At 47.6% G+C, this 71,828-nt stretch overlaps 2 long non-coding RNA genes across 6 annotated transcripts in view; both read right to left on the bottom strand.

Moving 5' to 3' along the window:
- LOC112579924 overlaps positions 1-954 on the bottom strand; it is a 4,792-nt gene extending 3,838 nt beyond the window's left edge. For both annotated transcript variants that reach the window (XR_003104227.3, XR_003104226.3), the window contains exon 1: positions 250-954. This is a non-coding gene — a long non-coding RNA (uncharacterized LOC112579924). The remainder of the gene's footprint in view (positions 1-249) is intronic.
- A 25,852-nt stretch (positions 955-26,806) lies between these two features.
- Positions 26,807-68,314, bottom strand: LOC112579923. Of its 4 annotated transcripts, XR_003104224.2 has the most exons (4): positions 68,056-68,314; positions 58,891-59,104; positions 33,175-33,356; positions 26,807-26,893 (listed from the first exon to the last, which is right to left on the bottom strand). It is a non-coding gene; the product is annotated as an uncharacterized LOC112579923 (long non-coding RNA). The 4 variants fall into 4 exon arrangements; XR_003104223.3 differs by lacking the exon at positions 26,807-26,893 and having other exon boundaries at positions 32,481-33,356; positions 68,056-68,308; XR_006545524.2 differs by lacking the exons at positions 26,807-26,893; positions 68,056-68,314 and adding an exon at positions 67,707-68,039 and having other exon boundaries at positions 32,481-33,356.
- Positions 68,315-71,828: the final 3,514 nt, after the last annotated feature.

Genomic DNA, 71,828 nt, shown 5'->3' with positions numbered 1-71,828 from the left:
CATCAGATTAATCCAATGAAGAGAACTAGGTGCTTTGAGCTCCCTGTGAAAGGGAAGATTCAAGCACTGTAGAGGCTGAGACTTGTCTACTGCATGCACAAATGTGACTTTCTCTCCTGTTCCTGGGAGTCCACAAAATCTAAGAGGACACTTCTGGACCCTGGGGAGAAGCCTGAACAGGCTCTGGAAAGGGACAGGGTCCCAGAGTTACAGACTGAAGTGAGAGAGGGACCACGCACATGCATTTACCTCCGGGTCACTGGTTCCAACACAGGCTGGCAGATCTCAACTGAAAGTTACTGCCATCTGCTCCATGACCTCAATCCATTCGCTACCATGCACATTGCAACTGGCAGCCCCAGCGGGCAGGCTGGCACTGACCGTAGCTGAAAAATGGGTCACTCCCAAGAGTCCCAAGGGCTGGCCTGGGCCCTGGATTGGGGCAGGGGGTGAGCAGGGAGGGGCCTGGAACTTCCATCTAAAAGAATAGCTGGAAGAGTGGCATGGGTGAAGGTCTCGTCCACTAGGAAGCTCTCTAGACTCCACCTTCCCTCTGCTCTGGATCCCAGCAAGCAATGACATGTCACCCACCCCCTGCCATGTGTAGGACCCGGATGTCAGGTAAACCACAGCAAAGCAGGATGGGATATCTAGTCGATTTCACATGACAATAGGAGCTATTTTTCAAGAACCTACAGTACGCCAAGGAAGAAGTTGGGCATATGACCTGTACCACCTCATGCAATTGTTAGTCCAAATCTGAGAGCTATGGACTCTTGCTTTCAATTTACAGTGAGAAAACAGAGGCCCAGAGAGGGAAAAAAAACTGCCCAGAGTCACTCAGCCATAGGTGTTGGCCCAGGATTTGAACTCAAGAAGTTATTGTTTAATGAGTTACAGAGTTTCAGGGTGGGGAGATTTTAAAAAAAAGTCCTGGAAATGGATGGTTACATGTGAGGGTACTTATTGCCACTGAACTGTATACTTAAAAATAATTTAAATGGTAAATTCTGCTCTGTGCATTTGACTACAATATAATTACTTACATGACCATCCTTAGAGGGAGGCCTAAATGGGATTATTCATTCCATGGAACTCTATACAGCAGCAAAAACATGACAAGTCTGCATTACTAATATGGAAAATTTCTTAGGGATATTGTTAAGCAAAAAAAAAAGTTGCATAGTTATACATCTAATATGAATCAATTTATGCAAACACACACACACACTCAAAAAGCTCCATTTATTTTCTGTGTGTGTGTGTGTGTAGCCAGTTGTGCTTGTTTTGAAAACATAAATTTGTTCCATCATGATTGATATATTTGGGAACAATCTGAGCATAACCAAATTTCGTGTTTGCTCATGCATGATTTCATCCACAAGAAACACTGGGTCAATGCAGAAAATTGCACCCAGCTGAACTGACCACACAGGAACACACCAAACAGACACCCCACAACCTCTTCCATCTGCCTCCGTGTACAGCGTGTGTTATGAGCCACACCTACCCACACCTGGGTTACAAATTTCTGATTTCAGACAAACCTCTTTCTCCCAATTCACAAGAATTCAAAAGCTGCAGCCTTTCTGGCACCACTTCCACAAGACAAGTTCAGGACTTTGCCAAAGTCTAATTCCATAGTTATTATAGCATTTAGATATTTCTTTTTTTTTTTTTTTAAGGTATTTCTTAACCATTTAACATGTGTAAAACTGTGCTATTGTTTTTATTAGTTTTCTTTGTTTTTTAATGTGTAGAGTGTTGCCTCCTTAGTTTTATTTTTCTCATAAGTTCTTGCAGTTTTATTGTGTGATTTTTTTTCATAGTGTAAGATTTTAGGACTGCATATGCCACATTATAGCAGAATTAACTGCACATACATCTTTTTCTAAAGATATACATGTACCCACACACGTGTATGCATGAGTGTATAGATAAATAAGTGAAAATTTATAAACTGATAACAGTGAACTTATCATTGGGATGGGGAGGTTGGGGGAAGTAGCTAGAAGAACTTTAGTCATATGTATTGGTTTAATTTTATAGGAAGTGTTGTTAATTTTATTAACTGTGTAGCTAAATTTTTAATTAAAAAAAAAAAAAAAGACCTCACCGTTTCCAGACCCATGTTCATAGCAACACTATTCACAACAGCCAAGATATGGAAGCAACCCAAATGTCCACGGATGGATAAATGGACAAACAAAATGTGGTCATTCCATAGAATAGAACATGACTCAGCCTTAAAAATAAGGAAATCCTGTCACGTGGTCCAACGTGGATGAACCTTGAGGACAGTGTGCTGAGTGAAACAAACCAGACACAGAAGGTTAAATACTGTACGAGTCCACTTATACGAGGCCCCTAGTGTACTCTGATTCACGGAGGTAGAAAGGCGGGTGCCAGGGCTTGGTGGGGGAAGGGGGGTCAAGAAATGGAAAGCTAGTGTTTAATGAGAACAGAGTTTCCGTTTTGCAAGATGAAAAGAGTTTTGGAGAACTGTGGCACGACAAAGTGAATGTATTGACCCCTGCTGAAAATGGTTAAGATGGTAAGATTTAACACACTTAGAAATGGTTAAGATCACAAATTTTAGGTTACAGTTTTTTACCATTGTTACATTAAACAATAATAATAATAAACTTAGGGATTTCCCTGGGATCCAGTGGTTAAGAATCCACCCTCCTGTGCAGAAGACACAGGTTCAGAGCAACTAAGATCCTGCAAGGGTCAACTAAGACCCAGTGCAGGCAAATAAATAAATATAAAAAAAATTTTTTTTAAGATCCATAATAATGGGTATAATTATATCACCTTGCTGCACACCTGTAACTAACATATCATTGTTAATTAACTCTGCTGGAATCTAGAATAAAAAATTTTTAAATAAAAATTCCATAACAAACCCCATGAAAAGTTCCACCAGTAAAGCGACAGACACTCAAGCTACCCAAAAAGATACAGAACAGCCCATTTCCTGAAACTTCTAGAAGAATACAGGAACCCTGTGTAAAACTAGAGGGTTGACTCTGGTTTATCAGCTCCTCCGGCCAGTTGGTTGATTGACTGGCGGAGGCATCATGCCCCACCCAGAAGCTTAATATGAGACCGGAGTCAGGAGGGCACCATAAATAACACGTTAACCACCGACTCTTCACAGGGCCAGGCATCCAGCAAAGCACCACGTGGATTTGTCCCTCCAAATGTGCTGTGAAACCAGATCCTGCCTGCCCTCCACCAAGAAGGTGCCCAGAAAATCTATGACCGGGCACACCGCAGCAGGAGGAGCACCGGGCCCCAGGGTGGTGGGTCAGCCAAGGCCTCCAGACTCCATCCCATGGGCCACCCGCAAATGCCCCGGTGGACCTGCCAGCTGCTCCCAGAGAGAGAGAGGCCCCGGAGATGAAATAGCACGCCTGCATGCGTGTGCTGCATAGCGGGAGGACGATCTTGGCAGTCCTGTGTGGGAAGCTTTCGGAACACCTGCCTCTAGGATTGCGGGGGTGGGGGGCAGACCCTCTGCCAGGGCTCCCCGCCTTCCCGGGGCCCTGAGTGATCCTCAGACGTGCCCTGGGCCACCGCCACCGCCTTCAGCGGCAATCAGAATAATGGGCCGCATCTGCCCTCACTGATGAGCGGGTGGGTAGAGGAGACAGGATTTCCAACCATCTGTGTTTCCAGCATCTCTGAGCCACCAGGGGAAGGAAAGGGCACTCCAGCCAGCTCCGCCCCCTGCCAAGGGCACTGGGAAGTGTTGTCTCTTCGCTCAGAAATACCGTTCCCACCTCTGGCCCTCCTGGTTCTCAGGCAACCTTTGAGATTCAGCTAGTGCCTCCTCCTCCAGGAAGCCTCCCTAGCCGCATCTCTCCCACCTCTGACCCCTGGCAGATAGAAGCCCTTTCGACCAGGTCTCTCATGCCCAGACCAGTGCCTGGCACAGAGAAGGCTGGTTAAAGGAAGCTACACAAGATGAGAAGGAAGTTGAGGTCTTCTCAGAGGTGGGGATCAAGAATGGGGGGATCTTAAAGCTGGAACAGATCTTAGAGGGACTGAGGGAAGTCATCATTTTCTTGGCTTCCCCAGTGGCTCAGATCGTAAAGAATCTGCATGCAATGCAGGAGATGCAGGTTTGATCCCTAGGTCAAGAAAACCCCTGCAGAAGGGAATGGCAATCCACTCCACTATTCTTAACTGGAGAATTCCATGGACAGAGGAGCCTGGCAGGCTACAGTTCATGGGGTCACAAAGAGTCAGACACAACTAAGCGACTAACACTACCTTTTCTTGAGAATCTGTTCAAAAGCCATCTCCTTAAAAGCACAGGCTCAAACACATAAACCAAACATTCAAGGGCTATTCTCACAAAGTTAAAGAGTTACCACACGATGCAGCAATTTCATTCCTATGTATGCATCCCCAAGAGAAATGAAGACAAATGTCCACACAAAAACTTGTGCAGGGGACTTCCCTGGAGGCCCAGTGGTTGGAACTTGGTCTTCCGATTCAAGGAGTGCAGGTCTGATCTCTGGTAAGGGAGCTGGGATTCCACATGCCTTGTGTCCAAAAAGCCAAGAGGTGGAACAGAAGCGGTATTGTAACAAATTCAGCAAAGACTTTAGAAATGGCCCTCATCAAAAAAAACCCAAAAACCCGTGCATGAATATCTATAGCTGAATTATTCACAGTAGCCAAAAGGTGGAAACAATCCAAATGACCACCAAGTGATGAATGGATAAACAAAAGGTATATCCGTACAATAGAATATTATTCAGTCATAAAAGAAATAAAGTCCTGATATGTACTACATCGTGGATGGAGCTTGAAAACGTGGTGCTCCGTGGAAGAAGCCAACCACAAAAACCCACATATTGTGATTCTCTCTCTCAGAAACAACCAGAGTCGGTAAATCCATGGAGACAGAAGGCAGATTGATGTTTGCCAGGGGCTGGGGGGAGGGGAGAAAGGGGCATGACTGCTTGAAAATATTTTCTGTGAAAATGTCTGGAACTGGATCAAGGTGATGGTTGCACAACACTGAATGGACTGAATGTCAACGCATTGTTTGCTTGAAAATGGTTAATTTTAGGGACTTTCTCAGTGGTCCAGCAATTAAGAATCTGCCTTCCAGTGCAGGGAACACAGGTTTGATCTCTGGCCGGGGAAGATTCCACATGCCACAGGGTAACTAAGCCCACGCACCACAACTACTGAACCTGAGCTCTAAAGTCTGTGTCCCACAACAAGAGAGTCTGTGAGCTGCGATGAAAGCTCCCCACAGCGCAACTAAGACCCAACACACCCAAATACATAAATAATTTTTTTAATGGCTCATTTTATGTTATGTGAATCTTACCTGGATTAAAAAACAAATTCCAGGGACTTCATTCCTAGGTACCCCAACTCTTGCTAGACCCCCAGATGAAGAACCCAAAGTAACACCCTTCTTTCTCTTTCATAGCTGAGGATAAGCCCAGAGAGGAAACAGAATTTGCTTCTCCTTTTAGATCTGGAGTCAGTGGCCCCTGACTCCCCATCCAGTGCTCTTTTTACATCTTCCCAGGGTGCTTCTTTGCCCTTGTGTGTGTGTATTAGTCACTCAGTCATGTCCGACTCTTTGCAACCCCATGGACAGGCTTCCCTGTCCACAGGATTCACCAGGCAAGAATACTGAAGTGGGTTGCTATTCCCTTCTCCAGATCTTCCTGACCTAGGGATCGAACCTGGGTCTCCTGCATTGCAGGCAGATTCTTTTACCATCTGAGCCACCAGAGAAGTCCCGCTTCTCAGCCTTACACGGTCTCAGACAGCTGTGTCCCACCCCCCGCCCCCTGTATATGTTTCCTATCTCTGAACCTCAGTTTCTCCAATACAATTGGAGATTTGGGCAAGACATGATACCTGTGATCATATGATTTATGGTAGGTATCTGAATGAGCAGTAATTCATTTTTATGCATTCATTGTTATTTTAACATGTTCTGGGAAAAAAAATATGAGGAGCAAATCAAGCCATAAGTGATAGAGATGAAAGGATGTGTGTATAAATGTTTTCCTTTTTTTCAAGTTTTCACTAATGTTTTGTTTTCCTTAAAAAAAAAAAAAAAAAAAAAAAAAAAACTTGCATTTGCCACACAAAAGCCAGAGGGCTTGAATTCATCTGTATCCTTTCTTGGTGAGGAAACTCATGCTTGCTAGACTTAAAATAGATGTTTATTTTTTATTTTTTCAAGTGAGTCAGTTTAGAGGAAAATATTCAGAAAATAATCCTACAGGTGGTGTAATCATGGAACAAAAGGGGAAGAAAGAACGTGACTAATTGGAGTTCAAGACCGGCTGAAAGGCAGCTGTGACATTTTGCGACCCCATGACAAGTTCTGGGCTTCCCCGGCTCCTGGCCTGACTATTTAGGGTTCCAGCTTGAAACACACCAGTCAGGATTGGCAAGGAGACAGGTGGGACCTTCAGAGGGCCTCTCTCTGGGGCAAACGTGTGAAGCTTTGTCTCCAAACGGCCCCAGACTCCACACGTTGGTTGACCAGCAGCCTTGGGAGCCATCCCTGACTGTCCCCATCTCCTCTGGTGACCACCCTGCTCACCTCCCAGGATATCTGCACCCTGAAACCATCCTCCAATGCCAAGCAGTGGGCCAGCTGCCTTGCTAGGAGGGGGCTTTTAAGAGAAGGGCATAGATGAATCCTTTCTGGGGGAAGTGTCTATGCTTAAAGCCTGACCCCAAAAATTCTTTCCTTGAAGCCCAGAGTCATACCTCTCTGCTGGTGGAATTTGAGGCCATGTGACAGGTGGTTGGGGGAGACATTTTTGAGCGGTGGGGGCCTTGCCAACCTCTCCCAAGCACACCCCTGAGGCAGCTGCCGGCTTGTCCCACATTTGGACAAGCACGTGGTCCCTTTCCTGGACAGATTCACCTCGGGGGTGGACAAGTCCAGCCTAGCTGAGTTGGCTGACCGCTCCCTGAGTCCTCAAAAAGTTACCTTGCCACACACCCTCTCTCATCCACAAGTTCAGCCAAGTACTTGATAGTAGCTAGAACACAGACCTGGAGTCAGACAGATCCGGGGTGAAGTTTGAGCTCACTGGTGGGCCATGGGGTTGTGTGGCTCTGGGTGCGCCTCGGGACTCCTCACCTCCAACCTAGGGTGAATCATCCCAACCTGGCAAGGTGAGGCTTAGCACATAGTAGGTGCTTGATAAGCAGTAAGTATTAGTTTAAGGAAAGTGTGAATTCTTTTTTAGACAAAACTCATCGAACTCTATGGCTTGGGAACTAAAAATAGACCTAGACCAACAAAATATAATCTGTGTGTGTGTGTGTGTGTGTGTGTGTGTTTGGGGTGCTGAGAGATGGGCGGGTTGAGGGGGGAACGGATGGACTGGAAAAGAAAAACGAACATCTCTCCAAATACTTGTTTTATACTTTGGGTTACTGAACCAGGCGACAGTATTACTTACTCCAAAAATTAAATTCAAAGCTATATATCACGTGGCCTAATGCCCAGGTCACCTCTCCCCAGAGCATGTCCCCACCCCCACCCTTGACCACAAACAAGGGCATCTCTTTGTCCCTCCTCTGAATTCCCTTTGCAAAAGAGCCCAAGTGAGAAACGAAAAGGAGGGCAGCTCTCAAACAGGCTGTTAGATTTAGCCAAGCAACTGGTCTCCCCATCGCTAATTAAGTTAATCCGGTGGGTTTGTCTTTTCTTTTTCTTGCCTGATTTCCTCCCGTGGAATCAGCAGGGACATTAGAGAGGAATGTGCCGGGTAACCCAGCAAGCAGGCCTTACTCTTCAGCTGACAAAATGTATTAACGCCACAGAAGAGGAAAAACGTCCCCCAGCCCACCCCCAATACACACACACACAATGCAACTCATAAAACACCGATTTTGTTTTCAGCTGACCCTCCAGTGCATGCGCCAGGGTAAATAGATCTGCTTTCTCTGGCTTTAACCCCCCTTCTCCTTCTCCACCGTTGCCACCTCCCCCACCCCATGTTTGAACCGCTCAGATCTGTCATAACATTGTGTCTGTTTATCCAAAATATTTCCACTCCAAACGCTTGTTTCTTCCACCCAACTGACATGTTGACACAGCTCCTGACAGCTGAGTGACTCTGATTGAAATAAAATGGAAAGCAAACACATTTGCATACAGTTTATAGACAGCCCGGGTCTGAGGAAGTTAGGGAGATTGAAATCAGGATTTCTTATCTTGCATCCTGCCCTCCCTCCCTCAGGGTCCCTCCCTCATCTTTTTCCGAGCTCTCTGCTTCTGGAACGTGTGGAGTGAAGCATGGCCCCATCACTGGCGTGGGCAAAACTTCCTTTATGGTTTCTGCCCAATCTTCTCCTTTCTTCAACTGGGGCATTCAAAACTCTCCGTGATTTTCTTCTGAAACGGCGTCTCCCATGTTTTCCAAGATCTGAGAGCCTGAGGGTATCTAAACAAATGAGCTCTGTGCATTTTGAGTGGAAACCATCCCTTTTTTGAAATCATTTCCATAAAATCAGCGAGTTGCACTAATATTCATCTTCCATGTATACTTTCTCAGATAGTCACGAATACTCCTCTTGGGAATTCCCTGGCGATCCAGTGGTTAAGATGCCACACTTTCATTACTGAGGGCACAGGTTCAATCCCTGGTCTGGGAACTAAGATCCTGCAAGTCGCGTGGTGCAGCCAAACCCCCCCCCCCCAAAACTGCTCTTAATCATTGAGATAGCCTGGGACACGCTGAGCTTCAATACTTTCTTTTTGGCTGCTCCATGCAGCATGTTGGGATCTTAGTTCCCCAACCAGGTATTGAATCAGTGCCCCCTGTAGGGGGAGCACAGAGGCTTAACCACTGAACCACCAGGGAAGCCCAGAGCTTCACTTCTTATCTCCCCTACGTCCTTAGGAAATGCAACTCCACCTAACTCCCCACTCCTTTCTGTTTTCATAAAGGAATTACAAAGGAGCACTCAGAAAATCCAGGGACAGCTGCTGCCTCCGTCACATGCCCGTGGTGGGCACGTTAACTGAATAGATCACTTTTTCTCACTCAATCTCACACAGCCTCAGAATCCTACTCAATACAGCCCCCCAGGTACCCACCACAAGTTGATCCGAATTGGCCTGCAAGACACCACCTGTTTCCAACCTCTCATCTAATGTGGCTCTCAAAGCAGTGTCCCAAGAAGAACAGTAACCCAGTAACCCAAGTTGAATAGGGAACTTGTTAGACATACAGATTCTCAGGTCCTACCCCAGACCTACTGAGTCAGAAACTTGGGGGAGGTGTGGCCAGTGGAGCCAGTGTGCACTGGATCACAAGAGCCACAGAGGGGATATTTATACCACAGGAACTGGCTACGGATCTGGACTTCTTCCTGACCCCCTGCCCATCCCAGAGAGCCTGCTATTAAACACTGACCAGTCCACCACTGGCTGAGGCCCAGAGGTTGTATTTAAAGATGTTCCCCAACTTTTTCTGAAGCAAGTAAATGTTTAAGAACCACAGTTCTAAGTAAAAATCAGAGACCTTCAACTGAAATTACCTGAGAAGCTTTTTTATTCTTTTTTTAATATTTATTTGCATTTATTTGGCCAGGTCTTAGTTGCCGCTGGCAGGATCTCTGATCTTCCTTGCGGCATGCGGGATCTTCAGTTACAGCCTGGAAACTCTTAGTTGTGGCATGTGGGATCTTAGTTCCCAGACCAGGGATCGAACCCAGGCCCCCTGCATTGGGAGCGTGGGATCTTAGCCCCTGAACCACCAGGGAAATCCCCTGGAGAGCTTTTTAAATATACTCATATTAGGGCATCATTTCAGACCAATGACATCAGAATCTTTGGGGCAGGACCTGAGCGTTGGTATATTTTTAAAGTGCTTTGTGGATTTCTAAATCCACAGTGAAGTCTGAGGTCTACCAGTCCACACTGTGCTTCTCAAACTTTAATATGTGTCCCCAAGTCCTGGGAATCTTGTTAAAAGCAGATTCTGATTCCCCAGGTGGCTATTGCTATTGGGCTAAGGACCACACTTTGAGTAGTCAGGCTTGAACCCCCTTGACCTTGCCCTTTCTCCAAATGGAGTCATCTTCTCCAATGCCCATCTACCGACCCATCTTGATCCTCCTCCCTCCTCGGAAGAGACCAAAACAGCCAACCGGTCCTGACTCACCTGCCTACCACGTGGGTGCATCAAAACGGATATTTACATAGCCTGTAAAGAAAGTGGGTATCAAAGCACAGCATTTGCCTAGAGAAACCAAAAGGCTGTAAAAAGGCTGAAAGAGAGACTCAGGCAAATCTTTTTGCATACAGTTGATAGGCCTTCTCCAGGGCCCGAACTGCCCTCCAGGTGAGCAAAGCCACAGTTATAACTCACCCTGGAGGCTGGCGGAAGTCGGCAAGGGGTAGGGGGCACCCCCAAAAAGACAGAGCCTAATCAGCTAACCCCTCTTCTTGTTTCCCTTCCGAGGCTCTCTGATCATAGGAGGGGTTGGGGTACAGGGATTTTTTTTTTTTTTTTCCGGGCTCTTGCCTCTTCTCAAGGGACCAGCAGAATGGGCAGTCAAGAACTTGTCTGACCATCACACCACCAGCCAGAAACCTCTCTCTTCGGAAAGGTGGGTGAAGGCAGCCTCAAACCCTGTCAGCAACACCAGATGAGAAGGCAGAGAAGGGAAGTCTACAGAAGCATTCCAAAATGATTTTGGGACTTCCTTGGTGGTCCAGCGGTTAAGAATCCACCTTCTGATGCAGGGGACACGGGTCTGATCCCTTGTGGGGAACTAAGTTCCATATACTGTGGGGCAGCTAAGCCTAAACACCACAACTAGAGAAGCCTGAGCGCCGCAGCAAAGACCCAGCAGAGCCAAAAATTATGAATAAAACAATTTCATCATAGTATTAGGAAGGCAGCCTGTGGGCACACCTGACTTTTTCCCATGCTGTTCCCTGCACTCAAGATGCCACCCCAATTCTTCTCCTGCACCAAAATCACCATCCTCCTCATCACCGTCCTCCCCACCACCCTCTTCCTCATCACCGTCCTCATTAGCACCATACCAAATGTACACCAAGCACCTGAAATGGGCCACAGGCTGGGGTAAGGATTTTTCACAGATGAGCTTGACAACAATGCCACTTGGAATTACAGTTGGCCCTTATGTGTATTCTTTTTTTTATTATTATTAATTTCTACAGGAAATCACCTCTGAATATTCACTGGAAAGACTGATGCTGAGGCCAAGGCTCCAATATTTTGGCCACCTGATGCAAAGAACTGACTCGTTGGAAAAGACCCTGATGCTGGAAAAGACTGAGAACGGGAGGAGAAGGGACAACAGAGGATGAGATGGTTGGATGGCATCACTGACTTGACGGGCCTGAGTTTGAGCAAGCTCTGGGAGAAAGTGAAGGACAGGGAAGACTGGCGGGCTGCTGTCTGTGGGGTTGCAAAGAGTCAGATACGACTTAGCAACTCAACAACAACCTAGTTGCTTTACACTGCTGTGTTAGCTTCACCGCACATCAAAGCTAATCAGCTGCGTGTATGCATATATGCACCCTCTCTGGGGGTTTCCTTCCTATTTAGGTCACACGGAGCACTGAGTAGAGTTCCCTGTGCTATGCAGTGCATGCATGCTCAGCTGCTCAGTCATGTCCAACTCTTTGTGACCCCAAGGGCTGTAGCCTGCCAGGTTCCTCTGTCCATGGAATTTTCCAGGGAAGAATACTGGAGTGGGTTGCCATTTTCTCCTCCAGGGGATCTTCCCAACCCAGGGATCAAACCTACGTCCCTGCAATTCCTGCACTGGCAGCTGGATTCTTTACCACTGCACCACCCGAGACGACCACGCCATGCATTAGTTTCTCGTTAGTTATCTATTTTATACACAGAAGCAATAATGTATATTGTTGACCCTCTTCAACAGGTCAGGAAGCAGACATGTGGAAAGGAAAGTAGCTTATCCAAAGCTACATCACAAGGGGCAGAGGCAGGATTTGAACCCAGGTCGATTGGATTCAAGAGCCAGTGTTCTCATTACAGCCCTGGAGGGTTCGGTGCATGCATCTCTGTTTTGAGTTCTTCCATGGTTGCTGCTGCTGCTGCTAAGTCACTTCAGTCGTGTCCGACTCTGTGCGACCCCATAGACGGCAGCCCACCAGGCTCCCCCGTCCCTGGGATTCTCCAGGCAAGAACACTGGAGTGGGATGCCATTTCCTTTTTCAGAGCATGAAAGTGAAAAGTGAAAGTGAAGTCACTCAGTCGTGCCCGACTCTTAGCAACCCCGTGGACTGCAGCCCACCAGGCTCCTCTGTCCGTGGGATTTTCCAGGCAAGAGTACTGGAGTGGGGTGCCATTGCCTTCTTCCATGGTTACGAGCTCGCAAACGCATGGGCCTTCCCATCTGTTCCCATGGTATGTACCTCTGTCCCCGCACTGCTGCACTATCCTACCTCAGGGCCTTTTCACCTGCTGTTCTTTTTGCCTAGAATGGAATGCTCTTCCCCACTGAATCTCAGGGATTCACCTCATTCAAATCTGTATTCATTTCCCATGGCTGCTGTAACGAATTCCTACAAACTTAGTGGCTTAAAGGGTTTCCGTGGTGACTCAGATGGGAAAGAATGTACCTACCAAGGGAGGAGACTCAGGTTCGATCCCTGGGTCAGGAAGATCCCCTGTAGAAGGGACTGGCAACCTACTCCAATATTCTTGCCTGGGAAATCCCATGGACAGAGGAGCCTGGCAGGATACAGTCTATGGGGTCTCAAAGAGTCAGAAACACCTTAGCAACTAAACAGCAGCAGCAGCAGCGGCTTAAAACCACACGAACACATTACCTTCCTGTTCTGGAGCTCAGAAGTCTACAATGAGTTGGCCAGGCTGAGTTTCTTCTAGAGGCTACTAGAGAGGATTTGCTTCTTGGCCTTTTCTGGCCTATAGAGACCACCCACACTCCTTGGCTCATGACTCTGCATCACTTGGACTTGCTTCCGCTGTCACGTCTCCTCTGATTCTCATCCTCCTGTTCTTTTCTTATGAGGATCTTACAATTACATTGGGCCCTCTTGGATAATCTAGGATGATCCTCCATCCTACCTTATCTTAATCACTTTTGCAAAGTCCCTTTTATCCCATAAGATGACACAGTCAAAGGTTCTAGGGCTTAGGATGTGGACATATTTAAAGATGCATCGTTCTACAAGAAGTTTCCTACTTGTGATGCAAAGTAGCATCTTCCTTCTCTCACCCATATCCTCCTCTCCTTGTATCCCCCCAGCACACGTGCCACAATCAGATAACATCCTGTAGCTCTTTGTTGGCTGTCAATCTCCCTCCCAAGAAGAGAATTCAGAAGGCTGGGACCAGGGATTTCCTTGGTTGTCCAGTGGCTAAGGCTTTGCTGCCGGTGCAGGGGGCCCAGGTTTGATCCCTGGTTGGGGAACTAGATCCCACGTGCTGCAACTAAGACCTGGTGCAGCCAGATAAATAAGTGTGTGTGTGTGTGTGTGTGTGTATTTGTAGTAGTGTGAGTCAGTCGTGCCTGACTCTGTGACCCCATGGACTGTAGCCCACCAGGCTCCTCTGTCCCTGGGATTCTTCAGGCAAGCATACTGGAGTGGGTTGCCATTCCCTGCTCCAGGGGATCTTCCTGACCCAGGGATTGAACCCAGGCCTCCTGCATTGAGATTCTTTACCATCTGAGCTACACAGAAGCTCTAATATATAGATAAAGAAGGCAGGGACCTTATTTGTTCACTCCTTGGTACTCAGAACTATGCAGGCATATAGTAGGTGATCAATAAAGGCTTGCCAACTAATAATAGCTGATGTCACCAAGGACAGTCCAGCCCATTTCCCTCACTGGACTGGGGAGACCAAAGCCAGGAGACCAGGGCAGAGGTCCTGACTGATGTCTCCGTCTTGATGGGGATCAGTGCTCAGATGTTAAATGGAAAAACCTGCCCTTTCAGCCCCATCCTCCTGCCTCCTCCCACCCTCTCCTGCCCCTGGGGCAATAGAAGCAACCCGGGCCTCTGTGTGCACCTCAGATGCACACACTAAAATCCACACGGCTGAGGCGTGTCCCAACACCCCGGGGGCTCCTGAGAGGAGAAACTATAAACAGGCAGAGGAAAATGGGGTGTTGATGACATCACTCTCTCCCAATCGAGCCCGTCAGACCAGACTGCACTGTCCAAGCCCCAGTCCTTTCCCAGCCTCGTCAAACAGCCCAGTGATTTAGCAAGAGAGCAGTTCTCATCAACTTCATCCACATACCTCCTAAATATCCATCACGTGAGGGGAAATGAAACCCTTCCAAGAATACTGACATGATTTTTTCTGCTCTCCAATTCCTATCTACCTAATTCCACCATTCCCCAACCCAGAGTTGCTGCTTGAAAATGCTGTGGGAGAAAGTGAAGGTAAGAAGGAAGAAATGAAACCTGACTATTTTGTTTCTCTGCTCAAAACTCTTCGGTAGGTCGCATTTTCATGGCTTTGTCTCTTGCTAGCTGTGTGTTCTCAGGAAAGTTGCTCAACCTCTCTGTGCTGCCCTGTGTGCTAAGTGGTTTCAGTATGTGCAGTGGTGCATGTGTGCTAAGTCATTTCAGTCGCATCTGACTCTTTGCGACCTCATAGACAGTAACCCACCAGGCTCCTCTCTCCATGGGATTCTTCAGGCAAGAATCCTGGAGTGGGTTGCCATTCCTTACTCCAGGGGATCAACCCGACCCAGAGATCAAACCCACATCTCCTGCAGCTCCAGCTCTGCAGGTGGGTTCTTTACCGCTGAGCCACAGGGTAAGTCCAAATAACCTAGCCATTCCACTCTGAGGTAAATACCCAAGACTAGTGAAAGTAAATGTCCACACATTTACCTAACTGTTCATACAGCGTTATTCACAATAGCCAAAAGGTGGGACCAACCCAAACGTCCATTAGCCGATGAATGGATAAACAAAATGCAGTATATATCCAAACAACAGGATAGTATTCATCCATAAAAAGGAATGAAACGCTGGTCCATGCTCCAACATGGATGAAGCTTGAAAACATGATGATGAGTGAAAGAAGCCAAGCACAAAATGTTACATATTATACAATCCCATTTATATGAACTATTCAAAACAGGCAAATCAGGGACTTCCCTGGCAGCCTAGGGGATAGGACTCTGCACTTCCACTGCAGGGGGCGGCATGAGTTCCATCCCTGGTGGGGGAACTAATATCCCACTAGCTACACAAAGAAAAAAAAAAAGTTGTGGATGTACTAAATGCCACTAAATTCTACACTTACAAATCATTTAAACAGTAAATTTGTGCTATGTACATTTCACCCCAATTTCTGAAAGTGAAAAACAGAACCCATATTACCATGGTCCTCTGAAGGTCTGAAACCAAATGCATTCATGCCAGCCCCATGCCAACAGATTGCCCAGTGGGCAGAGAGGAGCAAAAGAGGAAAGCAAGGTTCCCTCCTCCAGTTGGCCGAAAAGATCCATGTCTCCCAGAGCACTCTGGGTTCAGCCAAGCCCCAGACACGTTTTGCCTGCAGCACTTCATTCCGGCTGTAATGAAATTACGTGTGTGCGCTTACAGGGAAAGGGAGCGGGTATGGTTTTAATTTATTTACGCTCAGTGTCTCAGAACGCAGTAGGGTAGTTGCTGTTTGATGTTGGAGGCATTCTGCAAGGCCTCTGCATAAGCCTTGGTTCTCTTTGGTAACAAGAAACCAAGGTTAGCTCAGACTAAATTGTCTTGAAAGTCTGAGTGGAATAGGGGTTCCAAACATCGAGCTTGCCAAGGAAACACATTCCCTCATTCAAAGTAGGCATGAAATAAGGATCTGGTTCCTGGGACCCAGGGGTTTCCCACAGAATTCAGAAACTCAGACGTTTCCCAAAATCTCACAAGCATTGTGGTTCAGAGTCATTTAGGAAGAGAGAATAGAGGAAAAAAAAAAAAACCTTTATCAAGAACCCACTATGATGGCGGGTATTTGACAGATGTTCTTTCTATCAAACTCCATTTTCATGATGAGAAAACTAGGCCCCAAGAAATAAATCGAATGGATTAAGATGTCAAGGGGAGCCTGAACTTGGATAGGACTGCTCCAGTGTCTGGTTATTTCAGTTTAACCACCTGTTACAGTTACCATGGCTGTGTAACAAATCACTCAACCTGTGATATCAAACAACCACCATTTGACTATGTTCACAGACTCTATGGGGCTTCCCTTAAGGCTCAGCTGGTAAAGAATCGGCCTGCAATGTGGAGTCCTGGTTAGATCCCTGGGTTGAGAAGATCCCCTGGAGAAGGGAAAGGCTACCCACTCCAGTATTCTGGCCTGGAGAATTCCATGGACTGTATAGTCCATGGAGTTGCAAAGAGTCGGACACAACTGAGTGAATTTCACTTTCACTTCACTTTCTTTCACAGACTCTATGAGTCCAAAATGCAGAAAAGTTAAAGAGGGTATTATGAGTTGAATCGTGACCCCTCCCCCCCCCAAAAAAATAAGATATGTTGAGTCCTTAACCCCCAGTATCTCAGAATGTGACCTGATTTGGAAATAGTGTCTTTACAGAGGTGATCAGGTTAACATAAGGTCCTTAAAAGTGAAAATGTTAGTCACTCAGTCTTGTCTAATTCCTTGCGACCCCATAGACTGTAGCCTACCAGGCTCCTCTGTCCATGGAATTCTCCAGGCAAGAATACTGAAGTGGGTAGCCTTCCCTTCTCCAGGGTATCTTCCGGACCCAGGGATCAGACCAGGGACTCCTGCATTGCAGGTAGATTCTTTACCATCTGAGCCACCAGGGAAGCCCAAGGTCCTTAGGGACACCTAATCTAATATGACTGGTGTCCTTATGGAAATTTGGTACACTTTTGGTGGGATTATAAATTGGGGTAGCTGCTGTGGAAAACAGTATGGAGGGTTCTCGAAAGTTAAAAACAGAACTACCATATGACCCAGAAATTTTCACTTCTGTGTATCTACACAAAGACAACAAAAACACTAAGTTGAAAATATATATGCACACCCATGTGTATAGCAGCATTGTTTACAACAGCCAAGATACGGAAGCAACTTAAGTGTCCACTGATGGATGAATGGATAAAGAAGATGTGGTGGATATACCTATATAAATACAGACAAAGAAATATTACTCAGCAAAAAAAAAAAAAAAAATTTAAATCTTACCATTTGCAACAACATGGATAAGTCTAGAGGGTATTACAGCAAGTGAAACACATCAGATGGAGAAAGAAAAACACTGTATGATGTCACTTACATGTAGAACCTAAAAAGCAAAACAAATAATAAAGAAAACAAAAACAAAAACAGAAGGACTTCCCTGGGGGTCCAGTCATTAAGAATCCGCCTTTCAATGCAGGGGACACAGGTTCTAGCTCATAGGTAAGGGAATGAATAAGATCCCACATGCTGCAGAGCAACTAAGTCCAAGCACTGCAAATTCTGAGCCCGAGCGCCACAACTAGAGAGCCCTCTGGCCCCACCGACCAGAGGCAGCCCAAAATAATCATAACAATAAATTTAAATCAAAAAGACTCAGATGCAAAGAACAAACAGTGGGGGGTGGGGGTCACCAGAGGGGAGGGGTTGGAGTAGGATGGATGCAACAGAGAAGAGGATGAAGAGGTACAAACCTCCAGCTTTAAAATGAGTCACGGAATATAATACAGAGCATAAGTTAATGATATTTCAGTAACTTTGTATGGGTGCAGATCACTAGACTCATCACAGTGATAAATCCATAATGTATGCAAAAGTGAAATCACATTGCAGTCCACCTGAAACTAACATTATAGTACACATCAAATTATATCTCAACATTTAAGGAAAGGAAATTTGGAAACAGACATGCACAGAGGAAAGACGATGTGAGGAGACGCAGCAAGAAGGCCATGCAAAGACAGACGCTAGGAATGATGCTGCCATAAGTCATAGAATGCTGAAGATGCCAACAAAGGACCCAAAGCTGAAGAGGTGATAAAGGATTCTTCCCCTCTGGTTCTCAGAGGGCGCATGGCCCTGCCAACACCTTGATCTTGGATTTCTGGCTTCCAGAACGATGATGTTCTGCTGTGTTAAGCCCCCCAGTTCGTGGTACCCTAGGAATCTAACACGCTAACTAGAGACGTCCTTAGTGGTCCAGGTTAAGACTCCACCCATTCCGGACAGGAGGCACAGGTTCGATCCCTGGCTGGGGAAGTTCCATATGCCTTCAGGCCAAAAAGAAAAAAATAAAGTTAAAGAAAAAAAATAGGACTTCCCCAGTGCTCCAGTGGTGAAGAACCCACCTGCCAATGAAGGAGACTCAGGTTCCGTTCCTGGTCCGGGAAGATCCCACATGTCCTGGGGCCACTAAGCCAGTGCACCACGAGCACTGAGCTAGAGCTCTAGAGCCCATGCTCCACAGCAAGAGAAGCCACTGCAGTGAGAACCCCGTGCACTGCTACTAGCCCCTGCTTAACCATAGCTGGAAAAAAGCCAGCACGAAGCAACGAAGACCCAGCACAGCCACAAATAGATAAATGATAACACAGAATAACACACCGACTAGAGCAGTGTGTGTGTGCTCGGTTGTGCTCAACTCTTCGCAACCCCATGGACTGTAGCCTGCCAAGCTACTCTGTCCAAGGGTTTTCCAAGCAAGAATACTGGTTTCCCTTTTCTTCGCCAAGGTATATCTTCCTGACCCGGGGATCGAACCTGAGTCTCCTGCAGCTCCTGCAGGGGCAGGCAGATTCAACAGAGGTCAACACAAAGTTTAGTGTTGGGGTACCAGTTCATCACATCCCCTGGCATCCAGGCCCCGTCTCCTGTGAGCTGCTTTGCATATGGGATTTCTGCACCTGATTGCATTTGAAAAGAGCTTTCCCTGCTTATAAGAGCACTTTGATTTTATGAGAGGGGGGAAGGAAATGGAGGTCCAGAGAGAAGTGGGACCTGCATGAGGTCACCTGGTGACTCAGCAGCAGTCCTAAGACAGGAAGGCAAGTGTTCGGGCTGCCGATCCTTTTTTTTTCTCTTCTGTCACCACTCACTGCGGTGAAGGCCCAGGAGGCTGGGGGACAGGGCTGCATTCAGGGTGTCATTTCGCGTGGCTCCACTTCAAAAGTTTCTTGCCCCCAGTTGGGCCCTCTTTTCATTGCTGACTCTGTGACGACAAAGATGGTGGCCTTATTGCATCAAGCACCGAGGCTCCAAGGCCAACCGGGCACGAGGGCTGGGCCGCTCCCCGCTCCCCAACCCTGACCTTACGGGACGCCCTCGGCAGAGGTGAGCGGCGGGTGGGAGCTGGCAAAGCAGGCCCAGGGCACAGGGTTAGGCCCTGATAACCCGAGATCAAAGCAGCCTGTCAGCAGTGTCAGCTGAGAGGCCGCCAAGACAAGCTACGCAGGCAGCTTTATCTCCCCGCTGGCCCGAGAGCCGGGGCCGGGAGAGGACCACGGTTCCCGGAAACTATTTCTGGAAGGCCAGGAGGGAGCTGATGGGGCCCTCGCTCGTGGCACGCTGGCTCCGGGTCTGTCTCCTGCAATCTCACGCACCCCGCCTGGTTTCCGCTGTCCCACGTTTGAGTTCCTTCCTGCTCTTTCATCCACGATTTTCCATCTTCATAGATCGGTGTGTGCACACACAATAAAGGTGGTTTTTCTCTGCCGGACAATTCCCGCTCTCCACTCTTCTCTTTCACACAGAGAAGATGGTCATTGCCCTCAGCTCCCTGCCAACACACACACACAAATCTGCCTCTCTGCAGGCCATTTCCACGCTCGCATTCACGATAACCAGCTTTCTTCCACCTTCTTTTGTATTAATACCATGTGCATTCTTGCATGCACACGTATACACACATACGCATACACACACACTCACACCTGCCCGGGTTCCAATCTCCAAACCTGCTTCAACCGGAATCATCCATAGACAGCTGCCAATGAAAACAATTAAAAAAAAAAAAAAACTTGCCTTCCTCTCAGTGATTATGAACTCCGGGACCATTTCCACCAGCTGATGCCTAGACTTTTTTTTTTCCCCCTTCAAGGTGTTGACCCTTTCTTTTGCAGCTGGAAGAAACCCAGCCACTGTTCTTGCTCCAGCTGTGGCCTCTGTCAGCTGGGTAGCCCACAGCTGGCCGGTTTCAAATGCATCCATGGGAGCCCAGTGATCTCAACACTTTCAGAAAGGAAGATGGGGGGAGGGAAGCCACGTTCCCAATATGTTATCTGAGAGATTCCAGAAACTTCTGCACCCCCAAAACTTTGAATTTCCCTCTCTGCCCTGAAACTAGCACCTGATCTCTTGACCAGGTGTCTAGCCTAGCCACCGGAAGAGAGAGGGACGGGGACATGGTGGATGTACTTAATACTTTCTGCCATCAGCACCTGTAGACTTCAGAACTTCAGCAGACTAGCTGGGCTGGGAATTCCCTGGAGCTCCCTGGTGATTAGGACTATATGCTTCCACTGCAGGGGACACCAGTTCGATCCCTGTTCAGGGAACTAAGACCCTGCAAGCCTTAAGTTTCAACCACGAATAAGTAAATAAATATTTTAAAAGATTTAAAAAAAAAAAGCAAAAACATATTACTCAAGAATAACCAGATGGAAGAGAAGCACAGGGCAAGGCACGTGGGAAGGGGCACACCCTTAACCTGAGGGTGCCATTCTCCTCAGATATCCATGAGTTCACCAGCCTGGAAGGTCTTGGAACCTCCTCATTTTGGGGTTTTGAAGGAGGCTTCATTACACAACCATGACTTTTTTCAAGATTCTTTCTGTTTGTTTTATGATGTGGACCATTTTAAAAGTCTTTATTGAATGTGTTACAATATTGCTTCCGTTTTATGTTTTGGTTTTTTGGCCACCAGGCATGTGTGATCTTAACTCCCCGGCTAAGGATTGAACCCACATCCCCTGCATTCGAAGACAAAGTCTTAACCACTGGACCACCAGGGAAATCCCTGCGAGCATGACTGATTAAATCATCGACCACTGGAGACTGGTATTGCTCTCCAGCCCCTCCCCACTTCTCCAGAGGTTGAGAGGTGGGACTGCAGGTTCCAACCCTCTAATCCCCTGACTGGATCTCCAGGCAATCAGCCCCCATCCTTAGGTGCTTCCAAGTCACTTCATTCACATAACAAAAGACATTTATCTGCTCTCAGCACTTTGGAAATTCCAAGGATTTTAGGAGCTCTGGGCCAGCAACAGGAACTTGAACACCAGATATGTATTTCTTATCATGAATCACAACATCACAATCACCACCGCCCCACCTTGCCTCACCTAGCCCTCATCTCACTGGTGGTATGTAGCTCTCCTTTCCAAGATCTTAGAAGGCCAGGAATGTAACGACTTCTGTGACTCAAAAGTCCAACTGTGGATTCTAGTCTTGGGCAAAGCTGGATCTAAACACTCAAGCCTTTGCCTCCTCAACTCTCATCCTCACGTTTCATTCAGTTGACTTTCTTCCAAGCAGGCTCTCGACTCTCCGTAGCCAAGAAGACCCTCAGAAGTTCCAAGCTAACGTCTTACTAAAATAGCAACCCCAGCCAAGAAGACGCTCCAGTTTTTTTCCCTATCCTCATTAAGAGTCCCAGGAATGCATCTCATTGTCCTTCCTGGTCCAGGTCGGTCACACAGCCATCCACAAGCCATGGACTCTGGCCAAGAGTCAGAATGCTCCAATTGGCCCGGCCTTGGTCATGCACCCATTCCTGGACCTTGGGGATGAGGGTCAGCCTCACCTGAATTATCTGGACACAGAGCAGAGGAGACACAATTTCCAAAGGAAAAAAAAAATCAAGGTGATTTACAGAAAAGGAAACGCAAGAAAAACTGTCAATGGCCATTCTGTATGTCCTGTTGGTTCACAGCGGCTGTACACGGCTCATTGCAGAGATCTGGGTCACACATACCTGCATCTGAAGGCTGCCGCCATCCTTTCCAGAACTTGGGTAAATGGCAACCTCGCTAAGCATCAATGTCCTCGTCTGTAAAGTGGACAAAAAACAAGTATCAGCTCACAGATTTATAAAGTTTAGAAAGGATGCAAAAATCATAGGCCATCTGCCACAAAGATGACAGTAATAATTGTAAATATTGTTACTTTGAAAAAAAAAACAATGCCCATAATTATCCTAGTTCCTGGCTTCTAGACAGGAGTCTCTTGTTTTTCTCTGTCTTCTTCCTTCCTGTTATTTGATGCTTTGCCTTTTTCTTTCTTGCAAAGATTAAATACACACACACATACAAATAGGAGTCCAATCCAAATAACCCACTCATATCAACTAGAGGAGGAAGAGAAAATCTGTGGAATTCATTTATATTGAACTGTGAGCAACCAGAGACTTGTGTAGTGGAAAATATGCATAAGGCTTAAAGCAGGAAAAGGATATTAAAATAGTAATTTTCCCAATCATATCAAGACAGTTCTTTTGGCCCTAATAACAGGATGCATAAAAACACATCTGTCAAAAACGGTGCTACATCTCCAAGCAGAAACCAAATGAACTGAGTTTCTGCTCAGGGACAAGGTAGGCTGATTGTCGTCAGCTTTGCTCCTTTTTTTCTTTTTGCCTTTTTTCTCTCCAAGGCATTTTGGTTTTGCTTCCGTCTTTGTGAAACTGGCTCCTGTTTTCTCCCCTGTTCTTCTTCCTTCCACATGAGTTGAATAGGACCTGAGTCTGCATTGACCAGGAAGTCCACTGGACAGCTTCCAGAGGATCCACACAGGTCACAGGAGGCAGTATAAAATCTAATGATCAAGTCCTAAGGGTCCCACCTGGTGGCTGACTTCCCCCAAAGACCCCATATCTACTGCTTTTTCTAGTGGCTGATGTGGGAGGCCAAGATGGGTTAAATAGAGAAAGGCTGTGATGTGGTCTCCCAAGTGGGCTAAGCTTGAACTGACATTAGCCAGTAGTGGACAAAGGGCTAAAGACATCTACGGCCAATGGGTGAGAAGGCCACGATTGCAGATAAATCTGGGCACTTCTTTGGGTCCTAAGAACCTAATTTAATTGCGAGTTGGTCCCTAGAATTTACTCTGACATCAGTGGAGCTCTACTAATGGAAGATCAGCAGCATCGGGGGATTATTGGCTGAATATCCCTTTTTTGTTGTTGTTTTGTTTTTATTTACTTATTTATTTTATTTTCACTGTGCCATGCAGCCTGTGGGATCTTAGTTCCCTGACCAGGGGTTGAACCCATGTCCCCAGCAGTGGAAGGCAGAGTACTAGCCACTGAACCACCAGGGAAGTCCCTCTGGCTGGATTTCTTGATGGCACTCCACCATGCTGGAACCCAGGTCATCTCACCCATGTACCTTAAAATATGGCTCTCCTTCCTGCCTTCCAGGGCAACATCAGGGCACCAGCCTCAGAGAGACAAGGGAAGGCAAATTCCAGAGATGGAATTAACACACGGAAGTCTCACATCCTTGAAAGGATGGAGCATTTAAGAGTGGAAAATCTGAAACTGAGTCAGAGGGACTAGGATCAATTAGAGGCAAGGAAGAGATAGCTGAGGAACTCTTGAAAATATTTTCCAAGCCAGTGGCAAGAGAATGAGCTTGGAGAGGGAGACATGGCCAGATCTGAAAGGACTTGAGCATCACCCCAGGCACACAGGGGATCCATGGCAGGGCTGAGAGCCGGACAGTAGTGATCACAATCACATTTCAGATCAGTTGGACTGCAGAAAAAGTGGATGTACGGAGGTAAGAGTGGAAACAGCTGACAGAAGGCTCTTGTGGAAATCTAGAGAAGAAAGGAATGCAGCCAGATCCGAGACTTTAGGTTAGGGTTAGGGAGACAAATCAACAGCTCCAAACACAAGTCAAGAAATAGGATTAGAGGGACCTACTTCCTGGTCCAGTGGTTAAGAATCTGTGCTTTTACCACAGGGGGCCTGGGTTCAATCCCTGGTCAGGGAACTAAGATCTCATATGCTATGCAATGCAGCAGCGAAAAAAACCCAAAAAGGCAAGAAATAGGGTTAGAAAGGAAGACATTTTTAGGCACAAGAGGCAATGGGTAAACACCTAAAAGCTTTCACCCTAAGGAGAGTTAGTCTAAACCAGTCACCCTAACTTTAGTCTATCACAAGTTAGAAATCTTCATTTTTTTTCTTTCAAATTGTGCTCATGGACCTCTGAGTCACAAGCCTCCATCCTTGTGCAGAATGCATGATCTAGCAGGCTCTGAAATTGGCTGCCCCGACGTGGTGTTGGTGGTGGCTTAGTCACTCAGTCATGTCTAACTCTTGTGACCCCATGGACTGTAGCCCACCAGGTTCCACAGTCCATGAGATTTCCAAGGAAAGAACACTGGAATGGGTTGCCATTTCCTTCTCCATCCCAGGTGTGGTTCTATTATTTAGAGTCTTCATTAGAAGCTGGTAGAGAATGGATGCACTTAATAGTCCTCTTTGATGATCTAGTTAGTAGGTGAGAAGAATTAAAGGGATGAGGTTTTGAAGGCTCCAGAACATTTAGCAAGCCAATGTCTTAATCCAAATTCAAAAAATTGTGATTTCAATGCCGCTCTTAGCAACAGAGTTGGCAAAGCAAAGCTGTGTTGGAGAGACATTGTTTTATGTAGAGAAGAGAAAAAATACTTTCAGGCACTCAACGCTTGGAGCTAGGTACTTTTTGGTGGTCCAGTGATTGAGAATCCACCTTCCAATGCAATGGACCCCTGCTCAGAGAACTAAGATCCCACACACCACAGGGCAACTAAATTAATATTGAAGAACCACTGGATGGTCCCCAGCCCTCTAGCAAAAGGCATACTTACCCACCAGCCTGTCCTCAAATACCAGCTAATCAGCAATAAAAGTTGCTATGATTGTACATCCCAGTGGATCTTATCCAAACAGATTGTCCTAAGGCTGAGCAGGGCAGAACTAAAGGAGTAAGCAGGGTGGATAAACTCACCATCCTAGAGTCAATTAAGCTCTCACTACTCAATCCAGATCACAAACAGAAACATTCTACATGGAAACTGACCATCCTTCATGAGTAAGATAAGTGACTATTCCAGTTCAAATAGGGCAAGTCCCAGGCAAAGTCAGAAGAGTTGGCCATCCTACTGCTGAGCAATGATGTTCTTTTCTATGATGATTTCAGAAAACATATGGACCAATACGCAGTCCATTCTATTGGGAAGGAAAGAGAATCCATTTGCTCGGTTGCATGTATTTCAGTTATCTTTTCCAATGGAAAGCAAATTGGTCCCACCACAGTGGTGCGTGCAGGCTCTGAAATCAGATTGCTATGGGCTTAAATCCTTGCTTTCCTCTATAAAATGGGAACATTCCTAAGTCATGCCTCTGATGCAAGAAAATGTATGGAAAGTGCTGAACACAGTGTCTGGCTTGTAGTAAACATTCAAAGCCATGAGCTGTTTTTTATTATTAGAACTTTCCATCTAACCCCACCCCAACCCCAATCCCCTTGATGGAAAGCTACTTAGAGCTTTTAATCTCTCTCTTGGCATTTCCCATTTGACCTAGGCTTTGAGGAGCTTCTGTAATTCATCCCCTTTCCCGGGGCCTTAACTGCTAGAGTCCAGTTCCCAGGTTCCTCTTTGCAAATTTGTAACCTAGAAGATTTAGGAAACCTTTGACTAAAGTGACTAACATGATTGAATATGAAAGGGAAGCATAACAATCGTGTCTTTCCTTGGGAAGGAATGAGTTATCTCTAGGAGGAAGGGAGTTTTCTAAGCCTCCAAGATGTTTGTTAACAGAGATAAAGTGTCTAAAAAGCTTAACACAGTGGTCCAAACAATGCCATCCTCAAATTATTATCTTTTACCTAAACAATTGGTGGCCTCCAAGCTGAACTAGTTTCTGCCTTTTCGCCCAAGAGTCTGTTCTCCACCCTGCAGCCAAAGAGATCTTTTCATTTTATTTGACTTTATTTTATTCTAATTTTAGGAGGCACAGTTTGCAGGATCTCAGTTCCCCAGCCAGGGACTGAACCTGGGCCAAGGCAGTGAGAGAATCAAATCCTAACCACTGGACTACTAGGGAATTTCCTAGAGGAGTCTTTTTAAAATATAAGGCAGCTACCCTGGTGCCCATTAACAGGAGAATGGATAAATTGCAGTATATCCACACACAAAAAATACTACCCCACTATATGGGGATGACAGAGGACGAGATGGTTGGATGGCATCACTGAGTCAATGGACAAGAGTTTGAGCAAACTCTGGGAAATGGTGAAGGGCAGGGAAACCTGGCATGCTGCAGTCCATGGGGCCGCAAACAGTCTGACACAACTGAGCAACTGAACAATAACAACAACCCCACATTTCGTGTGTGTGTGTGTGTGTGTGTTAGTCGCTCAGTCATGTCCGACTCTCTGTGACCCCCATGGACTGTAACCTAACGGGCTGCCCTGTCCATGGAATTCTCCAGGCAAGAATACTAAAATGGGTTGCCATTTCCTTCTCCAGGGGATCTTCCCAACCCAAGGATCAAACCCAGGTCTCCTGCCTTGCAGGTGGATGCTTTACCATCTGAGCTACTACTGAGATGCATATATATATATGGGTAGTTATAGCATGGATGAATTGCAAATATTGGGTTGAGCAAAAAGTTCATTCAAGTTTTTCCTAACATCCTATGGGAAACCCAAACAATCTTTTTGGCCTACCCAATATATTACACTGAGTGAAAGAAGCATGATCACATACAGCGTGATTCCATTCACATAAAGTTCTAGAATAGGCAAAACTCACCTGATGAGAAAAATCAGGACAATGGTTGCCTGGGGGCAGGGCAGGAGGGAGGGGCAGGCTGATAATACTCTCTAGCTTGATAGAGGCTGGGCCTGCACAAGAATGTCAAAAATTGTCAAAATTCAAAGAACAATGAGCTTTAGATGTGTGCATTTCACTGTATGTAAATTTTCTCTTTAACAACAAACACTGACCTCTGCTTAGTGATAGGCATGCCAAAGTGTTTGGGGATGAGGTCATAGGAGGTCTGCAACTTTGGAAATGCAACAAAAGATGAATCGATAGATGGAGAAAGGGATGAAGACAGGGGTAGGCGTGCGATGAAGCAAACAGAAGAAATTGTGAAGTGCAGAATCCACTCTCTGGGTATGTGGGTGCTCTCTGTATAATTTTTATCTTCTCTATGTGCTTGAAATTTTTCATAAAATAAAAAGGAGGGAATTCCCTGGGATCCCAGTCATTAGGACTGCAGGGGGCCTGGGTTCAATCCCTGGTCAGGGAACTAAGATCCTACAAGCTTGTGCAATGGCATGGCCCCCCCAAAAAATTAAAAAATAGAAAAATAAAAATTAAAAATAAATTTGAGAATAATTTAAAGTAGGGTGAGTGGGCAAAGGGAGTGGAAAGGGAGATATTCACTCCTTTTCAAGACAGCTTCTGTTTTCTTCATACACAAAGCCAAAGTACTTGCCCTGGGAGGGTCTACAGGATCTGGGCTCCTCCCAACTCCCAGCTCTCTGGTCTCATCTCTTGACACCATCTAAACAATTTTTACTGATGACCGAAGCCTCTCGGACCACTTTCCGTCCAGTAATGGCGGCCTCCTTGTTCATCATCCAACAAACCAACCCTGTCCTGGGTCAGAGACTTTGCACTTTCTGTTCCTTCCGCTGTTCCCCCAAATTTCACAACCTTGATTCTCTGCCTTCAGCCTCTGCCCGAGTCTCCTCATGACTACGCTATGAAGCAGCACCTCCTGCCCTCACTCTCCATCCCTTTGCCTGTTTCATTTCATCGCCTGCTGCATGAGGCTCATTTGTTTAGCCCCCGCCTTCAGCAATATAGGCACTTTACTTTGTTCCCTGTGGTATGTTGGCACCTGGAGTGGCACCGGGAAGATGTCCCTTTAATACTTGTTGAATAAACACGTGGATGAATGAGTGTGATACTGACCCTACCAATAATTATGTTTACTGAGCACTCGGTAGTGCTGGCCCCAAGCTAAGCCGCTGACTCCCATGTTAGTTCTTAAATGGTGTCTAGTCGTTAAGTCGTGTCCAACTCTTTTGCGACCCCGTGGCCTGTAGCCTGCCAGGCTCCTCTGTCCACGGGATTTCCCAGGCAAGAATACTGGAGAGGGTTGCCATTTCCTTCTCCAGGGGATCTTCCTGGCCCAGGGATCAATCCTACATCTTCTGCATTGGCAGACAGGTTATTTACCACTGAGATACCAGGGAAGCCCATGCTCTCAAATAGCCTATGGCTATTTTGACAACTGAGAAAAATTGGAGTTTAGGAAGACTGATTTATCCAAAGACCAGACTGAAGAAGGGCAACCCATCTGCCTGATGCTTTCCCCCTTGCCACAGGGCAGGAAAGGTCTAGAAGAGGGAGTCCTGTGGGAGAGAGGGCGGGAGGATGCTGCCAGGACCGCTCTACTGGCAGAGGTAAAGCCCCAGGTGCCCACACATCTGAGGACATCAGACCCTCCACTGTCAAAATCCCAACGACACCTAGTGCCCCTGGCCCCCAGGGTCAAATGGGCCGACCAGCATTACCACTGGGTTTCCACCTTGATCAGCTCTTCTACATCATGGTCTCTGTTCTTTTGTTTTTGTTTCAGTTTTGGCCAGGCTGCATGGCTTACGAAACCTTAGTTCCCCGACCAGGGATTGAACCCAGGCCCCAGCAGTGAAAGCACAGAGTCCTAACCACCGGACCAGCAGGAAAGACCTTGATCTGTATTGATAAACTGCCTTTCAGTTGCAAAGATGACATTAACCCCCACATCAAACATCTTTCTTCCATCTCCTATTATATACACAGCCTGTATCTATTGACCTTAACACAGCAGTTTTTTTAAGTGTTGAAAAATGTTAGTTTTCTCCACGATTAACTAGTCCATATCAGATGATCAAGTTTAACATATGGGGAAAAAATGTCAAGAATGTTTGCGATTATTCATAGATAATCTGTTAGTGAATAAACATTCAAGAAGTGAGGGGAACTTCAGCTGTAGCTACATATGTGTACTGAGCACCTACTATGTGCCAGGTTCTGTATCAGACACTAGTGGATGAGGAAGTGGGTACTGGACGCTGCAGAGCTCAGCCAGTCACTGTGTGACCTTGGCCAAATTACTCAAGCACTTTGAACCTCAGTTGCATCTTCTGAAAAGTGGAGATAATTATACCTCCTTGAAAACTCTGTCATGTGGAACATAGGAGATAATGTACATTACAGGGTCTAACACAGCAGCCAGGACATAATAGTCCAGGGAAAACATGCTAGTTCGGTGCCCACGTCTTCCTTTCCGGCTCCCTCCCGCTTCAAGGAGACCCTGAGACACACTTGGGTAATTCTGACATCTCAGCAGACCAAGTTAAGTGTTCCGGGTGAGGAACTGACCACAGACTAGTATTTAATTCTATGCCTAGGGATACTCACAAAGGAGGTATTTTTGTCCCCATGACACAGATGGGAAAACCAAAGTTCAGAGAGAATAAATAACTTGGCCAAGGAGAATACGGTGTTTAAGTTTTAGAAGTTCTTCTCTTCTTCATCTCATGGAAGAGAGATTCCAACTAGCCATGAAAATCCAGAAGGGCTGCTTGGAGAAGGTAGCTCTTTCAAGAGTCTATTGGGACTTCCTTGGTGGTTCAGTAGCTAAGACTATGAGCTCCTAAAGCAGACCCGGGTTCGATCCTTGGTTCAAGAACTAGATCCCACATGCCACAATTAAAAGTTTATCTCTGCAGTATGAAGATCTGCTTTTCTCTCATACCAAACTCAGCATTTCTCTAGGTGTCTGCAGCCTGGATTCCACAGCCCAGAGGTTTGCCACTTTCCTTCCATCTTTGGCTTTAGCCCAAGTGGGCAGCAGCACAAATTCCCTCCCCTGAACACCAGTAAAACATTCAGAATCACAGAGACCTCCGCAGGACACCACCACCCATCTCCTTCGCCCAGTGGTCTCCACATTATAAAGAGATTTGAGAAAGACTCTTTGAGACTCTGCTCATAATCTCTTTGAAAACTCCCTCCCACTGGTTGGTTATGTCAGACCTACTTTTTTGTCACTTGGTGACGGGGTTTTTTTTTAAGGGGAAGGGGAAACCCAGCAAATACTACGACATCATCTTCAGGATGGGGGATCCTGCTACCACTAAAAATATGTGTGTTCTGGTTATTTACAATGACCCGTTTGTTTGGGAAGGACTTTTTTCTCTTCCTTGCATGTCCCCTAGCTGTGTATACAGTGAAAAAGGATGGGGCTGGGCCTGTAAGACTTTTCCCCCCCCTGGGCTGTGTTTATCCACGCAAGAAAGTATTTTAAGTACTTTGTTTCCATTATGCTATTCTGAGCCCATTACTTGGTGGGGTGATTAAAGATTGCTTTTGGCAAGAGAAGAGAAAGCAAAGTGTTTGTTACTTCCATGACTGTTAGCCTTTCCCAGGCAGTCTTCAAAGGGGAAAGCATAAACACATGGCATTCAAAACACATATTGGCTTCATCCTAGGAGTCCTGGTGAACGTCTGGCACTTCACCTTCGCCTAGGATCTGAGGAGCTGGGACAGGAAGCATGAAAAGGGCTCTTTGGAGAGCATCTTGGAGGCAACTGACCTCTCTGGGCTCTTCTCCCCACCTGTGTGGTCCTTGATCCTTCCCCTTGGGGTCTTCTTGGGTACCTCCCTGCTTTTCCAGGGCTTCCCTGGCAGCTCAGTAAAGAACCTGCCTGTAATGCAGGAAACTCTGGTTCAATTCCTGGGTCGGGAAGATCTGCTGGAGAAGGGATAGGCTATCCACTCCAGTATTCTTGGGCTTCCTTAATGGCTCAGCTGGTAAAAAATCCCCCTGCAGTGTGGGAGACCTGGGTTCGATCCCTGGGTTGGGACGATCCCCTGGAGAAGGGAACAGCTACCCACTGCAGTATTCTGGCATAGACAATTCCATGGACTGTATAGTCCATGGGGTCTCAAAGAGTCGGACACGACTGAGAAGCTTTCACTTTCACTGCTCTTTCAATTGTGTTTGGATCCAACCACAGACAAGACAAATGAGTTCTCTGTGTTCACCAGGCTTAGAGTCTTCTGGCATGGTCCACAGACCTTAATCAAAATAATTCTACCAGTGAGTTTCCAAGAGAGAGGTGATACATTTCAGGATGGAGGACAGGATGTGTCGTGGGCTTGGGAGTAGGAGTTCAAATTTTTCTTGGGGTCCGAGAGGACTTCCTTGCATGTGCCAATCTGAAAGATAAGCCCCAGCTGGGTAGGAAGAGGTCTCCTAACCAAAGTCGGCGGAGAGAAGGGTTTGTTTTTTTTTCCAAAGGAGGGAAAGAGGGAGTTCCCTGGCAGGCCAGTGGTTAAGACTCTGAGTTTCCATTTCAGGGGGTGCGAGTTCAGTGCCCAGTAGGTGAGCAAAGATTCCGTATGTTACGTGGTGCAGCCAAAAAATAATAAATATTATTTTCAAAAGAAGAAGAAGAAGGGAAAGAAGGTAAGGGTGGGCTGGAATCCAGAGGACAAGGGCAAGGTGATGTAAACAGGTCAGAGAGGTCTCAGGTGCCTCCTGCCCGTATAACCACATACTGCTACTGCTTAGCCACTTAAGTCGTGTCTGATTCTGTGCGACTCCATGGACTGTAGCCCACCAGGCTCTTCTGTCCATGGGATTTTCCAGGCAAGATAGCAGGTGCTAAATACAAGGTAATGAAACTAGGAGTGGAAGGACGAAGTGTCAGCTAGAATAGAAGGGGCCAATCCCTTCTTTCTTATCTTAACAGCTGGGTGGCCCCTGGGCAAGATGTTTCGCTGCCTTGATTTCCTGTCATACGAGTAGCATTCGCCTGACCTCACAGGGCACGTGGTACATAGTTGTAACTCAACTTTAATGATACCCCTTTCCTTGTTTCCCTGAGAGTCTTGGGAGACTTGCATGAAGCCACAAAACCCCCATCATCATCTCTGATCGATTGTTCCTTTAAATGAAAGCCCAAGACCTGTCAGTCCGGCTGGCCAGGGGACCTCACTGCTTGCAAAGTTGCTGTAATCACTCACCCTCCATCCCTCCGATCCAAAGGCGTTGACTCTTTGAAGTCAACAGCTGATCTCTCCTGGGGATCTTGGGGACATTGGTATCTCCCTGACCTATCTCCCAAACTATTGGAACAAGCCATGAGATAAAAGGTGGGTGGGGTCTTCGGAGGACTCCCATTCCCCTCCCTGGGCTGGGGAGGAAATCTGCATCGGTCAAGATAGGGTTACACGTTAGACAAAAGCATTTCTGTGAACTCACACCCTTAAGTCAAGGGCCTCTCGAAAATTCAAAATGGCACCTGCAAGTCTGGGCATGTCTGGAGCGCTAAAAACATCTGGGAATCTCTCTCTTCTAAAGCCAAGCAGGCAGCTTCAGAAACTCAGAGACTCCAACTTCTCAGGCAGAGTGAAGGCACAGGCTGGGCTAGCCCACGTGCTCCTCTGCTCATGACCTCTTGGGTGCCAGCCCCACGTCGGGGGCTTCTCTTCACCCCTCTTCATTTCCTGGTCTCCACAGTCCAATGGGTTGGGGCTGTGCTAAGTCACTTCAGTTGTGTCCCACTCTGTAGCCCACCAGACTCTTCGGCCCATAGAATTCTCCAGGCAAGAATACTGGAGTGGGTTGCCATGCCCTCCTCCAGGGGATCTTCCTGACCCAGGGATCGAACCCACGTCTCACAGCTCCTGCACTGGCAGGCAGGTTCTTTACCACTAGGGGGTAAACATTCTCATTTTTGACAGATTTGATCAAGTGACAAGTTCCACTACTTGTCCATAGTCTCAGTAAAGAAATGAAAACAGAACTCCTGATCCTGAACACACATAGGTCTTTAGTCTTCAATGCTGTCTTTTTATATATATATATATATTTATTTTTATTTATTTTATTTATTTGGCTGCTCCAGGTCTTGGTTTTGGCATGCAGGATCTCTAGTGGCAGCATTTGAACTCTAGTTAGTTGCAGCATGTGAGATCTAGTTCCCTGACCAGGGATGGAACCTGGGCCCCTTACATTGGCAGGCAGAGTCTAATCACTGCAACACCAGGGAAGTCCCTTCAATGCTGTCTGGATGGCCTGTCCCCTGCTCCCCGCTCCATCCAAAAATTAGATAACCTGGGACCCAAGGAGATCCTTGAAGAATGCTCAGGTGGACAGAGGCCTCCAGGTGAGGGGTCTTTGCCTTGAATGTTAAACCTGGATTCTTGGAGACTCCCATACTACTGGTAAATCGCTGACATCTTCCATTCTTTGAGTCCTCTTCCAATCTCGGCTCCTCTGCTAACCTCGCTGGAGTTCTAGAAGGTGCAAGCACAATCATTATAATCATAATTGGCCCCATTTATTAAACACTCGCTAAGTGCTATATACCGAGCCAAGAGATAGGATATGTATTTCCTCATGAAATGGACTTAGGAACTTAATAAATGATGTATAATGCGTGTGTGCGTGAGTGCATGTTCAATCGTGTTCAACTCTTTGTGAACCCATGGACTGCAGCCCGCCAGGCTTGTCTGTCCTTGGGATTTCCCAGGCAAGAATACTGGAGTAGGTTGCCATTTCCTCCTCCAGGGGATCTCCCCAACCCAGGGGTCGAACCCATGTCTCCTGCATTGGCAGGCAGATTCTTTACCACTGAGTCACCTGGGAAGCCCCAAATTATATAAAGCAGGTGCAGACAAACACTGTTTGATTCCACTTATAAAAGGTACCTAGAATATTCAATCAGAGGAGGAAATGGCACCCCACTCCAGTGTTCTTGCCTGGAGAATCCCAGGGACGGGGGAGCCTGGTGGGCTGCCGTCTATGGGGTCGCACAGAGTCGGACACGACTGAAGTGACTTAGCAGCAGAATATTCAAATTCATAGAGTCAGAAAGTACACGGGTGGGTGCCAGGGGCCAGGGAGTGGGGGTGAGGAGGAGGAATGGAGACTTAGTGTTTAATGAAGACAGAGTTTCAGTTTGGGAAGGTGAAAATTTTGTAAGATGGATGATGAGGAGTTTTACAGCAATGTGAGTGTGTTTAATGTCACTGAACTGTACAGTTAAATATGGTTAAAATAGTATGTTTTGTATTATGTGACTTTTACCCACAACAACAATTTGGTGGAAAAAAAAAAAAAAAGAACCTGGTAAATGGCTGTACCATCATCCTCATTTCACAGATGAGCAGAGTAAGCCTCAAGGGGAAAAAAGTCTTCACCCAAGGTCACAGCTAGTAAGTGGTGGAGTCAAATCTGAAATTCCATCTGGCTGATTCCAAGCTTACAACCATCTCAAAACTGCGTGCTTTTCTGCCTTCACACTTCAACCACGGTGAAAAAGATAACACTCAAATCCACTGAAATCCTGCCCGAGGTGCTCTGAGGCTCGACTCAGTTGGCCCGATCCTCTCCACCTCCACCTGAGGCATCAAGGTCCCCAGAGTGTCCCTGCGCACGCACATGAGTGCGCGTGAATGTGTGTGTGGGTGTGTTCAGTTGCTCAGTCACATCCGACTCTTTGCAACCCTATGGACTGTAGCCCACCAGGCTCCTCTGTCCATGGGATTCTCCAGGCAAGAATACTGGAGTGGGCTGCCATTTCCTACTCCAGGGGACCTTCCTCACCCAGGGATTGAACCCACATCTCTTGCTTCTCCTCTGTTGGCAGGCGGGTTCTTTACCCCTAACACCACCTATGCCCCCGGGTCTTACTCAAATCCTGACAACTGCATCTCAACACAGAAGCAGCATCCCCACATCCTTAACCCCATCCCTGTCCTTAGGAGATTTCTCTCTTCATAAGGGAAACGGGTGAGGATGTCAATAACTCACCCTGTTTCTCTTGCTGATTTCCAAGGAGGAAGGAAGCCGACTGAAGTCATATCTGGGCTCCTTTGGGCCCCACAGCCACACACCCTGGGCTTTCCCTCAGGCTATTCCCATTCTGGGAGCTTAACTTAGCCTTTCTCATGCCTGGAATTCTCCTTCACTGACTAAAGTGGATATCCTGCGGTTGGAATCTAGTCTTGCCCTTCAAGACTCAGCCCCATCTCACTATGAGCTTTCAGAAGGGGTTGACCCAAGCCTTTATGGCCAGAGAGAGCTGGATTCATATCCCAGAACTGCCAGAAACCAGCTATACTGTCCTTGTCCCCGTGAACAACACTTAGGGGGTTCGACATTTGTAAAGGTCCTACTGTGTGTTAGGAACTTTGTTACAGGGCACAGTGTTGAATAAAGAAACAAGATCCCTGCCTTCTCATAGCCTTCTTTCTAGTTGGAAGAGAGGGGAGGTAAATAGTGAGCAAGTACATAGGAGATTTTCAGAGGTAAAAAGGGGACTTCCCTGGTGGTCCAGTGGCCAAGACTCCACACTCTCAGTGCAGGGACTCATGGTCCGATCCCTGGTCAGGGAACTAGGTTCCACATGCCTCAACTAAGACCCAGCACAACCAAATAGCTAAATACATTTTTTAAAAAGAACAAAAATGTAAAACGATGAGACATGGCAGATGGCAGGAGGACTTTTAGTTTTTACATTCTTTTTTCAATTCTTTTTTTTTTTAATTTAAACTTTTTATTTTCTATTGGGGTATAGCTGACTAACAGTATTGTAATAGTCTCAGGTGAAAAGAAAAGGGACTCAGTCATACATATACGTGTATCCATTCTCCCCCTAAACTCCCCTCCCATCCAGGCTGCCACATAACTCTAAGCAGAGTTCCATGTAGGGGGACCATTTTTAATGCACAGCAAAGGTCTTTCTAAGGAGAAGACATCTGTGTGGAGACTTGATCAGGGAGACCACCATATAAAGGGCCAGGGAAAGAGTATGCAGGCAAAAGGAATAGCAAAGGAGTTTGCTCTGCTTCAAGGTCAGAATAAAGGTCAATGTGACAGAAAAGGAGTAACTTGAAGGAGAGGATGCAAGATGAGGTTGCAGGATGGCAGGAGCCAGATTAGAGAAGGCTTTATAGATCACAGCACAAAGTTTGGATTTTATTTTAGTGCAATGGGGAGCACTGAGAGGGCTTTAAGAATTTTTTTCAGTCTTTCATAAAGGAGTTTAAAAAATCTATTAAACTCTTCCAAAGTGGCTGTACCACTTTGTGTTCCCATTGGGCATTCCAGTTGCTCCACGTCTTTGTCAACACTTGGCATGGTCAGTCTGCTCAATTTCAGCCTTTGTGTTGGGTGCACAATGATATCTTGTTTCTGTTTTCATTTTCCTCGTGACTAATGGTGCTGAGTACTTTTGTATGTGTTTTTTGATGGTTTATACATCTTCCTTTGCCCATTTTTAAATTGGATCATTTGTCTTCTTATTTAGTGAGTCATAGGACTTCTTTTAATATTCTCAATACATGTCCTTTGTCGGATAAATGATTTACAGACGATGTTTTCTCCTGCCTTTCCATTTTCTCAACAAAGTCTTTCAAAGAGCAGATGTTTTAAATCTTGATAGAGTCCAATTTATCATTTATTTTTATTTTATGGTTTATGTTTTTGTGTGTCCTAACTAAGAAATCTGTGCCTACTCCAAGGTCAAAAAGATTTCTTAATATGGTCTCTTCTTCTAGAATTTATATAGTTTTAGCTCTTAGGTTTCATTTATATTGTTTACGTTAAAAAGCATACACTTACCATATATCTCAGCAATTCAACTCAGATATCTACCCAAGGCAAAGAATCATATGTCCACAAAAAGACTTACACTTGGCTGTTCATATCAGCATTATTCATAATAGTTAAAAACTAGAAATAACCCAAATATCCATCCTCAAGTGAATACATATACTGCAACACACCCATGTGATGGAATGCTTCTCATCAATAAAGGAACCAACCACTGATTCATGAAACAACACAAATGGATCTCAAAAACACAGTCCGAAGCAAAAGAAGGCAGACCGCCCCCTCCACCCTGCAAAAAAAAAAATCCATACTGGATGATTCCATTGACATAGAACTCTGAAATGATCAAGTTCCTCTACATTGACAGAAAGTAGATTAATGGTCAACCTGGGACAGAGAGTATGGGTGAAGACGGGGAAGTGACTGAAGAGATGCTGTAGGGAACTTTGGAAATGAAGAAGAATGTTCTATACCTTGACTGGACTAGTGGTTACATAGATGCATATATTTACCAAAATTCATTGAACCATACACTTGAAATGGATGCATTTATTTTGTATAAATTATACCTCAATAAAGTGAAATTTTGAAAACTAAGAGCAAAACAGAGAATATGTCCAGGGCAGGAACCAGGGAGGACTTAGGCCACTAAGTCATCCAAATGAGAGAGATAAAGGTGGCTTGGTCCACGGTGGAGGAAGCAGGAAGTAGTATTGGCTGGTACAGGTATTATTATGTTGTTGTTGCTTTTCTGCCTTGTTTTCCCATGAGCCAAGGACAGACTGTCATCTGTAGATGAACTGACTGTTGCACCCTCTCCGCTTCCTGCCCTCTTCTCTGCTGAGTCATCTCTCAAGGTTATCATGGGGAACAAAGCTCTTTCATCTGGACCCTGCACAGCTGACACACACAATCAGGAAACCATGTCACTGGTCAAGGTAACCAAGATCACCTGTTGTGTCACCCCCAGGCTCCCAAACCACTCCTCATTCTAAAAATGGCCTCTAGTCTTGCCCCCACTCTATCTCTGTAAACAGAAAGACTTGGGTTTGTTTTTTTGTTTATTTCTTTTTGCTAATGAAATTCCCTTACCTAAAATTCTCAGTGGCTCCCCATTTACCCTGAGAATGAATAAGAAATTCCCTACATAATCTGAGCCCAGCCAAATTCCATCCTCATCTCTCCCTGCTCCCTTCCCCAGAATAATACCATCTTATCTTTCAGAATTCAGCTTAGGTGTTGCTTCCTCCAGGAAGTCTTCTTGGCCTGCCCCTCAGATGTGAATCAGGTTTTCCTACTCAGTACCCTGAGAACACTTTTTCTGTCATCAGAGCACTTAAGCACGGTGCATTTTTATTGCCTGTCAACTTGTCTATTGCCTCCAGATGGCAGGGGATATGCACAGGGGTTGGCACACTTGTGGTTCATATTTGTTAAATGTCATAGGCCATATGACCTTCAGTGCAGGAAAGAAAGCCAGGATTAGAAGCCACTACTGGCTGACTCCAGGAACTCTGTTCTATTGCTCACACAGATGCCAGAGGAGGCATGTCCAGAGTCTGGACTAGCAGGCCCCAAAAAGCCTAGGGCCCAAATGTGCAAGGACCTGGAATAGCAAACATGTCTCAACTGTCCTCTCCCACATCTGTAACAGACATTACTAATGGATCACAACACTCACTGAACCCAGGCTCAGATCCAGGCCCTAGCCAGTCTCTACCAATCAATCCAAGCCAGCACCGATATGTAGCATAAATATATATGATCTATTGTCCTATATCCCCCTTTAGCAGGCAAGGAGGATGAGGCTGGAGGGGGAACTGTTTTCCCAAAACACATGCAAGTTCGTGTGAAAGCAGGGACAGGATCTTCCTCTCCCAGTTCCATGCTGTTCTCCTACGCCTCCTGGCCTCTGAAGATCAGCTCCTCATTCTGTGTGGTCAGCCTACCCTCAGGATGTCTGGAGAAAGAAGTCTATCTGTGAAATTAGACCAGGTGACTCACAGAAGGCTTTGAAGACAAGAATAACTTAGAATGGCCCCGGGGGACTATCTTTCCTTTTGTAAAGTTGTTCAGAGGCAACTCCAGCCTTTCTCTCTTTCCTGTGAGTCTAGCCAGCTCCCTGCAAGTCACGTGCTCCTCACCATCATGGAAATCCAGTACCTGCGTACGTGGACTGCAAATGGAGAAAACTGGAAGACTTCCCAAGACACACGCTAAAACACAATACCCCACTTACTCCTTTTTCAAAAAGAAACTTTTTGCTTTGTGATGATTTCAGATTGGCAGACACATTGCAAAGATGACACAGTAAGCAACTATACTCCAATAGAAATTAACTTAAATAAATACATAAAATTAACAACAACAAAAACAGATGATACAAGAATCCCCATTTACTCTTCACCAAGCTTCCCCTAATGTTACTACCTCGTCTTACCATGGGTCCCCAAAATGAAGAAACTGATATAGGGACATTATAATGAACTGAACTCCAGAATTTATTCAGATTTCACCCATTTTTTTTTTTTTTCTGTCCCAGAATCCAGTCCAGGAGACCCCATGGCTTTGAGCACTTTCCCTTTTTTGATAAATCCCCTCCCTGACTTTCTCCCCTTATCCTGGCAGCTAATTTCTCCTGGCATTCAGAAACGGATGTTGCTTTGCTCTGCTTCATTTTACAAATTATGGTTTAGAGGTAGGCTTCACCTGATTTTTTCTAATATTGCAAATGACCCTTCTTCAGCACATTCATTTTTCCTCTTTCGGTTTTAAAGTCTAGTTCACATCATCAAAATGGCCACTGGCACTTCCTGGAAAACTTGGCAGAGTATTTTACTGTATTTCTTAAAAAAAAAAAAAAAAAAAATTTGCTCTTTTTTCCAGACCCCACCCCCCACCCCAAACTTCGTTTGTTCTTTTATGACTAAGGATATTTATCTCCTGCCTGCTTTAGAAGTTTATGGGCAGCTTTTCCTTTGAATTCCAGGCCAAGGTCAGTAGCCTTTTGACTGTGATGTCACAGTGTGTTGCCTCGGTTACCACTGTGACATCAGCACAGAAACCTGGGGGCCCAATGGAGTGGTGGGGAAAGGCTTTTTGAAACAAACTCTTTCATCTGCAGTTTGAGAAGAAACTGCCAATGCTTTGGGAAGAAGTTTTGAGAAATTGTGAGAAGTTAAAGGAAAGAGTTAATAAGATTTACTACCTTCCCCCCAAATGCCACAGACCCCTAAAAAAGTCAGGCCACAATCAAAGGCTGCAGACTTTTGAAGGGGAAAAAGTTAAGGGAACAAATACATTCCTAGAAACCGGAACCCTGTGTCTGTAAAAAGACCATCAGCCACAAGAAGAAACACACACACATACACGCACACATGCACACACGCACGTACACACGTACAAATTGACTATCAACCAAATTGCCCCGAGATGGAATGTATTTCATGAGGTGTCTCCGGGTCTTTAATCTAATCTAATCTGTCTCTCCCTCGGCATAAAAGTGAAAGCAAAGAAAGGAATTACAAGTCAGGAATGCTTGGTTTAAAAGGCTTTTTCATAAAAGGAGAAAACAAAAAGAACAAAAGCAGAGTGAACACTCAGCAGACAGTTTTCATGCCATTAAAACAGCATCTTGAAAAATGTTCATCTTTTTTCCCTTAGGGTCAGGGGAAGCAAAGCAAAAAAAAAAAATGTGTTTTTATTGTGAACATGTGTCAAGAGGACTCTGTCGCATAAGCTCGGTACCCACAATATGTATATTTGTGTAGTAATTAATGTGAGATCAGAGACGTGCATTTTGCCAAAAGGCCATTGTCAGCATGGGGTGTATTATGTGGGTCAATAATCTAGTTTTCCGAATGCAGTGTACAAGCCCGTTCCTTGTAATTAAGCTCTCTGTCATCTAACGACAAAGCAAGCAAAAGTGACTCCCAGACTGGATTATACCTAAAACACGGTTTCCAAATGTTTCTTCTTGGCAAATCTTTTAAGGAAACTCTATGCAGAAGGAATGTCAAGACATCTGTAATTAGATCTTGGAGAAAAGGCTGGAAGACTGGGGGCTGGTTTTTATTTTGTCTCTCCAAGAAACCCCATGTAATTCTCTGTCTTGGCTGTCACCGGGCTTATCCATCATGGGTCCCTGATAGTCTGTCTTGGCCTCGCCTGTCTCCTGGGGTCTCCAGGAACACTCTTGTGACACCCGGTTCCCCTTGCAAAGTTGACTGAAGCAGCTGTGAAGGCAGAAATGGGGGCATCCAGTCTTGGACTAGGGCCGGGCTTCGAACCCGGTAAGATGCTGTTTCTGAGGATTTCTGCTTTATGAGGGGTCTGGACATCTGATGAAGAAAGCAGGATGGAGTACGTTTTGTGGGCCCTAGGGCTGCATTTTGGAAGACACTCGTATGGCAAGGAAAACTCATTCATTTAAGCTTCTCGGTGGGGCCTCAGGGAGGTTCGTGCGTGGTGGAACCTTGGGTGCATACTCCCATCCCGTTCTGAGAGACATGGGTCTGCTCCTGTCTCCGGTTTTACATGGTTTTATGTGTTGCGTATGAACATGCTTCCGCACGCCTGTGGGTCTCAGGCATGTGTGGTAAGCATGTGATGCCTCTCTGTGCATGCGATGGGGCATTGTGGGGGGGGCTGTCTCTGAGCTTGCCACCCAGTGTCTTTCAGTGGCTTCTATGTGTCGCCCCAGGCAAGGGGGAGGGGGTTTAGAACCGCGAAATAGCCTGCATTCACCATACATCATATTCTCTTTTTCCAACCAATAGGCTATCTGCAGACCTCTCAGCTCTTTATCACCCAAATACGATCTTAGGGTGTTCGAAAAGCAAAACACATCATAAATCTCCAGGCTGGCTAGAACCTGGAGACTTTTAAAAAGAAAGAGAGAGGGAAGCGGGGGAGGGAGGCGGGAGGGGTGAGGGTGGCCAAGGGGGCATTTTGATGAAGCGCTTCTCCTTTGCTCCAGTGTAGAAGCAATTTTCTCTTGGCGCTATGTGGGCTCAGTCCCAGTGTCTGGGGTTCCTGCTCTCCCCCGACACCCTCCCCTCCTCCATGCTAACAGTCAACAGCAGATGTGTTCCGCTTTATAAACGCTGGCCAGCTGGGGAGGCCGCAGCCAGTGTCCACACGCCTCTTCCAAAATTCTAGTGCCCAACGAGGCCTCCAGGAGGAGGAGGACTTGCGGGGGGTGGGGTCTCTCAGACACATCTTGAGGCCTGCTTGTTTCCAGAAACTTCCTTGGGGTTCCCTGAAAGTGGAAGGTTCAAGGACCTAGAGAACACCTACCGCCTCTGTTTGTGGCATCCCCGTGGCTGTGTGGCTGTTCCCTAAGACCTGGAAACGGAGCCTTCCCTGGTGACTCGGTGGTAAGGAATCCGCCAGCCAATGCGGGAGACACAGGTTCAATCCCTGGTTTAAGAAGAGCCCGCAACTAAATGCATAACTATTGAGTCTGTGCTCCATAGAGCCCAGGAGTTGAAACTACTCAGTCCACGTGGCACAGCTAGTGAAGCCCACACGCCCTAGAGACCGTGCTCCGCAACGAGAGGGGTCACCGCAATGAGGAGCCCTTGCACTGCAACCAGAGAAATGCTCGCATAGTAACAAAGACCCAGCACAGCCAAAATTAAAATAAATAAATGTTTAAATTATTTTAAAGTAGTAAAAAAAAAAGAAGACCTGGAAATGGCAGAAGGATCGTAATCTGGAGTCCTCTGGATGGAGACAGGGCTGGCATGGGTGACAAGGATTTAGGAAAGAGGTTCGAGACCAAGCCTTGAAATGGGTGCAAAGAAGGGAGCTTGATCATTGCCCATGTAAATGATTTTTTTTTTCCCCCTCCAGAAGATTAAAAGGGCTATTTGTTTTTAGAAGTCTCAACTGGGCCTATTGGTTCATTTCACATATCAGTCTGCAGCGTGTTCCCCTCCGCAGGGCTACCCCGGAGAACACAAAGGCAGGAAATTCAACACAGGCCCGGTGACATCTCTGTTTGGGGCGGGTGTGTGTGTGTGTGTGTGTGTGTGTGTTTGTACAGAAGCTGAGAACTGTGTTGTCCTCAATCTGATCATTGCCTTGCAGAGTTGTTGTTTCTGCAGCTTTAGAAACAGATGGAGGGATTCCGTAAGAATCCTTTAAATAAAGGTGCTCATAAACCGTCCACTGCAGGGTTTGGGAAGGAGATGAAACCTGTCCCATTTGAATTTTTTTTTTTTTCCCCTAAGACAGTCTTCTCTGATTCTCCAAATGTGTTCACTTAATATGTTTCCCCATCAACACATACACTTTTTGATTCAGGTGTGAAAATACATAGAGAAAAGCACATATGTCATAAGTGTACCCAGCATCTAGATTAAAAAAAAAATCCCCAGAAGTCTCCGTGGTGTTCTTTTCCAGTCTCTGTTTCCCACTCCTCAAAGGGCAACCACTACCCTGTTTAGTGCTGCCTGGTTTTTGCACCCTGTTGAAGTGGAATCCCAGTCTCACACTTGAACCTGGCTTCTTTGGTTGAAAAAGAAGTGAGGTGCGTCCCTGCTTCTCTGTGTATCTGTAGATCAATGAGTTTCAACCAGGCAGTGTTATGCCTCCAGGGGATTTGGGGCTGTGGACATTCTTGGTTGTCAGCACTGGGGTGCAGCTAGCAGACCTGAGTAAGGGATGCTGCTGAGCACCCTACAATACACAGGACAGTCCCCCACATCAGAGGATCATCTGGCCCAGAAGGCCAACGGGGATGAGGTTAAAACCTCCAGTCTAAATCAATCACATTCAGGACTGTTCTTTGATTCCTCGGAAATACCAGTTTTAAAGCTTCCTGGATGTTCACGCAGGCACAGCGGAGTTAGCCTAAACTAAACTCCAAGTTCAAAGCCTCGACTCAGAGGCAGACCTCTAGTTCTATGGCTAAGGTGGGGGCAGGGAGAGTAGTGAGGGACTGGGGGCAGAGACAGGAACTCAGCCCCCATGTGTGTGTGCTCAGTCAGCTAAGTCACGTTCCACCCTTTGCGACACCATAAACTATAGCCCGCCAGGCTCCTCTGTCCATGAGGATTCTCCAGGCAAGAATACTAGAGTGGGTTGCCATTTCCTCCTCCAGGGGATCTTCCCCACCCACGGATCAAACCCGTGTCTTTTGTGTCTCCTGCATTGCAGGCGGATTCTTTATACCACTGAGCCACCTAAGAAGCCCCCACGATGCCTTAACATTGCCTGGTGACGAATTCAACCTTAGAAGGTCTTCACAAGTCATCCATGCTTCTTTGGCAAGCTGGGGAAGGAAATGACAGAAGCGTTCTGACGAACAGAGTCCCGTGGCGGCACACAAACATAAACAGACAGCTGCACAAGTGCAAACATATACCCACCGCGGCTCTGAACACACACACACACACAACTCAACAACAGGTCCACGCTTAGAGAAAAAAAGACTGAAGTTGTTTTTAAAGAGACCCCTCTCCAAGTCCAACTGCTTAAAGAAATAGTTGGGGAGTAAGCTGGGGGAAGGGCGATAAACTGGAAAATTGGGATTGACATACACACACTACTCTAAATAAAATAGTAACTAAGAAGGACCTACTGTGTAGCCCAGGGACCTCTGCTAAATACTCTGTGATGGCCTATATGAAAAAAGAATCTAAAAAAGAGTGGATATATGTATAACGCATCCACTTTGCTGTACACCTGAAACTAACACATTATAAATCAATTATAGCCAAAAAAACTTAAAAAAAAAAAAAGATGACTGCATTCAAGGAAACCTAGTCAAGACAGGGACCTCGTCTGCCTATCCCAGGAGCCTCAGCTGGGTTTCTCAGCCCCAGCCCTGCTGTTGTTTTAAACTGGATAATTCCTTGCTGCAGAAACTGTCATAAGAATTTCAAGATGGTTTTGGCCTCTACAAACTAGAGGCACCCCACCTCATGGTGTGTCTAGATATTGTCCCATGGCCCGTGGGGACATTGCCCCCAGTTGAGAATCCCTGATGTAGCCCAGTGCTGGACTCACAGAAGCAGCCCCCAAAGGAAGTGTTTGTTGACTGAAAAAGTGAACCACTTCTACTCTTTCCTGAAAATAAGTGAATGCTCGTGGAAACTCAGCCAACCTCTCCTCTCTGAAAACCACATGTGTGTGTGTGTGTGTATGTTTGCCTACTGTGTTTTTGCTGTTTTTTAAGATTTGTTTTTTAAATTTGGACCATTTTTAAAGTCTTGAATTTGTTACACTATTGCTTCTCAGAAAACAACAAAGTTCTGCAATGTAATTATCCTTCAATTAAAAAAGTAATTAATTAAAACATTTTTTAAATAAAAAAAGAAGAAAGCTGAAAAAAAAAAAAAAAAAAAACACTGCTTCTGTTTTATCTTTTGGTTTTTTGGCCCTGAGGCATGTGGGATCCTAGCTCTCTGACCAGGGATCCAACCTGTGCCCTTTGCTTTGGAAGGCAAAGTCTTCACCACTGGACCACCAGGGAGGTCCCTACCTACAGTTAAAAACGTAAACACAGGCTTCCCTGGTGGTCCAATAGTTGGCACTTTCACTGCAAGGGACACCAGTTCGATCCCTGACTGGGGACTCAACAACAAACAAAACAGAAATGGCCCAGGGCTCCATCCTAGGCCAGGGACACCTGGTCTCCGAGGTTCAGGCTTGGGCGGGATAACGAGGGTCCTGCTGGGGTGGGGGTCCTCACTGCCATCACGACAGCCCTTGAAGGAGGGGTCCCCAGGGAGATGCTTACGCCACATGTGGTCTGTTGTTTGACAGGGACATTTAAGCACTTTTCCGGACCCTGATTGGGTTTTAATTGTGTTTGGAATATTGCACTTCCACACACACCAGCTGAATTCAGAACTGTTTTCACATTTCCCTTCTCTTTTCTCTGGCTTGTCTGTGGAGCTGCAGTTGGTTGTGGGGGGTGGGTTGGGCGGGGGTGGTGGGCGGAGTAGAGAGGAGTGATCTGCATCAGAAAGTGCATCTGTGGAATTTTCCACATGTTAACCCATTGGAGGATTCCTTTAAGCTCTGAATTTCCCAGGATCCATGGGTGTGTGACGAGGCTGGGACGTGGGACTTCTGGCAGACTTAGGTGTAGGCTAAGATGTCTACTGTCTGCAAGGAGAAGACAGTAATTCAAGATTATACATTCATTCAGCGAACACTCTCCAAATACCCAGCACTGAGTATAAAAGATAATAAAAGGGAGGGACGGGGTGGGGGGAAGATAATAAAAGATGTTTCTCATCTTCAAGTAGCAAGAGAAAGGGTAACAGCTCATTCATCATTTATTAAGTGCCAGGCATGTTTTCTTCCAATTTGTAAATATTCACTTGAAGAACCTTCAAAATAACCCTCCGAAGTAGGTCCTATTATTCCTCCCAACTTACAAGTCAGGAAACTGAGGCTCCAAAAGATTCAGTGTGTGTGTGTGTGTGTGTATGCGCACGTGTGCCATTTTTAAAGTTTTTACTGAATTTGTTACAGTACTGCTTCTGTTTATGGTTTGGTTATTTTGACTCCGAGGCATGTGTGATCTTAGCTCCCAGACCAGAAATCAAACCTGCACCCCATGCATTAGAAGCCAAAGTCTCAACCACTGGATCATCAAGGAAGCCCCCAGAAGGACATGATTCTGAAGCGACAGAGCCAGGACTTAAAGTCGAGTGGAGTCTAGCAAAGATTCTCAACCAGGGGCAACGTGGGCCCCCAAGGTACATTGGCGGGTGGAGGCAGGGGAGGCTTCCCAGGTGCTGCAGTGGTAAAGAATCCACCTGCCAATGCAGGAGACACAAGAGACACAGGTTTAATCCCTGGGTCAAAAAGATCCCCTGGAGTAGGAAATGGCAACCCGCTCCAGTGTTCTTGCCTGGAAAGTTCCATGGACGGAGAAGCCTGGCAGGCTACGGTCCATGGGGTTGCAAAGAGCTGGACACAACTGAGCACACACACACGCAAACACACAAGGCACCAGCTGCTGTGTTCAGTGCAACAGCCTCCAGCCTCCCAGCAAGGAGTCAGTTTCTCCCTCAGTAAGCAGCTTAGGTCGCACTGAACCTCAGCTGTTAATGATCTCTTAACCAGAAATGGAAGGACTGATGCTGAAGCTAAAGCTTCAATGCTTCTGCCACCTGATGCCAAGAGCATCAATGGAAAAGACCCTGATGCTGGGAAAGATTGAGGGCAAGAGAAGAAGGAGGAGACAGAGGGCGAGCTGATTGGATGGCATCATTGACACAATGGACATGAGTTTGAGCAACCTCCTGGAGATGGTGAAGGGCAGGAAACCTTGGCATGCTGCAGTCCACGAGGTCACAAAGAGTCGGACACAACTTAGGGGCTGAACAGTGACAATGACAAACCAGAAATGATCTTATTTCTTCCTGTTACACCAATAAATTCATAATTTCATATGCAGTCCTCTGCATTTTCTCAATTCCATAACCGTCGGCTCCATCCTGGACCTGCATCATATTTTTGTGTGCTATCTTGGACGGATCATCCACCTCTTCTGGCCTCACTTTTCTGTCTGTAAAATTGTATTTAATTATATCTACCTCCGGCACTTTTGGGCTTCCCAGGTGGTGCAGTGGTAAAGAAACCATCTGCCAATGCAGCAGATCCCAGAACCTCATTGTTCAATCCTTGGGTCGGGAAGATCTTCTGGTAAAGAATCCACCTACCAATGTAGGAGACCCCGGAGACTCAGGTTCAATCCTTGGGTCAGGAAGATCTCCTGGTAAAGAATCCACCTCCAGTGCAGGAGACCCCGGAGACTCGGGTTCAATCCCCGGGTTGGGAAGATCTCCTGGAGAAAAACATGACAGCCCACTCCAGTATTCTGGCCTGAAAATCCCATGGACAGAGGAGCCTGGCGGGCTACAGTTCATGGGGTTTTGAAGAGTCAGACACGACTGAGCAACTAAGCATAGCACAATGCACTCATATCAGAACACTATATCAAGTGACCATTGCAAGGATTAAATTAGCTGCTGCTGCTGCTGCTAAGTCGCTTCAGTCATGTCCGACTCTGTGCGACCCCAGAGACGGCAGCCCACCAGGCTCCCCCGTCCCCGGGATTCTCCAGGCAAGAACACTGGAGTGGGTTGCCATTTCCTTCTCCAGTGCATGAAAGTGAAAAGTGAGAGTGAAGTCACTCAGTCGTGTCCAACTCCCCGCAACCCTATGGACTGCAGCCCACCAGGCTCCTCCGTCCATGGGATCTTCCAGGCAAGAGCACTAGAGTGGGGTGCCATTGCCAGCTAGTAGATGGCAGATGCCCTCCCTCAGGTCATGGCACACAATACCCTCACAAAGGATGCTAATTCTTTTCCTTTATATACTTTTGTCTTTATGACCTCATTTCTTCCCCCAACTCCCACCCTTGCCCCCAGTTTTATTTGACAAATAAACCTGGGAGGATAGGTTCCTCTAGCTATTTCCATCCTGTCTAGACCATGGCTTCACTTTGGTAAACAAAATCATGAAGCAATCCTCATGGATCCAGATCTGGCTGAGCTGCAGAGTCACAGAAAACCTGATCACAGACTCTCCAAACAACGTTATATTTCACCTAAGCATCTTTGGGGTTGCAGAGTAAAATAAAATAAAATAAAATCCTCCCAAGAGAAAATGGAGTGTGTTCCACCTCAATGGTATTCCATGAAGCAGAATTCTCAAAGATGCAGGATCTTTTTTGTTATTGTTTATTTATTTTATTCATTTGTTTATTTTGGGCTGCTGTGGGTCTTCAATGCTACAAGCAGGTTTTCTCTAGTTGAGGCATGAGAGGGCTACTCTCTAGTTATGCTGCCCGGGCTTCTCATAGCAGTGGTTTCTCTTGTTGCAGCACTCGGGCTTTACTAGTCACAACACACAAGACTAGCAGCCCTGCAGCATGTGGAATCTTCCAAAAGCAGAGATCAAATCCATGTCACTTGCACAGACAGGTGAATACTTAATCCCTGGACCACCAGGGAAGTCCAGAGATGCAGGATCTCAATGCCATAGAACATCTCCTCTTGGGAAAAGTATCCCAAATCAAGAATCAATCACAGGCCACTGAAGAGATGCCCCCTGGAAAAATCTCACTCAGGCCATTCTTTATCAGCTCTGATTCTATCACGTCTGTGGAATCACTATGATTTACAAAGACACCCCACTGTCCTCCCCCTTTTTGGATTTCACAACCACGAATTACGCCAAGTGCCTCGGCTAGAGGCTGGGAATTCAGAGAAGGAATCCCTGGCCCCAGAACTGCAGAGCACTGAATCCATCTTCACACAAGCAAGTCCTTCCAACAACCCAGCACTTAACAGACTAGAGAGCATCTTGCTAACACAGGCAAAGTTGAGTGAAAAGCCAAGTCCAGCCAGCGCTGTTTCACTCGCTAAGTCATGTCCGACTCTTTTGTGACACCAAGGACTAGCCCGCCAGGCTCTTCTGTCAATGGGATTTCCCAGGCAAGAATACTAGAGTGGGTTGCCATTTCTTCCTATCCAGGGGATCTTCCCAATCCAGGGATCGAACCCGGGTCTCTTGCAGCTCCTGCATTGCAGGCAGATTCTTTACCACTGAGCCACCTGGGAAACCCCAGTTCAGTATGGGGGAGTCTAAATGTGTCTCCCAACCAAGAGGCCAGACAAAAATGAGACGAGTTGGGAGCAGGGACTGGAGGTGGTAAGAAGCAGGTGAGATGCAGGAAGTCAGAGTAAATGGGTTGGGGGTGGTTAAGTGGAGGCAATATCCCCAAACAAGGCTATTCCCAACAGGCTCCTCCCTTCCTGCCTTTTACACGTGCATGCTCAGTTTAAAAAAGAAAAGATTCGCCTTTCTGGCTGCTTGGTAGTCCATGGGGCACAGTTTGGGCTAGAAATTGTAAACAGAGGTCTGCCAGGAGGATTTGTGGGGAGTTTCGATTTCTCATCAAGGAGAAAGGCTCAAGAAGAAAGCTTTCTGACGCCATCCCTGTCTCCTTCCTGTCTGGATGCAGATGTGATGCCTGGAGCTGAGGCAGCCATGTTTGAACATGAAGAAGACAGGCTCAAGCAAAAAGGCTAAATGCTAAAGATGGTGGACTGATAAAAGGCAAAACCAGATCCTGATGATCTCATAAGGCAGGCCACCTCTGAACTATTCACATATGAGGAAACCAACAACAACAAATACCCTCTCCTTGTTTAAAGGACTGTTAGTCAGGCTTTCTGCAACCAAAGGTCATCTTGGGGATTCAAATTTCTTTCTTGCTGTACAAGGCTTTGGGTGTGGTACACCTTTGTTTAATGGGCTGTGAGTGGGACAAATATTCCACCTGATAAAGTGTTTACAACACATCAACTAATCTTTGAGAAGAGGTCTTTGTGAACAACTAGAAATAATCTAACTGCTCAGTGGCAGGGATTGTCATTGTTCAGTCACTAAGTCAAGTCCAACTATTTTCGACCCCATGAACTGCAGCACACCAGGCTTCCCTGTCCTTCACTATTTCCCTGAGTTTGCTCAAACTCATGTCCACTGAATCAGTGATGCCATCCAACCATCTCATCCTCTGTCACCCCCTTCTCCTCCTGTCTCCAATCTTTCCCAGCATCAGGGTCTTTTCCATTGAGTCAGCTCTTTGCATCAGGTGGCCAAAGTATTGGAGCTTCAGCTTCAGCATCAGTCCTTCCAAAGAATATTCAGGGTTGATTTCCTTCCCATTGACTGCTTTAATTTCCTTGCAGTCCAAGGGACTCTCATGAGTTTCTTCTCCAGCACCACAATTCAAAAGCATCAATTCTTCAGCACTCAGCCTTCTTTATATATTAGCTAAACCTTGGTGCATCTTTATAAAGGAACACAATTCTACCCCTAAGAAATAATGGTGTAGAGACAAATTCATTGGCAGGGAGAAGTGAATTCTATGTTAAGATTTTTTTTGTAATTGTACCACTTTTTTTTTTTTTTGGCTGTACTGGGAAACTGGTGGGATCTTAGTTCCCAAACCAGGGATCAAACCAGAGTCCCCAGCAGTCGAAGTGAATAATCCTAACCACTGGACCACCAGGGAATTCCCTATATTAAGAATTTTTAAAGCAGTTATCAAACAATATGGGAAAAAGTATCTAGAAAGATATTCACCTGAAGGTAGATAGTGGTTACAATGTAAGATTTTGTTGGTGGTGGTTTTGTTCTTTTCCATATTACTTGAATATTTTACAATAGGTATATATAATTTTTGTGAATAAAAGCTGTCATTAGCAACATATGCAATCTCTTTATTTTCATTTAGAATTCATATACCATATCCAGGAGACTGGAAAGATATATGGTAATATATGAATACTAAGCCCCATGGGGTGGGATTACAGGTAATTTTTTTTCCTTATCTGTCTTTTCTACTTTTTTCCAGTAATGAATATATATTACTTGCTTAATTTTTCAAGTTTTGTTTTTGAAAAGCTGCTCCTCTCATTATCTTTGCCAAAGCCTCCAAACCTCCTCTTGGGAAATATTTTAATCCAATCAAGATCTTCTGGTCCCAACAACAAACTCCAGGACTGGAGTCCTGTGATTTTAAATAACTAGGAGGATGTAAAATTAGGAGACAGTGGAGTCCTCAATTCCTGGTCATCGTCAACTTTCCAAAGCTGGAAGCCTCAAGAACTCCCTGAATTGCTTAATCCAACCCGTTGGTATTGCATTTAAAACCCCAAAGCAAAAGACACAGGGTGATAAGAGGGAAATCCCACCTCCTGATACCAGAGATAAGAAACTCTCCATCCCTTCTCCTCAGAGATAAATCATGCTGACCCACTCTCCACGGATCTCCTCTTGGAAGAAGGATCATAAAAATATGGCAGGCCAAAGCATTTGGGCAAGGTTGATGGAATGACAAAATGTCGGGAAAATATATGATCAACTGAGCAGAGGTGGCTGTCAGTTTGGGGGCTCTCTGGAGTTCAAGCATGCCCATAAAAGAACTCAACATCCCAACGACTCCCCTGGGGAGAAAGAGATCTCCCTTCAGATCCAGCCTGTCACCTAACATTGGTGAGCCGGCGTCCCCTGGGGGAGCCGGGATTGGTTTTATCTGTGGCTGAAAGAGCCAGAAATGGAAGAAAGGAAGGCCAGAGGGGTAGACAGAGGGGTCTTCTCAAATGATTTAAGGCTCCAGATCTTCCCCTCCCACCCAAGTCCCTTTGGTGCCGTAGGGGTCCCAGAAAAGTCAGCCCGGAGAAGAGCAACCATGGAAAACAAGATTCCCCAGGCCTGAGGTGGGAAGGAAGACAGAGGGCCCAGTTGCCGCTGTCTCACAGGACTCACACACAGGGCCCCCAACATGCGTGACCTCGGGTTCACATCGGCACTACTGATCAAAAGAGGCAGCTCACTGCGTCCTGCCCAGATTTCCTCATCCCAGGAGGATTCAAAGTTACCGGGCTTCGCGGCTGGTGTGGATTCCATTAACCCGGAGGTTGGCGCTGCGGAGACTTCTCCAACAGTTGAGCATCAAACGTAATGAATCATGAGAAACCAAGAGCTTGGGCCAGCACAGTGACCTTTAAAGCAAGATAATACTACTCAAAGGGAACATACCTGTAGCACCATGAAGACAAATGGGATGGGTGCATGCACCCTTCAATTTCCAGAGCAGACAACAGTCTGCAGTGATCTGGAGATGGGAGTCCCTTCATCCCTTCCCCTGCTTCCTCCAGCCTCCAGCTTCCTCACTGGGCCAAGCACACTTCTTTCTCAGATGAACAGGGTGGATGATGCTACATGACAAAGAGCATGCTCAGGGCTCAGTCGCTCAGTTGTGTCCAGCTCTTTTTTGACCGCGTGGACTATAGCCCACCAGGCTCATCTGTCCATGGGACTTCCCAGGCAAGAATAGTGGAGTGGATTGTCACTTCCTCCTCCAAGAGATCTTCCAGACCCAGGGATCAAACCCACATCTCCTGCATTCGCAAGCAGATTCTTTACCACTGAGCCACCTGCGAAGCCCCACATGAGATGCAATTTCTTAAGAGAGCATTTTGCATAAGGAGACCCTTGTATGTCCCATGGTTTACAGCATCAAAGCCAATGTAGGTCTTGGTTTCCTGCCCAAAGAAGTATCAATACACCCTCCTCAGAATCCACCAGGGTTCTGAAACATACTAGATCATCTAAAAGATTGTGTATGTGTGTGTACACACGCACATTCACCCCTTTATTTTTTCCATTCTTCAGCTTCTGCATTGCCCCAAGTTTTGCATAGAAATAGATACAGGGTATTTCAAGATCTAGACCAAATCCTGACTTCAAGAAATCAGATCAATTTCAGGCAGTGCCTGGGTTCAGCAAGAGGCCAGTCTACCCAGAAACATAAACCAATTCCAGTCAGGGCTAGGTGAATACTCAGCAGACAGACGTATTGGCCCCACATAGGCTCAGCTCAGATGCGCACACTGGAACATGCACCACACACTCACACACACACGGGCGCATGCACACACATCCATACACACACTCATTTTGGGCCCGGCTGTCATAAAACTTAAGACACTTATATGGGGGTGAGAGGTCAGGAGGGGAGAAACATTATTTTCTGTTATTAATTACACCTTATCCATTCTACATGTGCTGCAATCGTCTTAGATAAAGTTACAGTTCTATTTTATTAGGAAGCCTCCAGGATCATGTAAAGGGGGATTTTGGATTGAGACAAAGGAAATCGCAGGATGGGGTGCAAGGAGCAGGGGGGTGGGCAGGGGGAGCTCATTTGTTCTGCTCCTCTGAAGCCCAGCCAGTCTCCTCCTAGGCCATTTCCAGGACTGAATCTGCACATTCTTGAAATAGCTCACTCTGCAAACGCCAAGTGAACCTGGTCGCCAAATCAACGCGGTCGTTCATCGGGACGATAGGTTTCCTGAAGGGAAGGACAGGAGGTGAGAGAGAGAGAGGACGGTGAACCAGCTACTGCTGGGTTCAAAGAGAGACGTGAGGCCAGCTAAGTGGGGGGAACTTGGAAGTTCAAGTCCATATCCGAGTCACCCGTGCCCGACCCTGCAATGGGCAGCCACTGGAGAGAATGCCCTCTTTGCTGGGAATTCCCACCAGTGAGAATAAAGGGTGGAGATGGAGTGCCGGTGGATTAGGCAGATGGAGGGCCTTGGGGTTCAACAGGAGGAATCTCTGGGCCTCTTCACCCTTGGAGGACAATCAGAGAAGAAGACCCAATTGTCTACCATGAGAAAGAATAAATTGAGGCTCCCCGGGGGGCACAGAGGAGATAAAATGACAGTACGAAAAACAGACTATCTCATTTCCAAGAAGCAGCCAGAAAAGATCCAAGAGGACAAAACTTGGATTTAAATCCTGGGCCAACTCTTTCCCTGGGCAAGCTATCCATTCTCCCTGAACCTCAGTTTCCCCCATTAGAAAACTAGGAGAAATCACATCAATAATAACGCAGATCACATCATTGTCACTAACAGCAGCCACGACATTAAAAGGGCCGTGACCGTCATCAGAGGAGTCCGCCCTTCCTAAGGCACTTACTACAACATAATGGGAAGCGCATCAGAGCCATAAATCACTGTGCAGATATAATTTATTGTTATTAATATGATCTGCCCTGTCTTTCTCCAGCTCCCCCCTCCACCCCCACCCCCGGGGCTGCCAGGAGAGTCTGTGCTCTGTCATCATGCACTTGAAGACAGCTTGTTTTGTCCCTTCTCCCCTCTTGTTTCTAATCACAATGTTCTAATTCTCCAGCTGAGGTTGAATTCAATTCTCGGCCGGAGTTAGATGCCATATATTACCCCCTGTCTGGGCAGCAATCTGGCTTCTGTCTCCTGGAGCCGCCGTGGGCCCCGTGCTTCCTAGGCACTGGGCCCCGGGCTCAGCTGAACACGGGTGATGGTTTACAGCCCATGGCTATGCAGCGAGACTTCTTTCTAGGATCCCCCTTTTACACAGCAGAAGACTAAGTCTCAGGAAAAGACTGAAACGGAAGCTCCAAGACTTGGGCCACCTGATTCAAAGAGCTAACTCATTGGAAAAGACCCCGATGCCAGGAAAGACTGAAAGCAGGAGAAGAAGGCGACAGAAGATGAGACGACTGAATAGCATCACCGTCTCAATGGACATGAGTCTGAGCAAACTCAGGGAGATAGTGAAGGATAAGGAAGCCTGGCGTGCTGCAGCCCATGGGGTCACAAAGAATTGGACACAGCTTAGTGACTGAACAACTATAGGAAAGACAGCTTGATTTAATCCCAAGAGTGTCTCACTCCAAAACAGCACATCTTTCTGCCTCCTGAAACTTAACAAACAAAACACTGGGGTTTTGTTTGTCTGTTTTGGTTGGCAGGATGTTAGTTCCTGGACCGGGGATTGAACCCGGGCCCCAGCAGTGAAAGCACCAAGTCCTAACCACTAGCCACCAGGGAATCCCCTTTCACCATATTCTTCTTCTTCCTTTTCTTCCCCTTCTCCTTCTGTTTTCCCTCCTGAATACTTAACATCACTCCACTGAGTCTTCAGACAACTCGGGATCCCCGCCTGTTACTAGAATGTCCATTTCACACACAAGGGAACTGAGACTCGAGAATGAACGGGGGTCCCTTAGAAGAACAGATCCTGCTGTCCCAAGTTGAGGGAAGCATTCAGAAACCCCCAATTCTGATTTCAAGGAACAAGCCAGAGGACGAGGAAGAGGGGGAGGGAGGAGGCAGCCTGCGGTTGGAACGGCTCTATCTGCCCATCAGAATGTTTCCTGGGGGTCCCGCCAGGAATTCAGGCCTGTGGGCCCCACTGGGAGTCCTGCCAATGAAACCAGGGCCCTGGACGCCTTTGATCCTTCCCCCCTGTCCATCCCTCCCCTGATGTAATCCTGCCTCACAGCCCTGAGGTCTAATTTGTGATATCCCAGCGGTGGCCCCCAGGGCACCAGGCAAGCAGGGGACTTTGAAGGCCTGGCGATGCTGATAGGGAATTCCACGTTCTGGGAGAGAAAAGAGAGTCAGGATCAGTCACCTACTAGTCCAAGATATGACAATTCAAGTATCATATTTGCCTACTCATTAGCTCTCTGTATATTCCGTCTTTTTCCTTGTAGGGCTGTGTCTTCGGGTTTCTGTTTCTCTTTGCAGGTACAACCGGGTATTTCTGACCCTCTCCTGGCTCCTTTCCCCTGTATTATCTGTGTGGGGGTAATTCTCTCTGTCTCTCTCTCCTTTTTTTCCCTCTCCTTTCCTCTCTGTCCTTCTCTCTCCTGTGTTTCTTTCTCTCTGTGTCTGGGTGTCTCTCTCTCATGTCCTTCCGTCTTTGCACTCTTTCCACCTCTGCCTCTCCTTCTCCCCCTGTGATCTATCTGCCCCCTTCGATGTCTCCCAGGAAAGCCCAGTTACTCCACAAAACCATTTAGCAGAAGAAACAGCAGCAGTTAAGGAAACAAGGCTCAGGCAGGGAAGATTCACCCTAACTCAGAGCCACAGTGGATGGGTGAAACTGTCCAAAGCCTCAGTCACCTTCTGTCCATCACTAAGGACGAGACTGGCATCACAGAGGACCCAGGTCACTTCAAGTATCTGAACGTGGTATTAGGAGAGAAAATACTGCTGATGGGGAGATTCCTGGGAGGTTTGCTATGTGGGGGGTGAAGAGCCTCCATTCTCCCTGAGAACCTTCCAGACACGCTAATCAATTTCTAGTTCGCTCTTCCAACATTACTGGGGGCTGCCAAGCCCACACTCACAGATTGATCTCCATTGCCAGGTTTCCCACCAGTTATCACAGCCAAAACTGTCCCCTTGGTGAAATCTTGGAGCACATCTACATTTTGAAACTCTGTGAACCAAACGAATGCACACACACGATGCACCAGGGTCTTCCGGCCACAGCCCCGTCCCTGCCTTCAACACACACCATTTAACCTATCAAGCCTCTGCATTTATTGAGCTATTTCATTAACCTTCTTTCATCTAAACTTCTCAACAGATCAGTGACTAGGATTCATCCTCTTTCTATAAACTGAGATGTCAGAAAACTGGGATTCGGACAAACACAGTGATTTGTCCAAGGTGACACAGCCTTGTGTCACCAAGGTAGGCATCTCTTTTCACATGTAGGAAAGACAACTGGAAATTCACCTGAGCTTTGTTTTTGCTTTTTTTTTCCCCTGACCCCTCCACTCATGGACCGATCACCTCAGAGCTGGATTTTGCTTCCAGGCCAAGCATACTGGGTTATTTAGCTTTCAGAACCTATGCCAGTGCAAAAACATAATTTCTCTTCTCTAGAAAACTACTTCTCTTTTTTTTTTTTTTTTGATTTGGGAAATGCTGTTTTCTCCTTAATTTAGGGGCAGGAGACATTCCGGATATTTAACTTTTGGAAGGCAAGTTTGGCATCCGGATTGTTTTCTGCCTTATTAAACTTTTCAGAAACTGTATCTCTCTTAAACAGCCTGTGGGGGCTCAGCCGCCACCCCGTCTCCACCCCCCACCCCCAAGGACCCTCTGCATCAGCCCACACGTTCCAGCATCCCATCTGCCAGAGGCCGAAGCCAAAACACATCCCAGGGAAAAAGCCGGAGAGGAAGGGGCGAGGCGGAGAGAGAGATGTCTAATCATCGCCCAACCTTTGAAAAGTATCCCGAGCAAATCGAGTTTGTCTAAGACTCATCCAGCATTTAACATTTAATGGGAGCTGATCCGTTCAACATACCACAGGTCGCGGGTAAATGGATCCTTCCCCTTTAAGGGTCTGTTGACGTTAGGTGAAGGAGAAAAACAGTTGTTATGATTCAGAAACTCAGGATGAACCCAATTAATCAATGCTGAGATGATTTGAATCATGTGGCAAATGCTTGGTCACCTCTCTGATATCCTACCCCCGTCCCTGGGAAGACGCAGACATGATTGATGTCACCTGTGACCACTACATCTCCAGGCCAGACCACCGCCCCCCCTCTTCCCAAACCCGGCAGACAGAGAAACAAATTAGATCCAAAGACCCGGGATCAGTTTCAGAGGGGACAGGCCTCCGGTTGGGGAGGGGGTGGTCTCTGGGGGGTGCCTGGCCTGGTTTGTCTGTCACAGGCGGGCAGAAGATAGAGGCCAGACCATATGGGGGTGGCGGAGGGAGGCACGCTCAGGGATGGGGTGGTCAGGGCCTCCAAGCCTGGAGCACGCCTGTATCTTTGAGGGCTTAAAAAAAAATTTTTTTTTTAGTGTACAAATAATTGCTCAGGCTTCCCCTGCCTCTTAGAATTACATTCAGGCGTGTCTGCCCTGAGCCTCAACTGGGAGGAAATGGGGTTCACGAGGAAGAGGGTAGGAGAGAGTGTTCATCAGAGTTATTTTGATTGCTTTGAAAGTCTCTGCCTGTTACACACACACACACACACACACAATTGCCTTGTCCCTGGTAGCCTCTATTGATACAAATCTGCCCTCATTGATATGAATCTCCAGCCAGGTCAGCTCCACATGCCCATTGTCACCCCCACTATTGTTCTTAATTCCTTTTTTTTTTTTTTTTTGTAGCCACACCTCGAGGTATGTGGGATCTTAGTGCCTAGACCAGTGATCAAACCCCAACACTGTGCAGTGGAAGCGCAGAGTCCTAACCACTGCACCACCAGGGAATTCCCATCCCCAGTTTTTACATCAGCCTCCTTTCCTTTCTTCCTCCCCTAGGAGACAATGGACCATAGGGAAGGGGCTTCTTCTACATTCTTAGATGCCTTGGTTTCTAAAATCAGACCCTCATATTCTCGAGGGATTCCTGTCTACACTCAGGCACACATACATCCAAATCACTTCTGGGGTTTATGAACTAACCAGGAGACCTGGTTGTCTCTTCCCCTCTTTTTCTATCTCCTTATTCATTCTTTTTTTTTTTTTGCCGCACCTCAAGGCATGCAGGATCCTCATTCCCCGACCAGAACATGGACCCTGTGCCTCTTGAGTGGAAGTGCACAGTCCTAACCTCTAGTCCACCAGGGAAGTCCCTCCTTATTCATTCTTTTTGTTCTTTCCTCTCCTTTTTGTCTTTTATGTCCCCCTTCCTCCCCTACCACCTTACTTTCATTCATTCCACAAACATTTCCAGACCACTGTGGGCACCTCCAGGGGCTACTGGGAAGATGAGGAGATAAGGTCCCTACCTTCGGAGTGTGCAGGAGAGACGCGAAGATAAGAGAGCAGGGGTGCCCCATTTCCTCATTTTTCTCACCTTCTCCCCAAAGTCTGTGCCGCAGCAGAGTTCATCAGCACCTCCAATCCCGTGTCTGGATTCTGACCTCAAAGTCTTTCTTGATGCCAGCCTTCGATGGGGAGCACCGCCCCTGTATCCTTGTGGATAATTCACTTTTCCTTCCTGAGATGTCTCCCCATGATGTCTTCTGGAACCTTCTAGTCAACGTCCAGCTCTTCTTTCTGCCAAGTCACTGGAAATACAAGACAACCAGAACCTCACTTACCTTGCCCAGACTGGATCCCAGGGATCCAGCCCCTAGCTCAGTGCTCGGCGCGCCATAGGTGGTCCAAACACCTGCTGAATAAACAGCATGAGGAGGGCTGCACCCGCTTTCCACTCGACATCACCTGACTGGCTCTACAGTGTGCTCATTTTTCTAAACAAATAATTACATCTAGTCTCCTTCCAGAGAGCCTTTCAGATTGTTTACAATGCAGATTCCCAGGCCCCTAAAGAGGTGGATTCCTTAACCCAGGGGTGAGGCCCTGGGAACCATCCCAGGGAACTCTGATGCCCTCCTCAGACCACCCTTTGAGACACTCTACGGTGGACAATGGGGAGCCATTGAAGGTGTAGGAGAAAGAGCAAGACTTGGCAGGTTTTAAGAAGGTCCTGGTTGACTGCAGTCTAGCAGATGAAGCAGCAGACGTGGGTGGAGGTGGGGGGAGATAATTAGGAGATGGAAGTTCTAGAACTCTCTTGAGCGCTTAGGGGCAAAATTCTTAGAAGGGGGTTTAGGGCACTCAGAGCATGTTTATTTGGGGGTATTTGAGGAGAACTCACATGGGATTTCCAGGAGGCTTCCCGGGTTTCTTTCACCTCTGCCTGGGAGAAAAGGCCATTAAAATCCAGAAACGGGCAGGTCTTAAGTGGCGAACTGGCAGAATTCTTGAAGAAAGTTCAAGAAAGGAAAGATGGGCCCCTCTTTCCTTCTTCATTTCCCGCCCCCCTCCATTTCCGAAAGCCCCTTAGCAGCACCCCACACCTCCCCCTGCAGCAGCCCCCGCCCCAACCTGTAGGGTCTGGAGGGACCAGGCTCCCAGCTTCTGCCCTCCCAGGGTTCTCAGAACAGCATCTGGCCGCGGACCCTGGGCTCTGGCCGGCGGCATCTGTTTGCAATGTTTGAGTCAGTAGTTTTATTTCTGCTCGGCGGTATAATATAAACTATCCTGTTACACGGCAGGCAAACTGGGCGCGGAGCCGGCCGCTCTGTAGTCCTGCAGCGGGACCAGAGCAGAGCTTAAATGAGCTGGTGGGCTCGGGCAAGGCCCCTGGAGCAGCCCAGAGGATATGGCTGGTCTTTGGAAAGTTCTCCCCAGGCTGGGCCTCTGCCGTTGGAATCCCAGGGCAGTTGCTGGCTGACCCCGGAAATCTGCACCACCCACGACACCCATACTCGCAAGCACACACAAATCTCCCCCTCTTGCCCACTTCCTGAGGCTGCAGAGATAGGCTACAGCTATCTGCTCCAGGGGTGGATATTAGCCAAAAGCTTGACTTCTGCTCTTTTGTTTCGTTTTGTTTTGTTTGGCCTTACCTCGAGGCATGCAGGATCTTAGTTCCCCAACCAGGGATCAAACTGGAGCCCCTGCAGCCACAGCACAGTTATCTTAACCACTGGTTTTCCAGGTAAGTCAAAAGCTTGACTTCTGGAGTCAGCCTGCCTTGGCATGAATTCTTCCGGCCATACTATTTCGGGCACAAGCTTTCACCTCCCCAGGTCTCAGTTTCTGCATCTGTACAATGGGACTCACGATCATCCCTTCCACGTAATGGGGTTGTTTTGAGCAGTATCTGCAAAGCACTTGGCAAAGCACCCTGGTGTAGTGGGCACTCAATAAACATTTTCTGTTACCCAATCAAATCTGCCTCCAATGTCGGAGACCCATTCAATCATTATTCAATCACTAGGACGTATGAAGTGGAATGAAAAGAAAAACCCAACCAGCACTGGAAGCAGGCACTGGGTTTGATCATTACCCTCAGCCCAGCTGGACGGATGTGCATGCCCTCCCAAGATGCTGGGGCAAGTACCGGGTTGGCCAAAAATTTGGTTCGGGTTTTTCCATGCCATCTTACGGGAAGACCCACATGAACTTTTGGGCCAATCCAATGTAAAAGGCAATCCAACTTCTCCCCCACTTCTCACAGGATCCCCTTTGGGGGAGGGAGTGCTCCCAACTTGGGAGGAGGAGACAATCTCCTATGTCTGACTTCCCCCAGAGAAGCAGATATGGGGGGCAGGCCTGAGACTTGATGCAGGGACAGGACCCTCAGTCCTCTGAATCCCTGTATCAGTGGGGAGGCTTTGGGGATGAAGAAAGAATCTGTACTCTGGGAGGGGCTTCCCAGGTAGTTCAGTGGTAAAGAATCCACCTGTCATACAGGAGATGAAGGTTCAATCCCTGGGTTGAGAAGATCCTCTGGAGAAAGAAACGGCAATCCACCCCAGTATTCTTGCTGGGGAATTCCTGTGGACAGAGGAGCCTGGCAAGCTATAGTCCATAGGGTCGCAGAAGAGTCAGACACGACTGAGGGACTACACAACACCAAACATACCTGGGGAGGCCCCTCACCCGGACTAAGGTGGGTGCTATTAGCCCTGATGGCAGTGGGGGGCTGGACCTCTCTACCACACCACAGACTTGACCCTGGGCATTTCCAAAGACAGAGGGACAGTCCCCGTGCCCAGGGCCCCAGCAGCCTCCCTGGCACAGTTGCCTACAGAGGAAGACTGAGAGATCCCTTTCATTGTCTTATTTTTCTATCTTTCGTGTTTAGTCGCATCCAATTCTGCAACCTCGAGGACTGCAGCCCACCAGGCTCTTCTGTCCATGGGATTTTTCAGGCAAGGATTCTGGAGTGGGTTGCCATTTCCACCTCAAATTTCTTTCTTTAATAAAAATTTTCCTACTCCATTTTCTATCTTTAATGCTGAGTCTAACACTTTGCATGTAACAGATTCTCAACAAATATTGAATGTGAATTCACATGTGTATGCTGCAGTGAGTATTGTGTGTGTGTGTGTGTCTGGTGAGCTTCCAGGAGGGTATGTGCAAACATACGTGATGAAGATGCTTGTATCTTGGAAAGGTTGCATGACCCTGTTCACACGCGTGTGTGCAGGCAAGGGTGTCCCTGAAGCTGGACATAAAGTCCCTTGAGGGCCTGAGGAGTGTCCCCAAGACCCTGCCTGGGGACAGACACACCCTCAGATGCCCACCCCAGAGGTGGCAGGATGGCATTTAAAAATCGAAGATGGGGTGTGCTGGGGTTGGCAGGTCATTTAAACCACTGACAGAAAACACTTTATCTGGAAAAGAAACTAACCCCTAAAGACCCTTATGCTGGGACCTGGAGGGGGCAAATGTCCCCTGACCCTGGACCAATCAGGCCAGGACAGCCATGGACCAATGCACAGTAGACCTCAGATCAATGTGGTTTTCTGTCCCCTGTTGGCTACAAGTCTCATCGACCAGTTGGATCATCGGTCTCTGCTCAGTTTCTGTCTCTCTGTCTTTCTCTCTTTGTCTCTCCAGGTCTGTTTGTTTCTCCCACTCACAATGTCTGTCTATCTCTGTATCAATTCTGGGTCTTTATTTTCTCTCTACTGTCTCTCTCCCTGCCTCTCTTGGTTTAGGCTTCCTTCTCCGTCTCTCCAAGTCTATTTCTCCGTTTCTCCCTCCCTGAGTCTCTCTCCTCTCTGCTTTCTCTCTACCCAGTGAAGGAAATGGCAACCCACTCCAGTGTTCTTGCCTGGAGAATCCCAGGGACGCGGGAGCCTGGTGGGCTGCCGTCTATGGGGTCGCACAGAGTCGGACACGGCTGAAGCGACTTAGCAGCAGCAGCAGCAGCAGCAGCAGTGTTTCTCTATATGTCAGTATTCTTCCGTGTGTTTCTCCTTCCATCCACCACCCTCCCAGCCTGCCTCCCTCTCTCCTCTGGGCATTTCTCTCTCCCGATCTCAGGAGATCTCGGGGGCGTCCATCTCTGCCCCCTCAGCCTGGGTCTCTCTTCTGTGTGGGTTTGTGTCTCTGCATCTCCCTGCGCCCCCCGCCCCTCCCCCGCGCCTCCCTGGGAACCCGCCCCACCACGCGCGCCTGCGGATCGTCACTCAGCAGCCCTGCCCGATCCAGTGCACGGGGCCCCTTTGTTCGCAGCTCCCTCCTCCTACACTCCCCCCACCCCCGCATCGCCCTTCAGGCCCTGCTTTCCCTTCCTTCTTCCCAGCCCAGGCAAGCTGGGCCATCTCTCCAGCCCATGATGCGGAAAAATGCGCCGCCGCCCTGGGAGCGCCAGGGCACAGGGAAGCTGAGTCTGGACCACCCCGACGACACCATTGTGGGGGAAGGGGGGCGCCACGAAGGAGGCACCCCACCACCACCGCTTCCTCTGTCCCAGTCCCTAGGTACAGGGAAGCGGGGAAAGGCTAGTTCCAGGCCTTCTTAGGCAGGATCCCACCCTTGACTCCAACCCTGACTCCATCCCTGATTCGAGTGGCCTTGACCAAGCAGAGCCCCTCTCTAGGTCTGAAAATAATACCTCAGGCCTCATCTGACTCTAACTGAAGGCACAGTGGTTTTATCCACTGCCACCTGCCCCTGCCTCCAGCCTCCCTCGGTGGAGTGTCTGGTTCCCCGTGTTCAGTTCAGTTCAGTCGCTCAGTTGTGTCTGACTCTTTGCAACCCCATGAACTGCAGCACGCCAGGCCTCCCTTTCCGTCACCAACTCCCGGAGTTCGCTGAGACTCACGTCCATCGAGTCAGTGATGCCATCCAGCCATCTCATCCTCTGTCGTCCCCTTCTCCTCCTGCCCCCAATCCCTCCCAGCATCACAGTCTTTTCCAATGAGTCAACTCTTCGCATGAGGTGGCCAAAGTACTGGAGTTTCAGCTTTAGCATCATTCCTTCCAAAGAAATCCCAGGGCTGATCTCCTTCAGAATGGACTGGTTGGATCTCCTTGCAGTCCAACCATGTAGTTGATTCATTGACTGAAACCTGCATCCCAGGATCCTCGCATCAGCTGGGTCCTCAGGCTGCCTCCATCTGCCTCCCTAGGCACTAGCACCCACCTTAGCACACACTTTATCCTCCCAGCTCCTGGAACAGAATAGGAAAGTCTGAGATCTCTGTAATGAAATACTCTGCTGCCCCAGGGAGTCACCAGGAATGGAGATACCAACATAAATCAGCCCCCAAAGCAGCCATCAGCACATTTCTGGAGCTGTGGATCACAGCCTAAGGAATAGCCCTCGATCCGGGAACAACCCACTTCCTGGGCCTGTTCTGTGTCCCAGGTGTCTTTGGGTGTCTGTGATCAAATCAAGGATAATCCAGTTCAGTGTCAGATTTAGGGCAAGGAGATGGGAATTCTCTTCTTTGTCACAGTGCCTACTCCCTCGACTTCCTCTCTCTGCCCTCTTTTTTTTTTTTAATCTTTTGGCTGCCCTGCATGGCATGTGGGATCTTAGTTCCCCAACCAGGGATGGAACTCTCGGCCCCTGCATTGGAAGCTCAGAGTCTTAACCACTGGACTGCTGGGGAAGTCTGTCTGCCCTCTATTTTTACCTGTCTGTCTCTGGGCCACTTACTGGCTGAGCACCTTGAGCAAGTGTCTTCACGTCTCTGACTCTCAATGGTATACAGTAAATTGCAATACAGCTGACTTACTGTGCTGCTAGAAAAAGTGTAGCCCTAGCACTAATACTAATAATAGAAAGAAGAAGGGGGAGGAGGAGAGGCTGAGGAGAGGAGGGGTGTACCATGTCTATGTGGGCCTTAAACAAGTATTCACATAAGTCACTCTGGCTGGATATATATGCAGGCATTAGCACACAGAGCTACTGGGTCTTAGAGACACTCCAGGCCAAAGTTAATTACTCCAGTACAGACCTTCCCTCTCCAGCCCCGCCCTGCCACCCCCCGTGCCCCCCCACCCCCACCCACCACCCTTGGCTCAGTGGTCCCAAGGGCAGGAGGCCTCAGAGGAATCCCATCACTGGGATTAAAACCCACTTCTCCTGTAGAAGCCCATATACCCCATCCTTGGGCTGTGATCAAGAAGCCTTTGGGGAACCTCTCTTGTGGTGCAGTAGTTAAGACCCCATGCTTCCAATGTAGGGGACATATGTTCAATTTCTGGATGGGGAACTGAAGTCCCACATGCTGCATGATGAAGCCAAAAATTAAAAAAAAAAAAAAAAAAGAAGAAGCCTTTGGGCTGTCAAAGAAAGAGCATTTCTTCAGACATCCAGGGAGCACCCCACTGCCACCCCCTCTCCAAAAGCATGGGGAGCCTGCTTTCCTAGAACCCTGGGATTGGGAACTCCATCTGCTTGGTTCTGAATCTGTTTTTTGGTTGTGACCTGATAAGTATATACGAATATTATGATCACCGATGACTCAGCAATTGTACACTCTAACCCCTGTACCGCCATGATTTTGCAGTTGGAGTAACTGAGGCCCAGAGAAGTTGAGCAACTTCCACAAAGTCACACAGTAGGCTGAGGACAAAAGGAAAATCCCAGGTCTGTCTCAGGCCCTTCCCTTGCTTCCTCCCTCAGGGCTGTGGCAGGCACCGTGGCGTGGGAGGGAGATGCTGAGCCCCAGAACCAGGGGGTTCTACCTCTGTTTGCCCTCCTGACTCAATGTGGGATTGTAGGACATCCTCCAGCCCTCTCCAGGCCTGTTTCCCCACCTGGATGCCGGCTGCACCAACTGTCCTGAGATCCTCTCATTCTGTGCTGTAGCTCATTTCAGATAAAATCAGAGCCTGCTTCCAGCAGAATATGCCACATTTACATGAAGTGAGTCCCCACTAACAGCCTCCTCCCTACTGGAGGGTGTCTAAAGCTGGGAATTTACTGGCTGTGTGACTCTAAAAAAATGACTTAACTTCTCTGTGCCTTTTAAAGGGACTAGAACCATACATTATGCACAGCATAGTAAGTGCTCAATAAACAACGTCTGGTATCATTATTTTTACTCTGATTATCGACACCTGATCTCTGCTTCCCTTACTTTCAACGTCTAGACCTCCAGCCCTCAGCTGCCTCCACCACCAGCTCAGTCCTTGGACTACAGAGAGGTAGGTGAGAGACCGTGGGTGGAGAGCCCGCAGTGTAGACTTGTGCCGCTGGCTAAGCAGCCAGAGCCAGGGCTGTGCACCCTAGTGGTGACCACCTTTGAAGTTACTGCCTTATGTAACCCTTGTTCCACCCCCATCCTCCTGTTTGCCTCCGCGTGACCCTGGGGAGGAAAATGCAGCCCAGGGACAGTAATCCTGGGATTTCTTTCATGTGACTCAGAAGAGAGCTGGGAAAGGCTCTCCCAGAGGCAGGATACTGATGGTTAGGAGTGCCTGCCTCTGAGTTCAACTCCTGGCTCCGGTCTCCCTTGGTATGTGACTTGGGGCTGGTGACAACGTCTCTGTGCCATGACACTTTACTGTCATGTGTTAAGAACATAGTTCATATAGTCACTGTGAGAAACATTTGGGAGAAATGAAAAAGCCAGTGGCTTAGAACGGTGCCTTGCACAAAATAGGTACTTAACAAAGGAAGGGCGGTTGTCGTAAGGGCAGTTACTGATGTAAGCCATAAGTCCAGAGAAGTATTGTTATGAAAAGGGTTCATTCAAACTAAAACTTGAATCCCAACAGGGTGGGATGGGAAACCAACCTCAGCCTCAGTTTTCCTCATCTGTAAAGTGGGGATAATCCCACCTTGCCAGGAAACCAGATGAAAATTGAAACCAGGCTGTTAACGGAGAGAAGGTGCAAGTTTCCATCACCGCATCCCTAATCCCTGTGCACCTCCTCTATCTTCACTCCCAAGACTTTGAATATGGATTGGGGGTGTTTACACACACACACGCCACATCAAAAAAAAAGAGGGGCCACAGGGCCAGTTTTTCAAATATTTCCCTTCTCCCAGTCCATCCTTGCCAACCATCAATCGGAAGGCGTCTGCTGAAGGGCTCCAACCCAGCGGAACTCTCGGGGTAACCGCCTCCGCCCGCCCTCGCGGGTGTAGACCCTGATTCCCGGGGACGCAAGAGAGGAAGAATGTTTGTGCAGCCTTCAAACGACTTGGCAGCCTGCAAGAGGGAAAAGGCCGCTCCGGGGAGAGTTCAAATTGAAATTACACGGAGGGAAGAACGTGCAGATCAGCTCTGAAGCTCATAAAACAGAGCGAGGTGACTGAGAACAAACACGCCTCCAGAAGGAAAATGGAAAAGTTCGTAAAAGGCGCTTTTCAAAGCCTGGCAGGGATGGGGTAGGGGGGCCGCAGGGAAGGGGGTGAGCCAAGGCCCCGGGGCAAGGCCAAGGCCCCTCCGGCTGTCCAGACCTGGGGTCTAGGAGGGGGTAAATTGGCCCAACCTCCAACTCCTCCAACTGGGGAGGTCAGAGTTCTCTGGTCCCCTCTCCTTCCACGAGCTTGGCCCGCTGGAAACCAGAGGAGATGGGGAGAGTGGTCTGATCTCGAACCCAAGCTGGGTCTGGGGTCCTGGGGAGGACCCTCCCCACTGGATGTTGCTGGCAGGGACGTAACAAAAGCTCAGTCCTGAAAGGCAAGCAGAGGGGAGAGCACGCCATCACTGATATTCACTGGAGATCGGGTCATTGTTTGGATTTTACTCAAAGAACATTTGGAACACAACATTGCAATTCAACTATACTTCAGTAGAAAATAATTTTAAAACAAAGAGCACTTGGAATGCCTATTGAACCCTCCAGAGGCAAGAAAGCCCACCTCCCAACCCTCCCCACCCCTCATCCTCCCATCCTCACCCTTTTCTTTCACCTGGGAGAAGGCCAGTGTCGACCTCTAATCCCAGGCGGTGCGCCCTGCGCTCCAGGACTGGGTCCCCGTCGCCGCACCCGGGCTCTCCAAGTCAGGGCCCCCGCGCTGAGCCTCCTGTGCAACTCATTAATTCTGCAAACACCCGGGTTATTCGCCGGACGCTTTAAGGAAAAGCCTGGAAGTTAACCTCACGCCCCTCTCGCACTGCCCGAAGGCACAGCCAGTGGAGGATTCTCGGAAAAGATCAGTCGCCGCAGCCCGGAATCCCGGCAGCCCCTCGCCCCTCTCCCCTCGCCGGCCGGCGGGATCTTGACAGAGGGACTTTCTGTAACTTACGGGGAGCGCAAAGCCGGAAACTGGTCCGGATGCAGGACCCCGTAGCTTCCTAGGTGCTTCTACAACTTCCGGCTTCAGTGATTCCCCAAGATGGGGAAACTGAGGTTCGGAGAAGTTAGGGTGCCCCCAAGACAAGCTGCCTGGACGAGGCGGAATCGGGCTGAACCGAGAGTTTCACACGTTTCCAGTCCCGGTTGGGCGCGTTCCGAGCTGCCTTTCTGACCTCCCTGAACTGGATCGGCCCCGGGGTAGAGCCCGCAGCCTCCGACCTCAGATGCCCTGTCAGAGCTCTGGTGTATTTCCCTGGTCGTCATCCTTCCCGGCGGCCTAAGTGGCCTATTTCCCCACTCCTCTCCTGTCCCTCCCAGCCCTCCCACCCTGCCACTGAGTTTCCTACAGTTTCCAAGCCAAAGCCTCATTTTTAGCAAAAGAACTCAAACCCTGCCTCTTCACTCCCAAGCCTGCGCCTGGATTCTTTCTACAGGTGGTTCTCCAACCTTAAGGAGCATCCCAGTCCCCCACAGGGCTTGTTGAAATCAGATTACCAGGCCCCCACCCCCAGAGGTCTGCGGTGAGGCCTGAGAACTTGCATTTCTGACAGGTGTGCGGGTGCTGGCCCCCGAAAAGATTATGAGAACGACTGGAGAAGGAAATGACACCCCGCTCCAATTGCCTGGGAATTGCCTGGGAAATTCCGTGGACAGAGGAGCCTGGCGGGCTACAGCCCATGGGGTCACAAAGAGTTGGATATGACTGAGTGGCTGAGCACACACACACACACACACACACATAGCTAGGAAAGACCTGGGTCTCCAGGACCATCACAGCCTAGAATGTGTGTCCACCTCAACACCTGCCTTTCAGATCCATGTTCCTGAAGCTGGGAGAGACCCAGTGCCCCAAACGCCCTGCTTTCTGCACTGGAGTTTCCCCATCCTATCCCCCCAGCCAGCCTTTCCGAAGGCTCTGGAATCAGAGCTTAGGGGTCTCAGATTCTGGCAGGTTCCACAATGTAGGCTCAAGAGGGATACCTGTCCAGCTGATGGAGGAGGGGCAAAGGATCTCCACCTTCTAGGGTTTGTTTCCCCGATGGCTCAGCAGTAAAGAATCCACCTGCAAAGCAGGAGCCGCACAAGACACAGGTTTGACTCCTGGGTCGAGAAGATCCCTGGAAGAGGGCACGGCAACCCACTCCAGTATTCTTGCCTGGAGCATCCCATGGACAGAGGAGCCCAGCGGGCTACGGTCCATGAGGTCACAAAGAGTCAGACATGACTGAAGTGACTTAGCACACATGCGCATGCGTAGGCTCAGCCCTAGCCACACTTGGAAGAGACCTGTTAGGGGGTCTTCCAACTGATAGCGGGTCAGGGAAGAACCAAAGGCACCCCTGTCTTACAGCCTCCAGGTAATTGTGGGACCCAGGCTTCTGTATTCAAACTCTTATTTTGTCCCCAAGTTCTGCGCACAGCTCGGTGTTCCTGGGCCATGTCGTAAAAAGATTTACAAGACGATGTAAAACTAGCAGTAAAAACAATTAACTTTAATGGCACCTCGGGTGGGTGGCTGGGTGGGACGGAGGGAGGGCCCAGCGCTTCCTCCTTTCCTGACCGGGAATCCAGGTGAGAGAGAGGAGCTGCTTACTGTCAGGCAACCCTTTGGGTTCCGAGGTTCGAGGTTAAATCAAGAAGAGGACTGGACTAGGGGGCCAGAGGAGAACGGTTCAGGTCCCACTTGACTTGAGCAATCCCGAACATGCCTCTTAAGCACTCTAACACTCAGTCTTCTCATCTATTAAATGGGAATCTGTCCGGTGGAAATGTGTGAAGGGGAAAAAAAAAAAAACCCTTATCAAATGGGAAGCTGTAAAAAGAAGTATATCTATCAAGTCTCCTTCTCCGGGTTGTGAGAATGGCAAATGAGATATATTTGGAAGGGCCTCCCATATACCTGACGTTTGGATGTATTTATTAAGCCTGTATGAGAGTGTGCATGTGTAATCAATGTTAGTTTCCGGAAGACCCAGGCTCCCCAGTTATAAAATGAAGCGGAAAGACTGGCCCATGACAGAGGCCAGAACTCCCTGGTTCAGAATCTCCACTTAACCAGCATCACTTACATGTAGATTTCCTGCTAAAATTGACCTGCTTGTCCAACCAGTGACCTCGGAAGCGACCCCATGCTCAAGCAGCCTGCAGCCCCAGGCTTTGAAAGTGACCTGGATTTCTAGAAAACTGGCAAGGAAATGAGAGTGCCTAAGGGGGCAGTGGGGGAGGGTCTCCGCCTCCCCTGTGCCCTGGTCCAGTCCGGAAAAACTTAATTCTGCAGGTCTCCCTGGCCTGGAGATAATTAACTGTCCGTTTCAGAGAGACCTCTGTGTCTGTGTGTGGCCCTCACCAGGACCAGCGAGAGATGCCCCAGCGGAGGGTGGACCGGGGGAAGGAAGACACCCACCGGCCTGTTTCTCTGTTCTGGGGAATCAGCAGGGGAAGGGGAGATGGAAGGTAAACTCACCCTCCATTCTCCTCTCCCAGAGGCCAACTCTCCACGCTGCCTGACGCCTGTACTCCTCTCTAGGACCTCTTCGGGTCCCATCCGTGAGGCCCCCAGCTTTGCCCCTCTCTGGGTCAGCCGCCTAAGGTCATGTCACCACCCTGACTTGCTTTGGAATGAAACCACTGTCATCAAGGAAGCCATCTGACATCAGAGTTTGTACCCTGCCTTGGCCTCTGGATGTGCGTGTGCCCAGTCGCTCAGTCATCTACGACTCTTTGTGACCCCAGGGACTGTAGCCCGCCAGGCTTCTCTGTCCATGGGATTTTCTGAGCAAGAATACTGGAGTGGGTTATCGATTCCTCCTCCAGGGGAGCCTCCTGACCCAGGGATCGAACCCCGGTCTCCTGCATTGGCAGACGGGTTCTCTGCCACTGAGCCACCTGGAAAGTCCTCACCTTTAGGTCCCCAGCAGCAATTCAGTGCCCAGTTGCATTTATTTTGCATCTTTCTCCCCCAGCAGATGTATTTTCCCCTGTTTATTTCAGGCAGTGTTAAAAAAAAAAGTTACAAAGTTGGAATGATGGGGAATTCCCTGGAAGTCCAATGATTAGGATTCTGAATTTTCACTGCCAAGAGTCTGGGCTCAATCCCTGGTTGAGGAACCAAAATTTTAAAAAGAGGGAATGATGACCTAGAGTTAGTTGGTGTGATGGTTAATTGTGTGTGTGTGTGTGTGATGGTTAATTTTATCTGTCAATTTGACAGGATAAGGGATACCCAGAGAGCTGATAAAACATTACTTCTGGGTGTGTCTATGAGGGTGTTTCTGGAAGAGATTAACATTTGAACCAGTGGACTGGGTAAAGTAGTTGACCCTTAGCAGTGTGAATGGGCTTTGGCCAATCCACTGACAGCCTGAATAGAACAAAAAGGTTTAAGAAAGGCAAATTTGCTCTGTGTTTGAACTGGGACGTTTGTCTTCTCCTGTTCTTGGTCACTGATGCTTCTGGTTCTTGGGCCTTTGGACTGGGACTTACATCATTGCCCCCCACCCCCACATCCCCCGATTCTCAGACCTTTGGACCTGGACTGAATTACACCACCATCATTACTGATGTTCATTGAACTGGGGTTGATTTCCTGCTGCAAAAAATATACATATGTGTGTGTGTTTGTGTGTGTATAATGGATACACTTCTATCTCAGAGTGATCTTTTTTGATTGTTACTTTTATTTATTTATTTATGGTTGTGCTGGGCCTTGGTTGCTGCACATGG

This window comes from Bubalus bubalis, chromosome 17 (genome assembly GCF_019923935.1).
Source record: "Bubalus bubalis isolate 160015118507 breed Murrah chromosome 17, NDDB_SH_1, whole genome shotgun sequence".
Taxonomy (NCBI): domain Eukaryota; kingdom Metazoa; phylum Chordata; class Mammalia; order Artiodactyla; family Bovidae; genus Bubalus; species Bubalus bubalis.
This window is presented reverse-complemented; position numbering and strand designations above follow the sequence as displayed.